The following is a 72,089-nucleotide window of genomic DNA, read 5'->3' as shown; positions in this document are numbered from 1 at the left end:
TTCAAAATGTCCCTCACGGGTACCGATTCGGCTGCAGCGAACCCATTTCTAATGGATCCCTTCGCGTACGCGCCGGATTACGCACTGCAAACTTGCGGCCCGGTGCCGCCCAAAAGAGAAATCGGGCACCAGAATTCGACTACGAGCTTTCCCTCGTACTTCAACCACCAGTGGGCCGAACCGGGCCGGGCGTGCCGACTTGCAGAGGCGCCTGTAAGTGTCTACGCGCAGGGTATCAAGGAGGAAGGTTGCGAGTTCAACGACAAACGCGCAAGAACTCCTGCGTATTCGCCTCTTGCAGCCGAACCGAACCGAGCAGAGGTCCCAGTCCCGGGTTATTACCGACTAGGTCAAACGTACCCTGGCGCGGGACAGCTGCAGCAATACCTGCAGCCCAATCCGGCCTTGACGCATTTGGATCAAATTGGGCCCCCAACAAAGGACGCGCCGGTGCGCAGTCCGGTGGAAGGGAGCCCGTCCAGCGTGGAAGAAGATGCAGAAGAAGAAGAGGAGGAGGAGGAAGAGGAGGTGGGGAAGACGAGATCCAGTCCCGAGCTGCCGGTGCCGAGGGACGGCAAAGGTGGGTTTGGCCTGCGGCCTCGTAAAAAAAACGAAAATAAAACACAAACAAGCCTCCGCAGTCGTAATCTTTAATGAGAGGCTTTGGTGCGCGCACACGGGCGCGCATTCTTTCTGGTGTGCGGGGATACTTTGCCTATTTTACACCACCTATTTCTTTTATCCCCACACCCCCCGAAAAAATCTACAACATTTGTATTTTTTCCTTAACTTTAAAGTAAACTAGTTTTGAATGCAATGTTTACAAAATTAAACGTGTATTTTTCTTTTCTTTTGACAAAAAGACATAGGCTCAATGTTGCACATTTTTTGGAATGTACAGTGTAAAATGAGAATTATTAGCCCTTGGGGGGCGTTTTTTTCCCCCTAAAACGAAGCCAAATGTTTGCAACCTTCTTATGTTATACTGTAGAAAAGTTTCAGGGTGATAGGCGGCTAAATAGAAAAAAATATGTTAAAAAAGTAGTGAAAACTGAGACGATGTGATTAGTTATTTTTATTTGTTTCCCATCAATTCATTTAGACAAGAAGAGGAACAAATCCTGAAGATTTAGAATTAGATTAAAATAAAACCAAAAAAGGAAACAAACGGATGAATTCATAAAAACCTAAAAAGAAAACGATTAAAACGATTAAAAGTAAAGTAAAAAAGTATATCGTTTAATCATTGTCACATAAAATAGTTTCTTTTTTTTCTCTTTGGACTTTTATATCTATATATCTTAAAGAATTTGATGTCATGAGGATATTTTGTATGTACACTATAGTGACGTCACACGATAATGTACATACACAGTAGGTGACGTCACATTAGAATCTAACGGCTGCGCGCTATAGGCATGTGAGCTATAATTTGAAACACTTGGAAATTTGAGTATTTGTGGGTGTCTATAGGGGGGTGGTTGGTAACTCACACTCAAAATAACAATAAAATGAAGAGGTGTTTTACTATTACATTTCAAGATAGGCATTGCGACCGTTTGTTTAATCTTTAATGTATGTGAACAATGAAATAATTGTATATTACCAATACCTGCAATAGCGTCATATATATACATATGTTTTATCTTATTTAGATAATAATATGACAACAAAATGCTGTACTCTTTTTTATTTCTAGGTCTGAACCTTTTTAATCTTCGCTAAGAGTTTCTATGACGTGCAAGGAACTGAAATATAAATATTAGAATCCTTTAGAGTCTTGGGAATTACACATAAAAAACAAAAATCATCAAAGTAGGTTGAGATTGGTACCCTTTATGGTTGAATATTTTCCACCCACCAAGTCTTGACTTTTACCACACTTTGGCTTGGGAAAATATGTAAATCATACACAAATAGTCTTTTTTTAAACTGTGTTTGTATTACTCGAATTTGCTCACCACCCTTGACAGTAATCCGATTTTATTTCATCCTTTTTTCCTTATAAGTAACAAAAATTGGATGGAAGGAGTTGACGTTCCAAGACTTTGGATTATTTTTAACAGTTTACACGGTAACTAGGACTAAGAAGTACAACTTCTGTTTTTAAGATTTTTTTCTTTGATTACTTTTTGATGGTAACGGGATTCCTATTTTTTATATACATGAGGCACAAGTGGAATTGTTTACCGTTCCAATTTTGGAAGAGTATGTTCACTGTGCTTATATTTAGACGTACTGTCGTGTACATTGATTGCTCCTATGGCCACTTTAACTTGTATTGACCTTTACAATTTTAAACAAAAATAAAAATTTTTGGGGAAAGAAATACATCTACTGTGTGTGCGAAAATATCACAAAACAATCAAGGTAATGTAGAAAGTATAAAACTTTAAAAACACTTGGGTCAACAATGGGACAGAACCAATAATTAGATGATTTGGCCCAAATTTCTGGGTCCTTTTATAAAAACAACCCAAGTGTTTCGGGGTGTTCTAAACAGAATCACCCATACTGTTTAGTATAAAATCAATCAATTTTGAGGGGTGATATTTTCAACAAATAAGGTATATTTATATTGAATTCTTTTGTATAAAAACAGAAACACTACACAAATTTTGTGTTTTTTTCTGAAAAAAGAACACACTATATTGTATTGGGATGGTGAATTTCTGTTTTTCTATTTTTAACACAACTTTATTTTCAGAGTGAAGTTTTACTATATTTTATAGCCTTTATTTTAACTCTGAAGCAGTTAAATGCAACCCTGTTTGGGACAAAAATGGACCACCCAGTTTCTTGGGTTGATTTGAACAAACATCCCCACAAATGTTCAATCATGTTTTAGGTTTTTGTACAAAAGAGTTCTGCATAGAAAAGAGTATCTTTGTTTGATATGAAATAGAAAAAACAATTGGCTTTTTTGTTGTTGCTGAAAGAACCCAAACAATCGGGGTTATTTTTTATGTAAAACAACCCAGGAAAATGGGGCAAATTGACCCAAGGGTTGGGTAGTTCTCTTTTTCTGACCAAGTGTTTTAAGAGTGCAATTGCTTTCCTTTCAAGTGCACGTGGAACTATCCTTTGTTCTTTTAGTCAGGAAGTGTCAGATGCTCAGGGCGCGTCTTAGTTCTTCTCACAAATGGACTGAGGCTAATTCAGGGTAGTATGCAGTTTAAGTTGGATCAATTATGACACTAGTGCTTCAACATTTTTGCTACGACTTAACACCCTAAAAACAACTGGGACCCGTTCCAAAAAAAAAACTAAATTCAAGTTCCCAAAACCTGCTCTTTGCACGAACTTGATTCAATATTTATGCTGTTTTGGTAAAAAAAATGGTTTATTTCGTACACAACTGGGCAATTTGGGTTGTTTCTGAGTATTCATTGGAGGAAGGTGCAAACTCCGAATATTTACTCTCTTGAACCTGCTCATATCTTGACAACTGAGTTCAAAACTTGACCCCAAAACCGGGACAAAGCAACGTAATTCCTACGTCGCGACCAAAATTAACTCAGGAAACTGCTTGGTCAAAAAAAGTGTGATTAACGGGACCAATTGATGAAACAAACCCAACTTAGTTTATTTCATAGATGCAAAACACAACGTTATTCCAACATTGGCCAAAGATAGGGTATTTATGACTGTATAGGGTTTTCTCTCAAGGGATTGGCACCACCAGGCTGTACTAGCCCAACAGACACCACAGGAAATGTTGCCCCTACAGCTGTAGTGGTGAAGGGATCCAACCAACCGACCCCTCAGCCTACAACTGTCCCAAAAATTCCGCCACTTGCTCCTTGCATTAACTCAATTTAAGTATTGTTTTTTTTTTTAGACCAAAACTTGTCCTAATTTGCACACAACAGGGCAGACAAATGAGAAATAATCTTTGTATATACCACCCAACCTTCTTAGTAGTTGTATAATTTGCACAAATTGGGTTACTATCTTCAGGTAACAGGGTTAATTATTTGGACCCAGCAGACTGGGTTTCATACGTAAGGATCTATTCTGTTGCTATTTTGAACATTGTGTGACAAGCACTCTCTAAACTACCTATTTTGTCGTTAATACTATCCAAAATTGTGTCTGTGTTTAAATAATTGCTGGAATGTATGACCCCAATTGGGTTGTTGTTTCTTGCCTTGCTATCTTAACAAGTTATTTTGCATGGCCAAGGATTTTGAACAAATTTTTTTTTGTGCCATACAATTTATCTAACACATTTTGACACACATAGTGCTTTTGAGTCCTGAATTGGGTATATATAAGTTACCTAGAAAATTATCTACTTTGAGCAGTTGTCAGCTGAACACTGAGTCATAAAGAATCAAAATTGAACCAATGTTGGACTAACCTGCTAATTTATAACTAAAAACGAAACAAAGATTTGTCTGGTTCCTCAGTCAGTATATGAATAATTGCCTAAATACGGTTAATTTTCGGCTGAGCAAGTTTGAGTGTTATTTTTCTGGCTCGGCAGCAATCTGATTACTTTTCTCCTCGTTTGGGGTCATTTTGGGGGATTAAGCAGACTACACTCTAAAAACACTGGTCGCAAATGGGATCAACCCAATCATTGGTTGAATTCAACTAACTTTTCTGGGTTGTTTTTACCAAAAATTAGCCAACTGTAAGGAACAAAATGACCCAGACCGCTTAGTGTAAAATGAAAAAAATTTGGGGGTCTTATTTGAAACAATAATACACTTTTTGAAATAATTATCTTCTAGAAACAACTAAAAAATTACACTGTGTTTGGGGTTTTGTTTAAACAAAACAATGCAGAAAATTGAGTTAAATCAAACCAAGTATTAGATTGGGCCATTTGGACCCAATTTTCCGTATCGTTTTACAAAAAACAACCCAATTTTTGAGACTTTCTAAAGCAAATAACCTAGATTTTTTTAGTATGAATAAATCAATCCTTTTTTTAAACAAAATTCTTCTTTTTGTAGGGTTCTGTCGTAAAAAAAAAATATTTCCTGTGTTTTTTCTGAAAACAACAAACGACGTTGAGGTTGAAAGTTGAAATTCGTAACTTCAAAATATTCTACATGCTGACGCCATCTTCTGGCTGATAACAACGTTGCGGCCTCTGTCAAACTGCTTCTTTGACTTGGCACATACGTGTGTCCATTAGAATTGCCCAAGTTAACTCTTCTTTTTATATTTTGGGGGGTTTGTAGTTGTCCTTTGGGCTGTATTTCCAACAATCCTTTTCCTACTTTCACCATTTTCATCCTGGAATAAAAAAAAAAACTGCAGGCACACACGTGAAATCACTCTACCCCATGCCCCTGACTCATGCCCTCCAGCCTAATGCTCTCCATGGGTTGAACAAAGATGAAAAAAGTAAGATAAAAGCAGATAGGCGCGGTGAATCAAACATATATAGAGGCTCTTTAAATTCTGTTGGGCATTGTTTACGCAAAAATAGAGAAAATATTGCATTTTAAACTTATCAAGGACACCTCCAGGGTTATTTTAATTGTTTTTAGACTGTAAAATATTACTTGTTGTGAATTTGCACCAGTCTCCACTGAATGCTGTCAAAAAAAAACTGGATCGAATGGGGTCAAATACTAAAATTACCCCCCACATTTTTTTTTCTCTTTTGAGAAAAAAAGGTTTGATATAGTGAACTCATAGTATTTGTTGGACTCAGCACTGGATTAGCTAATCAACAAAGGGTGTACTTTGGATTCAAACAAGATGACGTCTATGTTCCATCATGCTTTTGTTTTTCCTTGTAGAGCACAAGCCCAACCCCCAAAGCGGCAGCTGGTTGACAGCCAAGAGTGGGCGCAAGAAGCGTTGTCCCTACACCAAACACCAAACGTTGGAGCTGGAGAAGGAGTTCCTGTTCAATATGTACCTGAGCCGAGAGCGCCGTTTGGAGATCAGCAGGAGTGTCAACCTGAGCGACAGACAGGTCAAGATCTGGTTCCAGAACCGCAGGATGAAGCTCAAGAAGATGAGCCGGGAAGGTCGAGCGCAAGAATTGAACTGCAATCTCACCTTCTCATGAATTAGCCACTGGATTCTGTCGTCACTTCGATCAAATACTGTTGACATTATGTGGGTGCCCTCAGATGCGAGACACGCTCAAATCGAATCATCAGTTCCTATTGAATCGAATGCAAATGTCATTAATTGGTTCCAACCTGGAAACATTTTTCTTTTAAATGAACTCCATCAAGTTGGTATCAAAACATTTGGTACTACCCAAAAAACGAATAGACTGGGTTCACGATACACTCCAGTTAGGTCAAAAACAACCCAAAGGTCCGACACACCAGGTTGTTTAATATGATGCAATTTCCTGTGCTATTTCCCATCAAAATGGGTTGTTTTAGTTTTGAACTATGTGGCAAATCGGGTTGTTTTAAAAATTGGGTCATCTTGTCTAAAGCACATGGAAAACATGCTCTGTTTCTTCAAAGTAGTGCCCACAATGGCGGTTAGAACTTTTGTTCTTTTGGGGGGTTAAAGGCAATTTAAAAGTCAGGTTATTCTGTTTAAAGCCGATTTCTCTATTTTTTGATGTGAAAAAGAATTGCAAAATTTAGTTTTGGGGTCAAAAATACCACCCCAGAAATCGTGATGTGTTGTTTTAAATAATAACCCAAACATTGTTCGAAATAAGCCGTAGCATTTGGGCTATTTTATACCAAAACCTTGAAAAGTTGTCAATTTCTTTTGTTTTTTTTGACCAATTTGTTTTTGTTTTGTTTTGTTTTTTGAGTGAAGTGTTATTTATGTCTGTAAATATTTATTATTTAAGTGTGTCTGGGTCAATTTTGATTAACGTTTCAAGGTCATTTAGACTAAACAATTCCCCAAAATGATCCAATTTGCATCAAACAGTCCAAGAAATGTGTTGTTTTGTCATGAAGAAATAAAAAAAAAACATCTGGACCTAACTGGAATAGCTCAACATCATTATGCACTTTGGGTTAAGAAATAAATTAGGTATTTTTATTTCCTTTTTCGTTTTGAGGTTTTAATTCTGACTGCAGCACAGATAAATACAAAAACAATACATCCCAATCAAATTATCTGCTATTTGTACGCCCGTTCAGACCACTGGGAGGCAGCACTGCATACTACAAAGGAAAACAATATTTGTATTCTGTTACTTAAAAATGTGTTACAATCATACGATTCATTTCCCAAATTATAACATTTTGTTTGCTTTATTATTATGAATCTGCAGGTGCTGCGCCACCATTTGTGTTCAAGGGTGGAAAACTGTCCATTGATGCTAACTGCTATCAGGTCTGCAGCAGTTTCTCAATTTAGCTAATGGGTACGTTATTAATAAATTAAAATAAAATAAAATGATATTTGATACGTCACCTGGAAGCAGCAAATAGATGTTTTGTATTAAAACGTTCATTTTTTTGCAATAAAATCGAGTACACTGCCATACAATGGATTCCAAGCAAAACAATTAAATACAATAAACAGTGTCACTCGTATCTCAAAGTACCACTTTTCTACATTTTTTTGTTTCTTTGATCCCTTTTTTTGGAGCTCTTAAAATATTTCCCCCACAATAATCACCAGTTGAGGACAATGTCATATATTTTACATAAAACAATGAGAAAAACAAGTTGGTACTCAAGTTCAGTAGAATATTTTAATTGCCATGTCTGTAACTGTAACTGGAATGATAATCATAGATTGCATCACACTTATTGAGAATCGTGAATTAAATATATTATTAACACTCCATTTGGTGTTAATGACACATACATAGTTTTATGGTTATTTCCGAATCGGTTTTGTTTGTTTCACTTGGCCTCTGGAGTATCCAAATAAGGTCACCAAAATAAACCAAACAGGATGTTGCCATGAAACTATATTTGTTTACCACACCCAACTCCCATGCACCCCTAAAAAAAAATGAACTGTAAAATGTTATGTACCTAATAAAGTGGCCACCGGGTATAGATTTCTGTATAGAAAAGGTTTGGATCAACTTGATTTTCCAGTGTAGTTTTGATGTATTGTGTGTCAAGTACAAATATGTTCCCACTGACTTGTGAATGGACTAAAAAAAGAGGAAAGAAAAAAATGAATCACGTGAGTTTGTGTTGCATGTGTGTGGCATGTACAGTCAAATGCAATAAAATGATAAACTGTGCTGTAATTCTCTTTTTTTAAAATTTAAATTCTTATTTAATTAAATCAAATGTATACACTGTAGTACAAAGGTTTGGAGTCGCTTAGAAATTTTAATTCTTTGACGAAAGCGGACTTTAAAGGGTATATACATATTCAAATAAAAATTCTTATTTCTAACCTTCTCAGTGTCTTGACTATATTTTTAATTGTTTTGCAATCCATTCAATTAATAAATAAAGTGTGACTTTTCATGGAAAACACAAACTTTTCTAGCTGACCCCAAACCCGTGAACGGTAGTTTGTATAGATAAAAATGCCAACACTAAAAAATAAATTAATTGTGTATTTTTGTTATTTTATGCGATTAAAAAACACAGCAAAAAGTTAAAAATGAGTAAAGTAGAACAGATTATACTTCTTTGTTAATGTAACACGAAGATACCGTAACATTTTTTTGCTTCTTCGTGACAATTTAATATAATTATTGTAACATAAATAAATAAATAGTTACAGAGAATCGAATAACATTATGCGCATATTGAGTTAAAGTGGTATAAATGATCAAATAAATCAATAATCGAATTATTTGCTGAATAATCAGAACGTGAATCGATCGTAAGCTTAAATTTGAACAAAACACGTTTTTATAGTTGGTTTATTCTTGTTTTTAAAAAATACATCATTTAAATCGTGTAACGCACTTCCTCGAGTGTGTTATTTTATCACAAAAAGCAACCCATAAAACATTTAATGATGCACATTTATTAAGCTTGTATAACACAGCTGATAGAACACTATTTTCAGGTAATATTTTACTACCGCTTATTATGAATTATCAAAAAATATAGTAAACAAATTTGATGTTTCAGGTTGATTGAAAGAACGACGTCTGATATGATTATTTACTCACAACCTGTTATTACATCTATTTTACGAGCGTTCTCCAGGTCTATAAAGTTTTTTTAATGACTGAACAAGCGCCAAATATCCAGGCGCGTGCACCGAGCGCGTTCTCGCGAGTGTCCGGAAGTTAACTAATTGTTGACCCAACATGGAGTCGTGTTTATTTTCCGTTGAGTACAAACATGATCGAAAAAAGAACAAAAAAAGTAAAAACTGGTGCAAAAAAGGGTAGGCTCGATTTCCTGGCAGTTTTGGGATATACGATCACGTGACGTGCACAACCAATCCGTGCACATGCAGGCCAGCAAAAATACTCTGATTGTTCAGAGAGGAGCTTCCCCTAACAGTACGAGTCGTTTTATTTTCTGCGCTCGCATCAAACAAAATAATAAGAATGTCCTCGAGCGGTGCACTTGCTGGCTGTTACGCAGACGCAATTCTGGAGGAGGACGGGTACGGGTCCCGCTTCATGCCACCCATGGCCCCCTCTAGGTCGGAGCACCACGCCGACTTTCCCGCTTGTAACTTCGCCCCCAAATCGGCTGCCGTTTTCCCCGCGTCGTGGCCTGCGGTTCCCCGACCGGGGCTTTATCACCACCCTTACGCACACCAACCGGACCCACGATACGTCGGATCTCGACCCTGGATGGACCCGACGCACGGCCTGGTCCCACGCTTCGCTGGATTCCAAGCGGGGCGACGTGAGCCGTGCGCCCCCAAGCCAGAACTGTCCTTGCCTAAGATCTGCGACGACAAGCCGTGTCGGGAACCTCCAAGTCGGGCTTTAGTCGAGGATCTCACCGAGGGTCCGGAAAGGACGCAGAGTGGAAGTGATCTTTCCAGCTACAGTGAGCCCAAAGAGGAGAAACAACTCGACCCGAGTAAGTATAAAGCATGCAAATAGCCCCTCGGTGCTGATTTATAACCCGCCTGCGTAAAACAGGATGTTTTACTGACCCATAAAAGTGTCCTGACTCCAAACCGTTGTCCAGTCCTCACAGAACCCATCTTATTTTCTAGACTTTCTAAAACATTCCCCACTTTTTTCCCCCCAATAATTTCTCGATATGATGTTTTTAAGCACCCTAATCCAACCTTGCTGATTTCAGGCAACCCAGCAGCGAACTGGATCCACGCACGGTCCAGTAGAAAAAAGCGCTGCCCCTACACCAAGTACCAGACCCTAGAACTTGAAAAGGAGTTCCTGTACAACATGTACCTGAGCCGGGACCGGCGCTACGAAGTGGCCCGAATATTGAGCCTGAGCGAGAGGCAAGTCAAGATCTGGTTCCAGAACCGCAGGATGAAAATGAAAAAGTTGAACCGGGAAAGAGGCGGCAAGGAGCAGTTATAGGACATTTTTTTCGGGGGTTGGGATTGTTTTTTTTTAAATTGAAAGCACTATTTTGGCTATTTTATTTCAACGTACGCACCCTGAGACACTTTGGATCAGTTCTGTCAACTGGATTTGGCGACAAAAAGGGAAGTGTGCGCGTGTTTGTACGTCGTTTTGAGTTGTATATAAAGATTTCTTTTTTTCTGTATGAATTTGTTGGATTTTTGTGTTGGCGATGACGTATGAGGAGCGTAATAGCGTGCATCAAAATTGTTTGTGTGTTTGAGTGCGTGTGCGCCACATGCACACGTGTGTTTGTGCGTCTTTTGGTATGTGCTATTTTTTCTACTATATTTTTAATTTTTATTTTTTACTGGACAGTATTTTAGGATCAATACATCCCATGTAATATTCCAGTGAGTTTGTATGCGGTGTGTGCGTCTCTGCGTGCGTGCATGTGTGTGTGCGTGTGTGTGTGTGGGTGAAGGTGCACGCTACGTGTTTCACTTTACATTTTCATTGTTCATTTTTAGATTATTAGATTCTTCCTAGGATATATTCATTGACATTTTTGGGGATTAATAAATCTAATGTGTGTGTTTGAATGTATGCGTGTGTGTGGCTATATATGCTATTTATATTATTTCTTATTTTTACCAAAATTTTTAAATTAATACATCCGATATCATAAGTTTATGTGTGTGCATGTGAGCACTTCACGTTTTACTGTATAGTTTAGTTTTTCATGATTCATTTTTAGGATTATTACCTACAAAGTTGGATGTATTAATGAATATTTTTTAATTTAACACATCGAATTTAAGCGTGTGTTTGTGTGCTGGGGTGTGTGTTTTTGTGTTAGTATGTTGGTGCTATTCATTTTACATGCCAATTTAATTTTATACTGTATATTTTTAGCATCAATGCTATTAAAATCATACTATTCATACGCACGTGAATATATAGCTGAAGGGCAGTATATTTATGTATATTTTTCTTAGATTTTTTACTCCACAAAAGAACAAAAACACACTCAAATTTTGTTAATAGTTTGAGATAAAATTCTAAACACAAATATGTTGCCCTTCAGCAAACAAGAGCTATAAATTAAAATAAGAAATCCATGTTATATTGTCACCAATTCAAGAAGATTTAATGGAAAATACCATAGGATTTCTTAAAACTGTGAGTTATTGGGAATATTATAGATGCTAGTGGTATTGGTATTCAAATTTTATATAGACATGTATATCCCTAGACCCATACCATAATGACTAATTATTCAATCGTAACCCCAAACAAAATATAACTCGAATTGAAACACTAAAATCAAGTCGCATGCAGGCCTAGTGGGTCAGAAGGCCCAGCAAAAACGCGTTTATCCGTATTGGTGCAAACCCACACAAAAATAACAATAGAACCCCTAATTTTGTATCGAATCTGACACCGATGATCCACGATTAACGTAGTTTGCTGCAAACGAGGGCGATTAAAAGGCTTATCGGGTGGTCTGCATCTGCACACAACTTTCATCGAAGACTTTTGCCAGCGGGGGTGTTTATGATCAGGCGATATCACCGTTGGTCTCATAATGACTTTAGTGCAGGAAGAAATAAAGCCACAAAGATGGCCAGACGTCTGGCCTAAATGAGTTTATTGGCCCCTGCCGTCAGTAATTACAGCGAGCCCCTTTGAAAGATGTTTTTTTTCCTCTCAGGGCATTTTTTTGTCTTTGTGCATACTTTTGCTGACAATCCAAAAGTGGACGCGGGCGTGTCTGCATGCACGATAGATTGGAGTGCAGGAAATCACCCCCACATTTAAATCGTCGAGTTTATCCTGCTGTGAAAGAAAAAAACTTCACTTACATTGAATCATGCATGTTTTTTTCCCCAAAGATGAGTAAATGTTGGATGAAAACACAAAATCCACCTTTTGCCGACACATTAGTGCAATTTAGTGTAATTACACGATTTCTATGCAATACTACTCTAAAGAGACGATTCATGAGGCGCTAGAGGGCGCTGTTTGTCTTTTACTATAAAACCAAAGACAATGGAAACATATGGGACAGTGGTCAATAAAGTAGGAGAGTTCCCTTAGAACAACTGAGTAGTTCACCAGTGATGTTTCATTGTGATTTTCTAAGAAATTTGAAACTACTGATATGATCAGTGTCATGATAGCTTGGTTAATTATTCCAAAATGCTTAATATTTTTTTACATTGCCCTTGTGCAAGGCAATATTTTAGTGATTGACTTGGCCTTTTTCAAACTTATTTCTAATAAGTTAAGAACATAGTAAAAATAAGTTTATCTTTTTAAAATGCATAACAGACTCTTATCCCTTTGCATTTAAAAAATATCCCCAAACTGAGTAAAATGTTGTCCTTTTAAACATAATCTCAAAATAATTTACAAATAAAATGAGTTACCAAATTGAGGAGATAATTTGCAACGCGTTAATAAAACTGCAGAGGAACAAAATTGTTTGATTTGGCACATGGTAGATAATTTAGCTAATTTAGCTTATTTTAAGTGTAAGTTTACTTATTTTTGGACCATTCCTTTGGCACACTAGTTGAGAAACATGAATTACAGGCTCAATTCAAGATTATCTAATTTAGTTACAATTTATTGTTAAAATTAGCCTATAATTTATACATGCAAACCACTCAGTGCCTTTATTAAAGACAATGGTTTTAGTGGTTAACTATTTTAATCTTACTTTTAATAAGTAAACCCTTGTAATAACACAGAAAAACACAGTAATGACAGATTATTTTGGAAATGCATATCAGATTGTTAGCCTTCGTTCTAGTTAGTAACAAATTAATAGCCTTTATTTTAAAATACGTGGCCCCTTTTCAACGTTTCTTCATTTTCCTCCTGCTGAGGTGTTTTGAGTTTTTCCTTGCCCTCGTGTAAGTGTCAGATCAGGGGCTGGTTTAATGGTAGTCCGCGCAGGCCTTGGAGACTTATGTGACTGGGGCCTATACAAAAAAATATTACTTGGCTTTAAAAAAGTGGGTGGTCACGGATATGGAGGCGTAAAAATGCTATTTATTTATAATTGAGGTAGAGTTGCAAGTAGTCGTTACGAATGAAACATTTGTGAAAGTGCAATTACAGACCAACAATAAGAGTTAAAATAATGACACTGACAACGATGACAAAAATAAGAATAATAATGATGAACTATATTTTATTTAAATTATACAGGAAAAGAGGAACACACGCACTTATGTTATAGATACTTTCCAGTTTACATTCTGCTTATCGTTTCTCAATACCACCACACCACGATAAGTGGAATAGAATAGAATAGAATAGAATAGAATAGTAAAATAAACCGCACACCGTACAGTCCAGGGATGTATTAAATCAATATGTGCCATAACTAAACATTACGTCACAGAAGAATTACATCCTGATGCATTTTCAGTAACGAGTAAAATAAATTACTGTTAGAGAAACGTAAATACAATTAGAAAAATCTATTCATTGTTTTGAAGTCAAAGAGGAAGTGGCCAGGATTATCGATAACACTGCAACGAACTAGGAAAATAATAACTCAAATAAATGTATTAATAAGTACAGTGCATTAGTACCTTACAATAAAAACAAATATATGCTTTATTCAGTTTAAAATTTATATTCCATTATGCAGTTTTGTGTATTTAGAGGTCAATCCTAAAAGCGAGTACAGTCACAAGGACAAACGACGTGGTTGATAAATGTAAACAGCAGTACACAGGCAATTAATTATCTAGTATAAATTAACTGCAGAAGTCAGCCATTGCAACATTAAAACAATAAATAAAAACCTTTTTTTTGCTCAAAATATTTAAGCCCCGCCCCCCCCAAAAAGAACAAATATTATCATTCTGGTTATATTTTATTACCTTGATTATGACTTCACAAAGATTATAAACCGTTTGTGGTCCACTTATTTTATATATTTTTGAGGATGGGGCTTACAATAAACTCAAGTATTGTTTAATAATCAATTTCAAACATTTGTTGCATAAAAATACATGAAAAAGGAAAACATTTGTTTGGCATTTTTTTTGCAGTGTGGCTATGGTTGGTTACACGTTAGCATACAAGCGTTGCCGTTTATTGGAGTGTCTTCTGTGACGTCAAGGCCTTGCTCCTGCGTGGCGACAATAGAGCAAAAAACAAACCCCCTAAAGAGCACCTTAACAGTTCAATTTGGTAAAAACGACAAGGTATTTAGTAACAAGGTCAAATTGGGCGCACAACAGGCCCATTTTTGATTTTGTATTGGAATGGTGAAGTATTAATATGGCTTGTATTTTGTCAAGATTTTATGCTGTCTTTCTCTCTCTCTCTCTCTCTCTCTCTCTCTCTCTCTCTCTCTCTTTCTCTCTTCCTCTCTCTTTCTCTCTCTCTCTCTCTCTCTCTCTCTTTCTCCCTGTCTCTCTCGCTTTCTCTTTTCTCTGCCCCCCACCCCTCTCAACTAATTTTTTTATTCATGTATTTGATGTATTTGCATGCAATCATTTTCAAAAGCCAATCATTTTTTGTTTTCCTCTGATTCAGCTCTGATTTTATGATGCACAGGCCTACCTGATGTAACAGAATCAAACATTGATCGTCTTTTAAAAAAAAGGCAACATAAAGAAGAAAACTAAGCACAGCGTCTTTGAAAAATAATTACACAAAGATCGTCAATAGGTTAACAAGTTGAATGTCGGACAACATTTTCCAAAGCAATAGTATCATGTGACTTTGTTTAGCCTATCAGCATTGAAATAGCAAACACGTATATTTATAACAAAAAAATAAGAATGGGAAAGTATGTACTCGAATAAAAATAATATTTATGAAAAAGAGAAAATACGAAACTGTGTTGACAACAATGACAATAATTACATAGATATCTTATATTGATCTTCTTTTAGAAGACCACGTCGCTTCTATTAACCAATTAGCATGGAAATAGCAAACACTTAGTACATGCTTTTCAAAGAACAAAGGTTGTACTCGAATAAAAAAAGATAAAAAAGAGAGAATACCAAACAGTGTTGACAACAATGAAGATAATTACATAACGATCTTATGATCTTCTATATCCAAGGCATGGGCACCATGTGACTTCCATTAACCAATCAGTGTTGAAATAGCAATCACTTAGCACAGGCATTACATAAATAAATGAGCCAGGTAAAGAACAAAGGATGTACTCGAATTAGAAAAAAAGATAAAATAAAGAGAGAATACCAAATACTGATGACAAAAATGAGAACGTAGATGAACTAAGGCTCGCCTGCTCACGTCCTTATTGCGCTAGTAAATAAAACTTCTGAGCTCCAGTAGCTCACCTCCAAGATGGCTTATCCTTACCACACTAACGCACGCACACAAACACACTCACTTAGATGCAACAATCACGTCGCACTATAAAGGCCACGTCTTTAAACCCTGAAACACAAAAAACGAAATAAACAAGTTCAACCTTCTAGGTGCTGATCATTTTTGGTCAGGATGAGGAAAATATGTATTTATTTGTACAATGGTTAATTATTTTAGAATAGAATAAAATAGAATATAATAGAATAGAAAAGAATAGAACTCTGTTTGTTGTCATTGAGTAAAACGTAGCCTGCATTGTGCACAGGAAGATAAGACGCGGCACTCCAGGATAAACATGTCATAAGCCTTGAAAAACTTAAAAACTGATTAAAAAACAAAATCATTTGCCTATTAAAATCACATTCTAGTGTTTAACGTATAATGGTATTGTTATTATCTACATTTAATTCCAGTTTACTATTCTAACCCCAAAATAGGAAAAAAGAGAAGAAGGGCACAGGCTTGCGCATGCTCACAAACACCCACACAAAGGCCCGCAGTGCGAAAAAATAACGGTGCATAAAAGCACGATGTCATTCGTTTGAAAAAACATCTATTTTACTATACAACGTGGAAAATTCTAATGTGGGAAGCAAAAGATTGAAGAGAACATAGAATCTAACTAAATCTATTTTTGTGTGATGTGAAATTAACGTTTTTTTTAAATATATGTATCTTTTTACATTATTTGCATTTGTTATAATTCGTCTTGCATTAAAAGAAGCCCTCCAATCTCGTTGTACTGGAGTAGAACCAAAATAAAGGACATTTATTTATTTACATTATATAGAATATCTTTCATCAGTAAAAAAAGTAATATAGGACATATTTTTTATATTTCAATCTGCTCAGTTTAATTGTCAGATGTTGTTTTTTAGAGGTATAGGACGGTTATATTTCTTATTTTTTCATTTATTCTTAGAGCACATTGCAAACTTAGAACAAAGGAAAAAGCATATCCCCCTCACCCCCAAAAAAGAAAGAGTCACTGCAGTGCAACTTCCTTTTTTTGAAAAAATCCAACCTGGGAAGCAAGTCAGAGGAGAACCTGGATTAAAAAAAAATCTGTTTGTGTAATTCACTATATGATATAGAATCCCTTGAATCATTAATAAAGGAAATATTTGTATATTCTAATCTCTCTCTGTTGACGAATTTTTAAAAACGTCGGGTACGGAGAATTATAATTTTGGTTTCTTCATAAATCCTTGGTGCGCATTGCCCAGTTAGAACAAAAGCAATACGCATCTTGCCTATCCCCCAGCCCCCAAAAAACAGAAAAAAAGGAAGAGTTACTGCAGTGCAAATTCCTTTTTTTGTGAGAGTACAATTTACAACTTGGCACCCGACGCCTTTACGAGCTCATTCGGTGCGCCATTGGATGTTGCTGGTCATGTGTGGAAGGCTGCAAACGTCTTCATGCTCATTTCCCATGCAAGAAGCAAAGCGCCCCTCCTTTCCTACCCACTTCCCCCTCCTCTTCTCCATCACCTCATTCTGCTTCTACGTCCTCTGCAAAGCGAAAGGACGCAGCGGGGGCTTCCTGTCAAAATTCGCCTCTCGTCTGGTTGCCGATTCCGAAAATCAACTCGAAATCATCGACGAGTAACCATGGATTATCTGCTTTCCGTTGGTAAGTTTTTCGAAGGCATGTGTTGGGAATCTGACAGCTCCCTGTTGCATCACGAGCGGGGTGATGAATGCTATTCGCTTGTAGTAACTGTCTTGATGGATAATGATTATAATAATAACGATTTTTGGTGTACGTATACGTGCATAGATTTTTACTCAAGCAAAAAAAAGATATTCTATGAACAATCGATTGCTTCTGTCTGATAAGCTTACTTCTGCATGCAAATGATTAAGAAATTGGAATTATGTTGCTGTTTTAGTCCAAATAACCGAGGAAAATGACATTTTTGCTTCCCATGATGCAACTCTCCTCGTTTGGGTGTTATCCTCGCTGCTTTTCAGCTGCTGGAGATGGGACTGAGCGAACAAAGACAGTATTTCAGTGTGGCCTGACAGGCAGCTGCGAAAGTATTTACGGCCTTACTGCAATGCGGCAAAATGGAGGCTGCACAGGCTCAGACAGTAGACGCAGACCACAAGGCTATAAAATCCAAACAATCCTTTCATTTCTAGCTTTTATTTTTCTCACATATACCCTTTAAGTTCATGTGCTATTAAATACATCGAATATTCTTACAAATTACAATTTATTTCTATTAAATGCTAAAACTTTAATTTGGTTGTAAAATATTTTTACTCATATTAATTATAATCCGAGTATCATACCTAATTAATTTTTTGTGCATGTAAAACATTTTTTTACATGCAAATGGTAAAACAATGGCCTGTAAATTAAGTCACGCGCAGGACCATATTAGTGACTCAACTCAACCTCAGACAAATAAAAAATAATATATAGATCCTATAAGTGAACGAAAAAAAAATAAAGTTAATGCAAATTGCGAAAAAAGGTCTTGTTTTACAAGCCTCGGTGTATCAGTTAAATTCTAATAAGGGGAAGGTGATAGGAGGGGGCGAAGAGTGCAGTACTCCATCCTCCAGCGGGAGGCGGTGTTGCCCAAGAGTCAGTCTGCTTGACAGAGGAGCCCCGCTCTGATTGGCCAAGGGTTACGCCACGTGACTGCTTCGGTTTGCCGTCTGCTTGAGGGTGATTGCTTATGCTTGATTATTTTACTTTAAGCTGTTTTTGTTTACCAATTTGACATTGATTTACTCATACATGGTGTGAATGTACAAAGTTAAATTATTTATCTTAAGTGAGGAGTAAATGACTTACTTAAGTGACTGAAAACATCATTATCCTGATTTTCACTGATGTCTAAATAGTCCACCTGAATGACGTCACGGTTTAGGGGCGGGACTAACCCACTTAAGGTGTTTCCCATCAGACAGGTGTTCTTCATTTCACTTGTTATTATCAATGATAATATTTAATAATGACATATTGACATGTTTCTTTTAAAAGAGATAAATACTCTTCCACTAGATGGCAGAGTATACGAAAAACCTTCTTGCCTACTTTTTGCCAAGCTTTTGTTTGATTTAACTTCCTAAAATTTGACACTGAACACATTTGCTTACTATAACTGCTGCTACCCCAACAAGTATACTGTACTACTATTTTAACTACTTTGATTATTGTCCTTTTTACTTCTAGTAACGCGATAGCAGGACAGTTAATACTACTAGCTTAGCAATGGTACATTTTTTTGCTGTTCTGTACTTTATCTATTACTGGTCCCGGTACCTGTACAACCTTTTTCTAATGATACTCCTAAAATACTACTAAAATCATGAGTACTACTGCCAACAGTAGTGACAATTGCTACATTGCCAAATCTTGGCCTCAAGCAGTGATAATCAAATCATGAATAATATTGATAACAAATATAATGTTAATATAAATTATGATAATACAACAACAACTACTACTACTATTTATTTATGAAATCAAAAAAACTAAAAATATAAACTGAGGTTATATAACATGAGAATATTAGTAAAGGATAAAAATCATGAATATTTTACATTATTTTTTTATTCAAAATTATTAATGAGGATACGTTTTCTGGTGATTTTATTAAGTATATATATATATATATATATATATATTAAGATATTGATATATGATATATAGAATTTTATTATAATACAAAAATAATATTGAAAATTACCTATCTCGTTATATATGTCATGAAATTATAGGGGAAGCAATTAGAGTAATGATGAAGAAATAAAGAAGATTTGAAAAAAAAATCTGTACAACTGCAGAAAATTGTTTTCATAAAACGCCATTTCATATTTTTTACAGCCTTATGATACATATTGTTTTAGATGACTAGTTGGGTTTTATTATCCAAACAATAATAATAATAATAATAATAATAATAATAATAATAATAATAATACTAATACTACTACTACTACTACTAATCATAATAATAATAATAATAATAATAACTATTATTATTATTATTATTACTAGCAATAGGACAACAGAAGAAACAAATATGAGCAAATCAAAATAATAGCAACTCTAATAAGTAAATTAAAATGATATTATTAAGATAACAATAATAAATAATAATTAATTCATAATATATTGTGTGACTCAGTGTGGATAAGTAAGTGTAAAGCACATTGTAAAGTGCTTTAGAAGGTCTTCAGTGACTTGAAAATTTACAACCTGAAAATGAAAATTAACCTGAGTAGTGTTTCACTCCTACTTTCCTTCCTTCCTTCCTTCCTTCCTTCCTTCCTTCCTTCCTTCCTTCCTTCCTTCCTTCCTTCCTTCCTTCCTTCCTTCCTTCCTTCCTTCCTTCCTTCCCCCCACCCCTCCCTCCTTCCCTTCTCATTCCTTTCCTTCCTTCCTTTCTTCCTTCCTTGCGCCACCCATAAACCCCTCCCCCCTCCCCCGTCCTTATTCCTTTTTTCTTTCTTTCTTTCTTTCTTTCTTTCTTTCTTTCTTTCTTTCTTTCTTTCTTTCTTTCTTTCTTTCTTTCTTTCTTTCTTTCTTTCTTTCTTTCTTTCTTTCTTTCTCTCCTTCTTTCTTTCTTTCTTTCTTTCTTTCTTTCTCTCCTTCTTTCTTTCTTTCTTTCTTTCTTTCTTTCTTTCTTTCTTTCCTTCTTTCCTTCCTTCCTTCCTCCGTGCCCCCGCCTGACATGAGCCATTCCCGGGGAAGTGCAACTTTTGTGGGGTTATTTATGGTCCTGCGCGGCCTGGTGAGTGGCTGCTCGGAAACACGTGACGCCATTAAACTTTGCTTTATGGCCTGTGGCTTGACAAGACAAAATATAATGCGCATTGTGTATCGGAGAGGGGCTCCAGATGGACCGAGTGGAGCAAGCTCGGCCGCGTTGGCTGCGTGGATTGCGGGGACAACGTGGGCCGTGGGTGCGCAACGGACGCCGACAAAACACAGTCGGTTTCCCCGGCGCGCAATACGCGTGCGCTCGCTTGCACATGCGGTAAGACGGCCTTTTATCATTTGCTGCATGGCTGTATGACGTAACATCTGCTTCCTGCGTGGAAATTGAGGGGAGACTGGAGGGGGGCAGTAGGGGAGGGTCGCAAGATTGCTTGATTGTTTTATGTGTTGTTTTCCTTTTGGATTTACTTTAAAACGATGTTGTGATCGCTTTTATCCATGTATACTTTGTGTGACTTTTCATTGTAGGTACGGCAAAAAACATTAGTAATAACAACAGAAAACAAAAATCTGCAAAACCAGCATTAAAATAGTATAATTTAATACATAAACATGTACCCAGAGCACTGAATCCGAGCCTTTTAAAAGCACAATGTGTATTATTTGACCTTTAAATGTCACTCTATGGTATAGTGCAACCGAAAAAAACGAGTGCTAAAAAGCACAAGGAAGACTACAATCTACGGAGACTCAAAGTGACCTAACCTCACCATGTTATCTGTCATATTTTGCCTTGCAATTTTAGGGGTTTTTGGGTACCCGTAGCAACAAGATGACGGGCCAATATGTCAGCCTTCTTTAGGTGAGGCTCATTATATGTAAAATAAATGTATATTTCTTGACGAGTATTTAAAAAAATGCCTGTTGATATGATGGGTAGTATAAATTTTTCTTGTTTAAATATTGTTCTTTTTTTGTTCTTTACCAGTAGGATGCGTTGAAAATGTCTCTTTAAGTATCACAATTTGATAACTAAAATAGATTTTTTTGGGCCAGTTTAGCAGCTAATAGTGCATATTTCAAGTATTTGTTTTTTTTTTAAGTTTAACATTATACTTTTAACTACTATTTCTCTTTGCTCACTTAGCAGCTGTTTGTGCACATTTTTAAAATACTGTTGACTATTATCATTATTATTTTATACCACTACATGTGCTAAATAATACACACTGTCCCTGTCAGTGAACCCATTATCGATGTTTCCTTGCTGGGAGGAAAAATCAAAACAAGAAATAAAAGAACCTTACCCCATAAAAGAAATTTAGAAAAACAAATTAATAACATTTCAAGCTTATAATATCAATCTCTACTGAGTCCTATAATATATAATACCCAAACAAACTCTTGATATTGTAATCTTCTTTACTATATTCATCCAAAATACATATTAGGGTACTATTTGATTTCTTAAATTGATATAATAGAGGACATTTTTAAGTCAATCATCTAAATCGTCACATAAATTAAAAACATTTTAATTTTGTGTGAGAATACTTTGAATACTTTGAAGTTATGGACTGTCAAATACTTGTTAGCCCTTACTTGCGTTGTATTCTAAAAATAGAGATTCAAGATTCATTACTGTATATCGTAAAATTTTAACATGTTGGGTTTAATCAGTTTTTATGTTTTTTTGTTCTTGTTTTAGTCACTAGCCTTTTTTGAGGCGTCATTTTTTGTACTTAGTCACCATCACAATTGTGTTACATTTGTTATTATTTCTTATATATATATATATATATATATATATATATATATATATATATATAATGACTTTGGGATATATATATATATATATATATATATATATATATATATATATATATATATATATATATATATATATATATATATATATATATATATATATATATATATATATATATATATATATATATAATGACTTTGGGCTAAAAGAGGCCTTGTGCAACAATCTTCATAATTACGCCAAATTAACCAACAAAATGACATTTAATACCAAACTAAAATGTGAAACTGCAATTTTTCGATATATTTAAAATTGTTTAGAGACGTTGAACGCGCTTTATTAGTGACAATATTCAACTTGGACCTCCCTGCTGACACTTGCTGCGAGCGTTTCGTTGAAAAACGCTGACGGTACTATTCCTTTGTTTTCGGATTTGACCCGTCTCAAGTTCTGGCTGGCCTGGGCGAGGTGAAAATCGGGTCAGGTTGTCTCAACCACACATGTGGACTCCTCTCTTGTATTTTTAATATCATTTCATAATCTAATAAAGATAATTCTGTGCCGATTTTGTATTTCAAATTTCAATAAATACGTAATTTCGTTCCCCCTCCTCTATTTGTTTTCAGATCTGTGAACCCCAAACACATACTATAACATTACGAATTAAACCAAACCAATATTTTTTTCAAGCAATATGACGAAAGGATCGAAGAAAAAAAAACATCATTTATTTTATATGCACAATAATTAATCAGCAAGAGTGAACGCTTGGCTGCAGTAGCTGCCACTGAGATAATAGTTAATGGTAAAAAAGGGAATTGGTCAACTCGTGGCCCCTATTGAGCTGTCAGGAGATCTGAAAAATATTTTTCGCTTTATTTGGAAGTGGTAGAAGGGGGTTGAACGTGTGTGGAGATCAGCTGGATTTATTTAAAACGGAAAGAAATGTAGATCTAGTATTCATTTATGGGGCTGGTTTCTAAGTACAAATTGATTGTTGTTGTTTTTTTTAACAAGAAATGGAAGGTTATATTTCTTTTTAACTAGAATGGAATATATTTGAAACGAATTCTCTGTTTTGTTTAGTTGTTACAGAATTTTTACTGTTAATTGTGATTTTTTTCTTCAATATCACGATAGAATAGAGTAGACTAGAATAGAATAGAATAGAATAGAATAGAACTAAATTGAATTGAATTGAATTAAACTGCTCGAGGATAGCTGGGATGGGCTCCAGCACCCCCGTGACCCTACTGAGGATAAGCAGTGTAGATAATGGATGGGTGGGTGAATTGAATTGAATTGAATTGAGTTGAATATACGTGACATACAGGATAAACATATAATGATGTACTTTAAAGTTGTAACAAAGATGAAAAGGAATATGGTATAATTCTGGGGATTTTAAACACATGCCCATTCAAACAGTAAAATATAAAAAAAACATCAAGAAAATAAAATAACTTTGACGCTAAAAAGTGAGCTATATTGTAATAGTCACAGAGGATTCTTGCTCAAGGATTATTTATTTTTACACTCTCGTAAAATATTCCAACTTCAGCTCAGGGCAAGACAAACATTTTTTTCCCACAACTTGACATTTCTAATTGAGAGGAAGAAGCCAGAATATGTGGGTCATTATCAACAGGCAAAGGGCAGAAATTGCAGGAAAACACACAGGAAGTAAGTCTTTGGGGTGGAGCAGGGGGTTAGATTGGTCCCAAACGAGGCAAAGTGAATGACTTTTTTCCGTGTTATGTTGTGAGGAAGGCCTACCGTCGTCTATATATACCCTGTAGAACCGAATTTGTGTGATGCAAGCTCAGTCACAGATTCGATTCTAGGGGAGTATATGGTCGATGAAAAATCGTCGATCCGTTGACTTCCTCTTTTTAGGATGAACTGAGTCCATTTGTCAACAATAAAGAATGCATATGGGAAAAAAAGGAGAAAAAATGGTGCTTTCAACATTCCATGGCAGAACACTATGCTAGTAGGCCAACATGCTAATTGTTACTGACAAGACTTACTGACAAGAATTGTTACTGACAAGAAATGTGTTTCCGGGTGCTCAAAAATTGTCCCACAGTGGGTTAATAAAGAACTATTTAAAGAGTATTCTTTTTTAAATATCATAAATCTGTTAGTATTACATGTTGTGTTACCTTTGCGTAAAAAAAAACATTTTTTTTGTGGAATAATAGCGTTTTTCATCATGAAAATGGGAATTATGGAGATAAGTAATGTAATGTAATTGGAGTTGATGTTACACTGTGCGCTAAAATATTGTATTTGTACTTTATTTAGTAAAGCAGTTTAAAACAAACAATATCATATTTCAAATTTCATTTGTATGGGGGAATTCATAGATTTCTGAGATGTATTCTCAATTCAGGAAAAGTTATTTAGGAAGCATGTGTCCATCTTGAAATCAGTAAACAGATAGGGTTGGGGTTAAGGTGAGGAGCTTCTCTTCCGTAGACAGTAATTACTAATAATCATCCTGTGGTAATTAATGAGCAAATGAGTTGCTTTATGCAGTGAATGAGTACTAAACTGCTTTAGTCTATTTGTTTAAATAACCAACTAACTCACTGTATGTCTCTTTGACTTGACAAAATTTTAGTTTTTGTGTTCTGACACTGAGCATGCGCACCTCCCACCGCCTTTTTTGTTTAATGAATGATTCCCAGAGGCAACCAATTGTTTGCAAGATGAAGGGATGAGATTGGTGTAACTTTTGGATGACCCCCCCCATGTCCCCCCTCTCCTCCTTGACAAAGACAGTCTCCATCAATTGTCCCCACTCTGCTTTTATACCAGGGGGCTTCTTCTTTGTCGCCTTTCAACGAGAGCTTTAGTTTTTGTGTAACTCTTCTTTCTATTTTTCTTCTTCGTGGTATCAAGAAGTCTTGTTCTCTCCGGGGTTAGTGTTCTCCAGATGTTTGAAGGTTTATTTTTGCCCCTCCGTGAGTCTAATTAGGGGGGCATATTTGGAGTGGATGAAATTTTCTCTTTACGCGTATGTTTACCCGTGCGAGCAGCTGCGTCACCTCCATTGGCCCGCGCAGTCACATGGTCCGCTAACTTTATTCAGTTGACACCAAAGTAGGAGGGCTTTATGGAGGGAGGAAAAAAGACAACTGGAGAAAAATTAGTATTTTCTACCTTCACAAATTAATGGCCATGAGTTCGTCGTATATGGTCAACTCCAAGTATGTGGACCCCAAATTTCCTCCCTGCGAGGAATATTCTCAGAATAACTACATCCCCGACCAGGGTCCGGACTACTTCAATCCCGCGCAGGACGCAGACTTTACGCACCCGGTTATCTACCCACGCGTTGGCTACACAGAGCAAGGGTTCGGTTGCGGAGATTTGGAGAACTCCCTGCAGCCTAGGGATCATGTCCAAGACGGAACCGGACAAGCGAGTCCGTACAGTGCGCGCACGGAGCCACCGGGGGATGCAGTGCGCATGGCCGGAGCCAGGACGTGCGGTCAACAGAACGCCAAGAGTCCGAACGGGGTCCAAACCAAGCAGCCGGCGGTGGTTTACCCCTGGATGAAGAAAGTGCACGTCACTACGGGTAAGCTTCTGGAAATCACACAGTGGGATGTTTATGGGAGCGTTTGAAAAAGGCCTTGACAATTACACGAGTCGTAAATTTGATAGCTGGGAGGGAGGGTGGTGAGGGGGAGCAGGCCTTGAAACAGGGGAACATTTAAAACGCGTATTGTTTTCCTTTAAACCGTCAAATAACAGAAATAACCCACTTTTTCACATTCCTGAATAAAAACCATCATTTTTTTTCAATTGCAGTGAATCCGGATTACACGGGTTCCGAGCCAAAACGCTCAAGGACGGCTTACACTCGCCAGCAAGTTCTGGAGCTGGAGAAGGAGTTCCACTTTAACCGCTACCTGACCCGCAGACGGCGGATCGAGATTGCGCATACGCTTAGTCTATCCGAACGGCAGATTAAAATTTGGTTCCAGAACCGCAGGATGAAGTGGAAGAAGGATCACAAACTACCCAACACCAAAGGCAGGTCGGTTCCGAATCCGGGCCACCTCCAAAGCCTCCACAAGGACAACCACGCTGCAGATATTACGTCTTTATAAACAAGGATTTCAATTGCATGGACTGTTTTTTTTAAACGTTATTATTTTTGAAATATTTAACATCAACCTGAGCCTGAGACTTTGAAAAATAGATCAGTATTTTGCAACCCGAGGGGTTTGACGCACTACCTGCAAAAGGCGCTACGAATTCGAGAGTTCTTTTGTATTATTTCTTTTGATGCGGTATTATTTTTGAGTGGTGGGGTGCCTTGTGCATTATCGCATCTTGCATTCCCAGTTTTAAGATGTATTTGCTACAAATTAGTCAAAATTACACAACAACAAAAAACCTACACTCATCGTTGAAGGAAAATCCACGCTTTTGAAATGTCCCTTTTTTCTTTGTTTAACTTATTATGTACTCTTTTTTTTATAAAGTATTATATTTTGAGTTGCGGTACCTTTATAACGTTCTCATGGATTCTCCGTTTTAAGCTTTATGTGGCATAAGAATTCGTTCAAATGACACATCATGCGACATATTGTTGAGGAAAAATCCACACTTTGATCATTTCCCTTCCTTTTTTGTTTGTTTTAACTTATTTTGTACTATTTTTGTAATATAAAAAAACATTTCGCCCGTTTTTATTACATTCCTTGTGTACAATTTATCCCTTCTTTGTCATGCCGATTTCTTGAAAAAATATTACTGCATGGCATTGAGTTCTTTTAAAATATTTAGAATATTTAGGAGAATGTTGAATTTTATTTATTTGTTTTAAAGAAAGCTGCGTATTTACTTACGACAAAACGAATTACTTTCATTTTGTAATCTACATATTTCGTGCATGGCTTAGTGTCCAGTTTGGGTCTTAGTTTAATGTATAAAAAGCGATAGTGGTGTCACGTCGGATAGAGAAAAATGGACGGGTTTTTCGCCTTCTCTTTTTCTCTTTTTTTTTCTTTTTGAGCCTTTTTTGTCGTAAAGCCGTCATTGTCTGACGAGACAAGAGAAGGCCCAGAAGAAGAGGGCTTGCCGGGGAGGTATTTGAGACGATGGTCGGTGCAGGTTCATCCAGGGGACACGCTCAAGCCGCAAGGGATGACCCCCAAAACCCCCCTGACCCGGCCGGACCGGCTGCATTTTCTCCCTTTTTCGACAACTCCATTCGAAGCGAGTCCGATCCTGATTTCTACAAAGCAGTTCTTATAAAATCCCCTTAAAAAATAACTACAAAAATAGGCAACAGTATATCTGATGTTCCGATGCATCTTCGTCAATATACACAATGTCTTTTACCGGTTTTATTTTTGTACATGCTTTCTATTTTGTAATTGTGCATCGGGATGTGAGAAGTATATTGCAAACAAATAAAGATTTCTACTGAATATGCATTTAAATGATTGAAGCAGAGATGCGTTTTATTTCTCCTCTTTGAGGGAAATGTGTATTATCAAATACGTTATTTTTCAATTAGTTTTCGTTAGAATTGGTGTTGTGTTTGATTAAGACGCCCTAGGTGCTTTCGTAAACATCGGCCACATGCGCACCTTTTGGCTGCTCTCCTTTCAAGGATTTGTTTACACAAAGCGACGATGAAAATGCTTCAGGGGTAACTATGAATTGAACACCGTCTCTTTCTGAAATGCAATAATTTAATGGACTTGATTGTCGTGACAATAAATTGGAGATAAGTGGAACCTTTTTTTCTTTTGAGTTTCAAATAATACTGTCCATACAACCTTCCTCCCATTTCTTTCGAAAATGTAAACCTATATTTTGGGAAACAACGGACACAAAACACAGATAAAAAATACCAAAAAATTGAGTATTTTTAAAAACTTTATTGCAGGGATTTGTGTTAAGTATAAACACCTATAAGGTAAATCGAATTCTTTATGAAGGACTTCAATTTGCAATCCACGATAAAGTAAAAAATCAACAATATTTTTATTGAAGCACGTGAAGAAAATGCACTTTTGTATTAATCAAACAGTCATGCTTTTTTATTCGGAATGTTTTTTATGATAACGGTGTTTATTGTCATCGTTATTGTTCGTAGATTTATTGTGTATTTCACACAAACTACACAATGGCTTAAAATGTCTGCATATAAACAAAAAACATGAGTCAATAATGAAATAAATAAACCTGACACAATTTAACAGACAAAGACGCCACCCAAAATTGGTGTAGACAAAGCCCCCCTCTTGAAACAGCAATGTAGCGAAAATGAAAATGTATTTCGAATTAAAAAAAGGAAAAAAATATGTAGTGGATGAAGAAATAAATACCACTTTTTGGGTAAAATACCGGCATCAGAGCTGATGAATACAAAGAAATGGTGTTCAAACTGCAGCGTAAAAAATAAAAAAATGGTTAAAAAGATACACAAGTAAATAGATAAATAAGCCTGACCCCATTTTTACAGACAAAGACCCAACCAAAAATGGCGTAGACAAAGCAACACTCTTTCAATTGCTGTGCAGGGAAGACTCTAATCTTTGTTAGAATAAATAAATGAATGCATATATAAAAATGAACGAATACATGGACAGACAAACAAAAGCCAATGTTTTGTACAAAAAATAGAACAAAAATAGTTGAACACAAACCGCTTTCTCAAAACTGCATTGTAGAGAAGAAACACACTAAAGCCGAAATAATGAGAAAATGAATTGATTTAATAAAACAAATATGAGCAAGCTCATAAACAATAATGGCACATAATCTATTGTACACAGCACCACGTGTAGATAATATTTTTACAAATAAATTCCAAAATAAATGAATAACCAAATCAATTCATAAATAAATAGGAGCCAATTTTATGTAAAAACCGTTGACAAAATGTTGTGCTCAAAGCCACATTCTTGTAATTGCTTGATGTATACAAATACCTTTTGTACTTTTTCATGATATGAGAAAAAAAATCCAGCCAGTTTATTTAAATTGTTATTTCAAAATGCACTTAAAAATGTACAACATAAAAAAATAAAAAAAACAAAAAATACATCATTTTATTATCACAGGTTCTGTTTCAGTTAGCTTCAAACGTTTTAGTGCACACGTGGAGTCTGTCATCATGAATTGCATTGAATTATATTTCAAATATCATATGAATTTATTTATAACACAATAAACAAAACATTAATCACAAAATATCAAACTTATACCACAAAATACCCCACACTTTGTTTCGGCTCATATCGATATCACACAAAAGGCCTCGAACAAGACATGTGGAATCCACACTTACTGCCCCCCATCCTACACAAATTTTCTATGCAACCCATGCAAGCACCCCCTTCCAAATCAAATCAAAGTCATGTCCTTGAACGCATCACTCCAACCGGAGATGCAGGTTGGATGCACCCCTCCCCCCTCAAATAAATATTCCTCCATGATTGCACGGCAAAAGTATGTGATTGGACTACACATTTCTGACCTACATGCGCGCACACCAATAAATTGCAGCCGAGTGCGCAGACGACGTTTCATTTGGAATGACACCCGCGTGCATGCGCATCCTTTCTCCTCATATTTGATTCTCCCTTAATAACACCTCCTCTTCGTTATTTTTTTAGAAAAAGGGGGGAGGTGTACAGGGGATAAAAAATCCACTCTGACAGCATATCCCTGCAAGCCCCCTCCCCCTTTTTATGTCAGATCACGTGACCATCGCGATAATTAATGCAGCTCTACGGCGCCCCCCTCGAAGCTCAGCGTCGTCATTAATCGCCGGGACTCTATCTAGACTTGAAAAACCCTCGAAAAGATCTTCCCGAGAAAAAAGGGGGGTGTAAGGGGGGGTGTTGCGATAATAGCTTTCTAAGCAGCACAGCATCGTCTGGAGCGACACATCCGATCCGATGGATGCTCGGGTAGGTCCGATTATTTCTTACATATCGTGGACGTGAATGTAAATGCACGGGGAAAGATTTTCTTTTGGAAATAGTTCGACACTTGCGCGTGGTTGTAAATCACTCACAAGGGAGTGAAAAGGGTGAGAAAAGGGAGGGGAGGAGGGGAGAAGGGTGGGAGATAACTGTAAATCTTTCACTTTTATGACCCTGTGAACATATGCTAAATCTTTTTGTGTAAGTGATGGGAACAGCAGCTTTCCTCGTTGACACATCGTGGCAAATATCGTGATGTTTTCAGATCGTGGATATTTTGTGAATGGGGGGAGGGGGGGGGGTGAAAGAAAGCATCCTTTTTTTCGAGTGTGAGGTGGAGGAAGGAACAAATCACGTGGACAAATATGCTCGCATCTCGCAGGGCACTGCCTTTATTTGTCATCATAAAGCTCGCCCCCTCCTTCCACCATCCGAATATTCTACTGTTTAGCTCCCCCAAATCTGCACGGGGGTCTTACACTCCAATTGCAACTATTTCATTTGCTGATTGATTGTCAGCAAGGGTTTTTTTCTTCTTCTTCTTCCTCTTCTTGCTGCACAGAAATAAGGATACCCGATGTTGGCTTTTTATTGGTAGCTGAGTCCTCGATGCCTTCTTTCGGGAATACTGTCTCAGGCGTAGAGGGGGAAATGTCTGCAAAAGAGCAAGATCGGGTTTAGGACGGCATTCTGTGCACACGAAAACGATTTAAAGGATTTATCCGATTTTTTTTGTGAAATGATGAATTGACGCACAGGTAAGGAACCTTCAAGCAGGTTAATTTGACGCAATCGTGATTTATTCTGGAGGCGGAAGACGTCTTGTTAAAAGCACCAAGTGAATGCAACTGCAGGTCCATTGCTGCAAAATAACTTTTCTTTTATGCAAAAAAAGGAGGCGGAAAATAGCCAAATATGATGGAGACGGAAGCCGGTGCACTTTTTGAGCTTATTTCTAACGAGAGCCGCCACAAATGGAAAAGTAGAAGGCACTTTTCTTCTTTTTTGAGTCGTGGATCGTAAATCACATTAATTTGTTGTCTTATCGTCACAATGGCGTTCGGCGTGATTTATGTGGTTTGAGCTGTGCGGCTTTGTTTAAAGAGAGAGAAAAAAGAGAGTCATGTGTTTAAGAAGCGCTAACAAAGAAAAACCGTTTCGATTTTTGTAGCGGCTGTACAATATCTGCCACTAGTTTGATTATTTCTATTTCTGATTGAATTGAGCATGTTTGAAAAATCAAAAAAATCCAAAGTTAGATTTTTATTACTTGTAGTAACACAGTTTCTATTTTATTGTTTAATTTATTTTTTAAATGCACGTATTTGAATAAATGTTTAGATTGTGGTTGTTTAGTTTGGTTAATTGTTTTTTTTTTTCATTTTTTATATTTGTATTAATTATTCATATTATATTTGTTTGATTTCTTTCTATATTTGTATCAATCGTTTTTTTAATGTTTTGTTAAGTTTTATTTCTTATGATTTTTAGTTAACGTATCTTAATACATGTTTGCATTATATTTCTTAAATTTCATTATTTTTTTACTTTCTTTATTAGTATTAGTAGTATTAATAAATTATATTTCTTGTTTTTTTTATATATTCGTTGATTTAATTTTCCTATGTTCCTTTGGGTAAGGTTTTATTTTCTTGTTTTGGTTTTGGATACGTCTTTCCTGTAAGAAAAAAATGGAATAGAGGTGGGCAGTTATCATTAGAGATTCATCACATTCTATTTTTCAAATTATTTATTTTCAAATAATTTCTGTTCAAATTCATTTTATTGTTTAATCCTCGTGTTGCCTCCATTTTAAGGACCATTGCTGTACGTTATTGTACACCTAACACATAATTGTGAATCAATCATTTTGTTTATTGTACCGTTAGGATCTATAAAAAGTTCTGTTTTTTTTAACAACACAGTGCCGGGTAGGTTTGACCCGAAGACAACAGGTGGGCTAAATTATGACTGTTTATCATTATATGCATTTGAATTAAATATATTAGGTTCTTTTTTGTTTAAATGTATTTATTTATTTCTGAATTATTAGTTATTACTACCCCGCGACCATATAATAAGGATAACCCGTGCGGAAATTAAATGGGTTGTTATTATTGATACAAAATTTGTTCCTATTTCCCTCAGACTCCATTGCGGAGCTAATATTCGCCTACACAGAGGCGGGCCCTTTTGTCTGGAACAAACTTACCGTAGCAGGCGCGTAGGCGAGGAACACTTCGCTTTGAATAGGCTAACATGTCCGAGACTAGTCGCCCGGAGTGGCCCAGAACGATCCGATCGGGCACTGCTTCCACGAATGATCCTAACCTGGGAATCCCATGCGAAAAAAAGCCGCGGTGCTTTGCAACATTTCTACTTAAACCTTCTCGGGCCAGCTCCTCGTTGTTCATTAAACATCTTTCAAAAAGCATCTTGACCTAAAAGGTCACCAAAAACTGCTTATGACTGCTAAATATCTTCTTTGTGTTTAAAAACTGCACACGCGGTTTTTTTTTACCCCCCTGGCTTGAAGGCATCACGTGACAGCTTGGTATAATTTTAAATACAATTATTATAAAAGCATGAGTGAGGAATGCAATTATGTTTTTCAGGTGGTGCCGGGAAAGGTGATGGAAGTTTAAAGGACGTTACACACCTTTGTGCATATTTTGGTGAGTAACACAACATACACCCCATAAGAAACAAACAAAGCCTTTTGTTGTTGTTGTTCCCAGCATTAAGTGAACCTTCGATGACCTAAACAGGCACAAGGCATGGAAATGTCATTATTCGCTTACAAAAAAAAAGAAAAAAAGGGAAGGTACAGTTAGACAATAAACAATATAATGGAAAAAAAGCGTGTTTTTCATAGTATTTTGGGAGAATTTGTATGGAATATATCCCTATTGTGCAACTAATCCCATTTTAAATGAATTATCTGCTCACATGTGATTCAAGTGTACGTTGATGTTCGTCATTTCGCCTCCTTTGTCCTTCTGATAATGTTCAAGGCAAAAACTGAAAAAAAAATACTGCAGATACGATTTACTTCATGTGACAACACTAATACAATTAGTTATCATTTTACAAATGCATCAAAAGACATCAAAACAAACAAACAAACACCATACAAATCAGACAATAATCAACAAAAACGAGTTTTTATATTTAAGTAACTTCTCTACTGCAGTTAATTCAATTTTGAGATTCATTATTAGCTGTCACGTGGTCATTTTCGACTCTTTTGTCAAAAGCAAAAATTTAAAATATACGTTTTTTTTCACTTGATAATGGCGATAATGTGATGAATTGTTGTTTTACAAATGCTTTAAAAGGCAGAAAAAATGAACAAGAACAAAGATACGGCCAGACATAAACAATAGAAATGATTAGTTTCTGCTATTATTCGTGTTTTTTACGTATATTCTGTCAATGGTGCGTATTATTGAGTTTTAAAATTCATTATTTGATGTAATTTGATAACAATGTATCTCTGATATGGTTTGAAACAAAAAAGAACACATTAAATCAGTAGATGCGCTTTTCCCCCATAACAAAGACGATAATACAAAATTATTGAAAGATCAAAATATACAAAAAACAAAAGTACAGTCCGACAATAAACAATAAAACGACTTGGCTTTAAGAGTACATTATTTGCATTTGTTTACGTACATAATTTTTCTTGTGTAGTTTGTTCAATTTAAATATTCACTGTTGTTGATAAAATTGTAGTCCTTTTTGACTTTTTTTTAAATTTCTGACAATGTTTTAAGCAAAAAAGTACACAAAGAACTGCAAGTTGGTTTCTAATGACAAAGACATAATATGGTCTACTATTAATTCAGAGAGGCGCTTAATGCCTTGGTAGAGCAACACAATAAACAAGGGGAGGCACAGTTAGACAATAACCAATAACATAAAATATATTAATTACAAGTTGTATTAGTATCCTAGGGTATTATTATTTATCATAAAATCTCTCTCTGGTGCAGTTTATTTGTTGTTCTACTTCCACCTTTATAACCTTTTTGTTGTTCTGGCGAGGCAAAATAGTAAAAAAAATAAAGAAAAGCAACAACTGTAGATACGTTTTCTTTCACGAGGCAGCCACGACAATGCGATTATAAATAGGTTAATAATACCCCAAATGCTCTAAAAGGGGAAAAAAAAACAAAATAAAACAAAAGATACCGCTAGTCAACAGAACAATACGAAGAACGACTAGTGTTTAGCAGTATTCCTTGCGTAGACGAGGTTTCATTTTTTTCCGGAAAAGCGACGATATTACGATTTATTATTATTCTATAAATGCTCTCAGTGCACGAGTGTCCACTTTAAAAAGCAGTTCGGCACCGTGTGAAATTCTTTCCCTTGGCTTCCACCCACGCTGGCTTGTTTTGCACTTGTAGTGGAGTGCAACGTGCAATGTGCATCGTGTGTGTCTGCGTAAGTGTGTGTTGTGTGTGTATGTGCACATTTGCGCTCATAAATTTTGTCCCGGCGCTCCACAGTGACAGGGGCAATTGTTATGCAGCACCACGAGCGATCTACCACCAACATACACTTCGGCCTTCTTTTAATATTTACGACGTGACGTCACCGTGGCAATTACCACCACTGAAAATCATTAGAATTTATTCACACAATATTTGGATAGTATCGTAGGCATGCTTCCAGATTAAAATCAAGGGAAAATAATAGTCCAAAAAACAGTTGGGTTAAAATTTACCCAATGTGGGTCAAGCGTGAACCGATCCATCACTTGGGTTAATTTGACACAAGGTTTTTATGCTAAATAAAATAATATAAAATCAAATAAGCAGTGAAAACATATGTATTTAAAATAACATAACTCATCATTTGATTCTTTTGTTTGAAAACACACATTTTTGCGCACATTGTACAAGACTAGGCCAAAATTGGATCCTTTGTTAAAAAATAGGTCGTTCGTTTCTTTTTAATGTGTCTGTATTTTGGCCCAATTTTGACTTGTTTTAAACCGTCTGCATATAAAATATATACTGTATTTTAATATAAAATACACCCTAAACCATAAAACTTTACAATATGTAATAACAGTATTTTGATAACTTCAATAGCTATTTAGGTCAAATTTCGTTGTTGTTGTTTTTTGTTGTTGAAATGTAAACCCTCCCAGGTAAATTCTTGTTTTATAGTCCTCCCATGGGTAAAATTGACCCAATTTGCTCTAAAACAAGGCTGCCCAAAAAATACTGGGTCAAATTGACTCGTATGACTAATTTTACCCCGTTTTTGTGCAAGTGTTTTGGGACGATGTGTAAAAATAGATAAGAATAGTCTTTACCGTCCTTACTAACAATGTAGTGGACATGGCTTTCAAGAAAAAACACGTTAAATAGACTTTAGCGACAAAATGAAATAAAAGAACGTCAGGATGAGCATATAATTACCACATACGAAAGAATATTCCTTTTACATGCTTTATTATGACGTCATCGCGTTTTGTGTTTCATCTGCATGGTATTCGATTATGCAAGGTAAAAGACAAACGACCCACGCCTACATAAGCCCCACTCCTCCTTCCTCCCTCCATCATACATTCTATTTATTGATATTAACAGTATATTTTAAGACCCGTGCACACCCCCTCTCCCCCTTTTTGTTGAACAATGCACGGTTGCTCTTTGTCAGTCAGGCTTTTGTGTACTGTGGTGTCAAATGCTGATTCAGCTTCGAACCAAAGCCCCACAGAGAAGCTTTTGGGGACACGAGTTAAATTTTAACCGTTTTGTGCACAGAGAAAAAAAAGAGACGAGTGCAGCGATGTGACTCAAAATATTCTTTGTTAACCTTTAAAATGTTTTTCTGTATTTTGGGGTGCTTAGATGAAAGACTGGAGAACAAGTGGGGGAGACCAATCACGTGAAAAAAAACACCATTGAGACGCTGCTGATTTTTTGGGGGGTAGTGAACAAAAAAAATAAATAAGAAAAATGCAGAAAGCAAGCTACTACGACAACTCCGGACTTTTCGGGGGCTACACGTACCCCAAGGCTGACTCCTACGGCTATGTGCACCAGTCCTACCCGGCGCCCAGCATCGATGCAGACTACCAGGGCCCCGTGTGCCCCATCCAGACCCCTGTCAGGCCCCTAACCCTCAAAGAAAACGACTTGAATGCAGACTGCATGCGGCAAAGCAGCAGCAGCCAAAGCAGCAACAACAATAATAATAACACAAATAGCAACAGCAGCAGTAGCAGTCAAACGTCAAATATTGAGCAGCAGCAACAGCAGCAGCAAGCCCCCCTGCCTCCCTCTCCGGGATCCAACGCCAGTGCGGCCCAGAAAAAGAAGCCCCCACCGGGCAGCAGCCAGGCGTCCCCGGCCCTCACCAAGCAGATCTTCCCGTGGATGAAAGAGACTCGACAGAACGCGAAGCAGAAGACAAATAGTAACTGCCCCGCTGCAGGTAGGATGGAAATAGTGGGCAGGGTGATAAAAGAGAGGCTCGGGGGCCAGATGGACTCCAATGTAGAGAGAGTGTGACCAAGACCAAATAATAAAAACAAACAATGTGGTCCAACTAAGGCACATATAGTAAAATAACCAGTGTTAATTTAACACTGGGTAGATAAGAACCATATAGTCACTGAGGTAGATATTCCTCTTTAAGTGTTAATTTAACATATAGTCCATGTAATGACTGCTAAATTAACACTGTTTATTTTACTGCGTGCCTTAGATGGACCAGAGTGTTGGTCGTTTAAAAAAAAGTTATTGTTCAATTAATTTATTTTCTTTCATTTTTTGACCAAACCATACATTAAACAAACATAATCAAGGAAAGGCACACTCAAAATCAGACCTTACCTGGCCCCAGAGCCTTTATTTCATACCGTGTTAAATTAACGCTTAAAGAGTCAATTTTAACAATAATTCAATGGTAATACTACAGTGCATGCTTTGTTTCTAAAAGAGGTTGAGATGTCTTTTTAAACCCCCTCCAAAGAGTCTTCTTTCTAAAACTCATTCAAAGTACTATTTTTCCTTAATTCAACATAATTTTTACTCAACTTTCTCACGTGAAAAGTCACACTTACTCGTATTATCATTATGTGATAAAATCAGAAATAAAATCTAGTTGAATCTCCAGATCTGGTTGATTATTTTAAGCAATTTTTATTTTTTTAGATTTTGATTCAATTATCTTACAATACAAACAAATCGAATCATTTTTTTAATATAATATAAAGATAAGTAAAACTCAGAAAAACAGAAAAATACTGTTCAATTTGCATATGTTTTTGCTAATTTTAAGTACTTTATTAACCACGTTTGACTTCTTTTTGTGCAATAAAAAGAAGACTTAAACATATTATTATTGCACTTACAACAGAGGCCAGGGAAAATTAAATGATATCTGAAAAAATTCATTGTAAAATTGAGAGATATTTTAGCTTATATTAAGTTGTGAACTAAACTTTGACTTTTTGTACAATAAAATGAATATCCAATCAATTATCATTTTAGAAAACAAACAAAAATGTAGTAAAATCATAAAAATGTGTTGCATTTTCTTAAACTAACTTCTTGGTCTTGATTCTGTAGTAAAAATAATGATACGAATGGGCAAAACGATTGCTGATGGCAGTAAATGATGAACATATGTATAGTTTTTTTCCTGAATTGACCAAGAAATCAATTGTGAAACGTTAAGATTTATGTATCAGTACGAACTTCTTTTGTAAGGTAAAAAACAAATAATTAACACATTTACTTTATTTGCCAGTGTAAATGATCGGATTCATATAAAAAATGCAAATTTTATTCTAGTATTGATATAATCTGCTGATTATTTTTGATTACACTAAACGCTGGAGATGCCCTGCAGAAAGAAAAATGAAACAAATGTGGCTTTTTTTTCTCCAGCAGGTGAGGTGAGCGATGAAAAGAGCCCAAGCGGCCCCGCCTCCAAACGGGTCCGAACCGCATACACCAGCGCACAACTGGTGGAACTGGAGAAAGAGTTTCACTTTAACCGTTACCTGTGCCGCCCACGCAGAGTGGAAATGGCCAACCTGCTCAACCTGACCGAGCGCCAGATCAAGATCTGGTTCCAGAACAGGAGAATGAAGTACAAAAAGGATCAGAAATCCAAAGGGATCGCACACTCTCCCCTGGGGCACTCCCCGGACCGGAGCCCGCCGCTCACCGGGGCCAATCACATGGGCTATACGGGCCAGCTGGCCTACGATGCGCCTTCTCCCCCGCCCTTCGCCAAGCCCCAGCAGAACATGTACGGCCTGGCCGCCTACACGGCCCCCCTGGGTGGCTGCATGCCGCAGCAGAAGCGTTACCAGAACCCCGAATACGAGCACCACGCCATGCAAAGCGCCGGCGGCGCAGGGGCCACCTTCGCCGGGGCCAACCTGCAGGGTAGCCCGGTCTACGTGGGGGGCAACTTTGTGGATTCGGGCCCCGTCTTCAACCTGGGTCACCTCCCCCACCCGTCGTCCACCAGCGTGGACTACAGCTGCGCCGCCCAGATCCCGGGAAACCACCACCACGGACCCTGCGACCCCCACCCCACCTACACGGACCTCACCTCGCATCAAGCCACTCAGGGAAGGATTCAGGAAGCCCCCAAACTTACGCACTTGTAGTGGGGATCCGTGTGCGCGTGTGTGCGTGCGTGTGTGAAAAATAACGTCCCCACTCTGCAAACAAATTGGGTGGGAAAAAACAGGGTCCCGTGCAAAAGACTTTATTATTTGGTTGAAAAGTAAAACGCGTCCTTTTCAATAAGAGACAATTTTTGGAGGGCTAAATTTCTGTTAAGGACCAATCTTGCCAATTGTAAAAATATATGTATAAATATACTCACAAATACATGTACATACCACATAAATAAATTAAAACATAAATATTTCACGTATATACATGTTTACATGACTAAACACATATGTTGTCCTTGAGTCAAAGTAACCCAATTTTGAGGCACCCTTGTTTTATAGCAAAGTGGCTCAATTTGACCCAAGGTGGGCGACAAAATGAGAACATTCCTGGGGGGTTATACATTGCAAACAAAAATTCACCTCTCCAAGTTGTTTAGATGAAAACAACACGTTTTCAGATATTCGACAGACAATTTGCCCTCTTTTGGGTGGTTTTCTATTCCCAAAAATATTTTATCCAGATCGGTGCAAGTTTAGGGGGTCAACAACACATTTGTTTGCTTTTTTTTCTAAGGACCGACTGATTTCAGGGGGCTTTTTAAAAGGAAAAACACATTTTCTATATCCATTTTTACGGTTTTTTTTTTTTAGGTTTTTGTGTATTAAAAAATAACCCGATTCAGGATGAGTTATTTTATTTGTCATACGTTTATGTATTTACTAATTTTATCCTGTATGTAATTATTTCAGTATTTATTAATTTTTCATTTATTTTGTGTGTGTTTCGTCATTTGTCATGAATTTTGTTACAATCAAATAGTACTCAAATGAGGAGGGGGGCCTGTTGCGTGAGCTTTACACCCATTAAGTTGATATGTGATAAACGAATCGACTATTGGTGAAACGCTCAGCCGGTACCACCAGGCCCTTCATTTGAATAACATTTTGTTGAGACAAAATACACCACAAAATACATGACAAATTAAATGACAAAATAAAAGAGAAAAAAAGAGCAAATGAACCACAAAATGGCAAAAGACAAAAAAAAATACGCAACAAAATCACCAGAAAATAAATACTAAAGTAAAATCATGAAAAACACAATGACAAAATGCATAAATAATTGAATACATTGCATTTGTGTCAAACGTTTAGGTATTACATGATTCAAGTATGTGTTTATTTCTCTATATATCATATTTGACTAGATATTTGTACATTTATTTCTTTAAATGGCAAGATTGTTCCTTCATAAAATTGGACCACTATAGACAACATAAAAACAACAATGACCTATATTGGGCAACATTTGGCTGACGATTGATTGGCTGAATACAACCCAATTTTAGACGTCATTTTCAAATAGTATAAAATTATGTCTATAATGGACTAGATTTGGCCCAAAATCCAACGTCATGGTTGGGCGACGCTCCTTTTTCTTACCTCACTTATAACTCCAAGCGAGTGACGTGCATTATCACCACCACAGTATTGATATGAACTATTAATGTGTCTTTTTTTCAACATGTGAGACTTTTCCTTTTGTCCTTTTTTAAATATATAAATATATCAAGTGCAATGCGCATTTTGGACTACATATTTGACTTGAAGTAGATGACGAAGGTAGAAACTCATCAGTAGTGAAAAACGACCATTTTTTAGGTCATCCTCATGATCGTATTTATTTATGGAATAATCGTTTTATATTTATTATTTATTGATTGCACATTATTTATCGTTTATAAGCGAGTATTTATACGTGTGTTTTCTTTTTTTTGTAAGATTGGACAGATCAGTGCACTTGATGGCAAAACAGGGTCTTTGAAAAAAAAAAATTGAATTGTATATCGGGATAAATGGGGCATTTTATAGTGTATAAGCACCACTATGTGTCCATGGTTAATCTTGTGAAGAACCTTAAGCAAATCGTAGACTATCCGAGTATCAACTATTGTACACACCAGCATGTCATTTTGTTTTTGTTTTTCTACTCATTGTCTTTTGTCGTTACCACACCCCGATGATATCGAAATGTTCTATTTTATTGTGTTGGACATTTTGTAAATAAAGTGCTCAAACTTGACTGTGTTATTTCCACGAGCCGGAGTGTGTTTTTATTGCAGATATGAATAGGATTATAAATGTAATATATTGTTTAGTTTGATGGCTAGCAGGAGGCCAATTGAGCACAACTGGATTTGCAAACAAGGAGAAGTGGATCGATAAATGAGACAGCAGCGAATACAATGCGTGAAATACAAAAGCCCCCGGATATTATCGACGTTTTATTATTTTTAAAACACCAACGGTGTGCTTATTAAAATAAAAGTAGCGCGAATGAGCTCCTTTCTTATCGATCAGTGCATTATTTTAAAACCCTATCAAAATGTATTGCAAGAAAAGGAAAGTGCACGCTGGTGCATGTTTTATTATGCAGGCGTGCACGAAGGGAAAGAAAGAGAGAGAGCAGTTGATCCTTTATTGCTCCTAGAGAGCCATTTCAAAGCTCATTAATCAAAAACTCGTCGCTTTTCAGACTCCTCGCTGATTCCTCCTCCTCGCCAACAAAGCATCTGCATTCCAAATCCGAGGAACACATTTCAAACCGCGCGGGCTAATCTGGAATGGGGGGGAGGCCATAAACACGCTGTGTGCAATGGGTTTAGCTACAAATCATGTATAAAAACCATGGAACCTTTGGCTCCTGATACATGTGTTTGGGAAATAATTTAACAGGGATCAGGCCCAAAATTCTGCATTTCTTTTAAGCGATACACATACATTAAAATATATCCATCCATTGTCTGCGCTACTTATCCTAATACTCAGGTCGCAGGGGCGTTGGAGCCTTTTGTTTTACACATTTGTTGCTAAGAAACTCAAGTCCATACGTTTACTTATTATTATTTGTGAAATCATCATAAAACTACTGATTCACCTTTTTACCATTATATTTCTCTGATTGATTTTAGGTGTACTGTCTTTTTTATTTGTCAATTTGTAAAATATACTTATTTATGCAAGGAATGTTCAAAAACAAAGTAGTGACGTCATGATTTAGTATTGTTTCAAGCCAATAAAAAACAGAACCTTCATGCATTTATGTATTTTTGTTCAACAAATTGTCAAAAAAATCATAAATAGATAGATAGTCTGCATTTATATAGTGCTTTTCAAGTCACTAAAGACCTCTCAAAGCGCTTTACAATGTGCTTCACACATACCCATTCACATACACTCACACACAGATAGCGGGGTCAGCCATGCAAGGCGCCAACCTGGTAGTTGGGGGCGTTAAGGGTTCACGTGTTTTACACAAGGACACTAATTGTATTAATAATATTCATTAAATCAGGTGAGAATTCAGCAATTTAAAAGAAAAATCCAAAAATTGTGAAGTGAAACGCAAACGAAATCTAGCACTGAATAATTAAATATGGGAGTGAACCAGCGATAACTCAAGTGTGAAGTAGCGAGATGTCTCTGTGTTTCAAATGTCAAGGAAATAAAAATGAAGTAAACTTACTGACTTACACCCATCCAGCATGGCCACCACTACTTAGGTTGCTCGGATGTTGTCACGTGATTAGGAGCTCCCAATACTCACAACACCGTTTATTCTAATTATTATAAATAAACTATTTTTTTTGCTTATTTTTGTGATTGGATTTAGGCGTGCTGTTTTCTTTTATACCTCAATTGAGATGGTTTACTCATTTTCACAGCCAAAATTAACAAATCAAAACAAAGAAGTAGTAAGCCTATAAATGACCAGAAAATTCACGTTTTTAACATTACTATTTTTTTATTAAGTATCAAAATAATTCTGTGCCACTTATCATTCTATTTCTGGGATTGGGTTTAGGCTTAGTTTCTCGTGTTTGTACCCCAATTAAATTTACGTATTATTTGTTATTGTAACATCCATTTTAGCCTGGTCATCCTGGAAGGGGGATGACCTCATGTGCGGTCCCTTCTCAAAGTTTCTTCATTTACCTCATGTGGAGGTTTTTGAGTTTTTCCTTGCACTCATGTAGGTTTTAGATCAGGGGATGGTGTAATAACAGTCTGTAGTTTGCAATAATCTGTCTGTGCAGCCCTTTGCGAGTCCTTGTGATAAAGGGCTATACGAATAAACATGAATTGACCCATTTTCACAGGAAAATCAAAAAGAAAACCGATGAAAAAATGACTTATAAATGGATTATCATTGCTAGCTTATAAAATACCAGCCCATGCATTTATTTATTATTCTATTTCAAAATCGTACTGAGCTATTTTTCATTGTATTTCTTGTATTTATTCTGTTCTTTTAGAGTAGAGTCTTTTTTTTTACTCCCTGATGGAGATCATTTACTTATTTTCACAGGGAAAGTAAAAAAACACAAACTATGGCGTCATTATTGATCATTTTAGCATGCCAGAACATTTAGGTATTTATTTATTATCATTTAATAAAGTATCTAAAGTATCTAAAAGTTGTGAAGTGAAACGCAAAAGAACTCTAGCACTGAATAATTAAATATGGCATATTCTATTCTATTCTATTCTATTCTATTCTATTCTATTCTATTCTATTCTATTCTATTCTATTCTATTCTATTCTATTCTATTCTATTCTATTCTATTCTATCTAAACAGTACCCCACACGTTTGTATTCTATTTATGTGATTATTTTTAGGCTTAATGCATTTTATTGTTGGAATTTTGTTGAAAAAAAAGAAAAAATGAGATTACTATTGATTGTTGTAGCAAGCCTTAAAGACTAAAATGCGTATACTGTATATATATATATATATATGTCAATTGTTTTCTATATTAAAGGTAGATCATTTTTTTCTGCAGCAAAATAAGATAATGTCGATACAAAAAAAGAAAAAAAAGTCGAATAGATTTTATTAAAATGGCGTATTGTTAGAATTTATGCCAATGCAAGCTCAATAAAACTAGAAGAATGGAGGAAATGTTCAAATAACATAACTCATATAACACCCTGTTTCCATATCCCAAACTAGTAAATTAAAAATAAAAATAGATACATCCTTATAAACAAACTGTTTAAAATTAACCGAGTCCATCTTGTGAAAAATAAAGAGCAGCCCCTCGCGCTCGTACTGTGACCCTGATTGGAGCTCCTTTTGCGCATGCGCAGTGGCTAAACCCTGACAAGGCGTTGAGAGCAGGGATGCTTCTACAGATCCGCGAGCGCCTGCTGCTAACGTTTGTGTTTGTAACCTGCCTGGAAAAAGAGGGTTAGAGAAACCTTTTTTTTATTTATTTTGTGTTATTACTTATTGATATTTTGCTTTTGAGTGAAATTTAACTTTATTTCGGAAATCGGGTTGCATGTAGTTGTGTCCGCGGAGCGCAACGACGTCAATCAGAAATGTAAAGCAACGGAGATGCGATTTGAAAGCAACAGGAGCGCTCGGTTGTTATGCACCAAGATCTCGCGATACTTCCTTCTCCATCCATCAACAGGAAAAATGCGGAGTTTCTCACGCTAGATGGAATACAGACGCAACATGGGAGCTGACAAAATAAGCCACATTTTTCAACTGCTCAGCTGACCTTAAGTTTTATTTTGTGGCTTCTGACGACAGCACAAGTTTTTGCAGTGCAGTGGAGCAGGAAGTATATTTACGACTGTAAGTGGGTCGCGCGGTTAACCAACTGCACCCCCACCCCCCACCAACCAGGTCAACAAAAGCGACATTGTTTTGCTCCCTATACGGTCCTCAATTCTTTTAGGGACTTCCTGTGGACTAAACTTCAAGATGGAAGCTAAAGAAGGCAAGAGAGATTGTTTTGTTTACTTGTGACTCAAAGAGTTTTTCTTCCAAGATATTTCCACTTCTACAGCTAAAAAAAACAATTAAATTAGTTTGTACAAGGCATCGTGTTTTTCTTATATTGTTGTTGAAAATAAATAAACGTCAATACTCATCCTGTACTTGAATTATTTGAATAAACCCACAGATGTGACATCCATCCATTATCTGCACCGCTTATCCTCAATAGGGTCGCGGGGGTGCTGGAGCCCATTCCAGCTATCTTCGGGCAGTGGGCAGGGGACACCCTGAACTGGTTACCAGCCAGTCGCAGGGCACAGAGAGACATACTAGCACTCGCTCATTTACACCTAGGGACAATTTAGACCGGCCAATTAAGCTGACATGCATGTTTTTGGAATGTGGGAGGGAACCAGAGTGCCCGTAGGAAATCCACGCAAGCACGGGGAGAACATGCAAACTTCAGACAGTAAGGCTGGATTTAAACCCATGACCCAGAACTGTGCCGCAGACGCGCTAATCACAGCGCTGTGGTAAATGATCTGGATTTATGTAGCACTTTACAAGTCACTAAAGACCTCCCTTAGCGCTTTACAATGTACTTCACACTTACGTATTCACACACACACTCACACAAATTACTAATACATTCAAACCATATTTATTACGTAATAATTGATTATGAATCACCTTATTCAAGTATTGATGACGTTTTATTTTAATATACTATAAAAATAAGTACAAAATTCAAACTATAAATTGATTACATTTGAACCATTTATTCATGTATTTTTAACTTCTCATCTCATCAGCTGCACCGCTTATCCTCAATAGGGTCGCGGGGATGCTGGAGCCCATCCCAGCAATCATCGGGCAGTGGGCAGGGGACACCCTGGACTGGTTGGCAGCCAATCGCAGGGCAGTATTTTTAACTTTTTAAAAGATAAATAAACAATGAGCAAAACGATCAGCTCACAGATAAACTTCTTATGCCACTTTGATTGAAAGTAAGAATCCAATAGAATTAACTGGTAAATGAGGTACAGAACAAAGCTTTTTGATTCACAAATGCACAGTCCAACTTTTATACTGGGAGGGTGGGCTATAACAAGGACAAAACTGTAGAGGTAGTGGAATAATCCCTACTCTGTCTAACAAGTACTGATAAAATTCAAGGATTTCTCCGAACTGCAAACTAAAAACACCACTTGAAACAATATACAGGTAGGGACTCAATAACAACTGAATAAATTGATACATCAGGATGTAAGAGATTACACAAAAAATGGTAATTGTGATGTGCATTGATTACAGACAAATAAGTAAAGGAGGTATAAATCTCAGTAAAAATTAGAAAGGTTACAATGAAGTAATCATACAATAATGACGATATATGCAGTGACAATATCTACCTACCCTTCTGACCAGACATGGGACCAAGTCACACATGTGCAAGTCTCAAGTAAGTCCCAAGTATTTTTTTCTTGGGCAAGTCAAGTCAAGTCAAGTCACAGGCTGTGTCAAGTCAAGTCAAGTCAAGTCCTGTAATAGGTCAAGTCAAGTCCAAGTCAAGTCACCTTTGGCGTACTGTTGTAATTTTAGCTTCAGAATCTGATCTTAATAAAGTGAAAGGCAATATATAAGAAATCAAGTAATCATCCTTGGCTAATGTGCCTAACCTGTAATAAAATATTTGTATCCTAAATACTCATGTTCAGTAAAATACATCATAGACTCAAACAAACAGTGATATCGTCAGTATTTGGTATTTATTGACAGAAAAAGTGATCTGTAGATCGAAACCCAAACTTTTACTTTTTTTTTACTTTTACAAAGTAACAATAACAGCTAAAACAAATACTAACTTACAGAGGATTAAACTGTCACATTTCTCTTGCTCTTTTCTTTGCAGATTTCTCTCTCACACGCTTTCTGTCACTCACTCAAACAGTATATCCATAAGTCAATCCCTTTTTATGAGGAAACAAATAACAGCTAAAACAAATAGCTTATTATTATTAAACTTTGTTACATTTCTCCTCTCTCTCTCACTCACACACTCACACACACTCACACACTCTCACTCACTCACTCACTCACTCACTCACTCACTCACTCACTCACTCACTCACTCACTCACTCACTCACTCACTCACTCACTCACTCACTCACTCACTCACTCACAATGACACAAATTAACTCACTCACTCAGTCACTGTATATCCATCAGTCATTCCCTTTTTACAAGGTATTGCATTTGCAAAATAGAAGATTAGACAGGGTCTTATCTGCAAGCCGAGCTCGATGGGGTCTCATAATGATTCCACCATGGCTGAAGACTCTTTCCACTGGGGAACTTGAGGCTGGCACTGACAAAGCTTTCATTGCAACAGGAAAAAGGGCAGGGAGGACAGCCCTGTTTGCGTCCCAGAAGGACAGACAAGGCTGCCCACAACAAAGAGAAAAATAGTTATTTAGTTGTGTCTCTGGGTTGGTGGTTGGGTCCTGCTTGCGGCGTTTTTTGTAGCCTGAGAATAGGCCAGTGCTGTCTTCTTGCTGGCTTTCGCTTTCCTCCTCTAGGAATTCAGGACTCTGGGATGTTGTGTGAGGTTGCACCTCACGTAGAATCAGATCTAATTAAAACAAAGAAAAAAAAGGGCAAGCGTAAGATCTCATGAGCATTATTCAAAATTGAACATCCACAGTTTGATACGCTTGCAAAATCATCTCTAAAATGGATTATAATACTCATATAACTGTTTTGAATTACATTTCCATAATTTGATAATGGTGACACGCCTAAGTGTACATCACGTTAAAAAAAAAAAATCCACTGACCTTTTACCATGTCAACAATGTTATTCTTGACATCATCGGTGACAAGCACATCATGCTGAAGCCACATCATGGAGAAAGCCGGGTCCAGGACAGCTGACCTGATGTAGACTGGGTCTGCAAATGGCAGCTCTTCCCCTGATGCAGCTGACAACATCTTCACATTAACGAAGATTCCCCGGAACCGTTTCTTCAAAGAGAATTGCAGGCTATGGATCATGCTTCCCAGGAAGCGCACTTGCGGCTTGAGTCTTTCCAAGTGGTGGTTAAGAGACAATACACAGGGGAGGACAGAGCTAATCGTCACAATCTTCTCTCCCTGAGTAAGATCAGTGGCCTCTGCAAATGGCTGTAGCACATCACAAAGTTCCTTCATCAAGTTCCACTCCCTAATTGAGAAGACCAGCTCACTGTGTCCCGTGTTCTGAACAACACTGCACAAGTCCTGGTGACTGAATGAGAGCACTGCCTTGACTTGTCGGAAAGTTGAATTCCACCGTGTGTTTACAGCAGCGGGTATCCCTCGCTGATCAAACTTCTCCTCAAACGCATCTTTAAAGGTGCTGGATGTATGCAAGAGAGAGCTAAGCTTGGAGCATTTTGCAAAGGAACTGTTCATGATCCGTGCATCCTTGAGACCATCACCAACAGCTAACTGCAGAGTATGCGCAAAGCATTGCTGACGTTTAGGGCTTCCTCTGTTGATTGTGCGGTCCACAGTCTCCCAGTCACCTCTGGAGAGGTCTTCCCACAATTCTTCATCATCCAGATTGTCATCATCGGTTACTTCGTCATCTTGATCCTTCGGAAAACAGACTGAAAATGCTCGCTTCATATTCGCAGCATTATCACAGATTATGAAGTCGAGTTTTTTCCGAATGCCATAATCCTCACACAGGGAATCAAAGGCTTCAGCAATGCGCTCTCCTGTGTGAGATCCCTTGAATCTGCTGCATGCCAGCAGGTATGACTTCAGCATGACTCCTTCTGAGGTTGTTAAGACATGGCCAGTGACTCCCAAAAAGCCGCGCATCCTCCTATCTGACCAAATGTCTATGGTAACCGACACATGGTCTACACCAGCAAGAATCACTTTGATCTTTTCTTGCATGTCTGCAACAAGTGATTCTATTGTTGAAGTTATTGTTCTGCGGCAGATAGGCTGGTATTTGGAGTCGACCACAGACATGAAGTGCCTGAAATGTTTATTTTCCGTCATTGAAAGGGGCATGCTACATCCAATCACAAGATCTGTAACAATAGCATTGGTTATGGACTTCTGTTTGGGATGATTTGCTGAATATGCTTCCAGAGGACGAGACTGGATGAACTGTGATATTGCAGGCTGTGTAGTATCAGTGCAGGCGTTTCTTGTCCTTTCATACTCTGCATATCTGTGAAGCAGATGCAAAAACAAGAATGAGATGTCCTGTATGGTTGGGCAGACATGAAATCATGACATATGGTTAAAAAAACAGTTGTTTGAAACTTTCTGTATTTTTTTTTATCTATCTTCTGGATGATATTACTTAATATCAAATCAACTGTAACTGAAGCTTTTACCACATTTTTTTACTTTTTTATGCTCATAAAGCTGGTATATCTTAACCATGTGATAGTTAATAAATAAAACAATTTATTTAACATTTCCAACCATGAAATCAAAATTTTTAAAGAAAATAATGAGCTAATATTTATTTTTATACTAAAAAGTTACTAAAAAAAAACTACAAAAAAAACTTCCATAATTGTCGACTTAGTGGTCTTAATTATAAGATTGGATTAACATTATTGTCACTATTTGATTTGGAGACTACTGGCATAACTTTTGATCTAGCCTGCACGATTGAGGCGGTTTTAGCGTGATGACGTTGTAGTCTGATTGGTTGTAGCATAGTCCAGTAGTACACAGAGGCATTTGATCAACGCAGCCTCTCGGATGGTTGGCCAGACTAAACTCGTGTGATGAGTTTATCACACGTTTATCACAGTTTATTAATAGTCGCGATAGCCAGGCTTTATTGTTGCACTTTTATTGCACTTTATTGTTGTCAATGTCTACGCATAGGACAGTGTGGAACGTAATTTCGATTCCGTTTTATGTCAAGTACATTTGAAGGAACTGGCAAATAAAACTGACTTTGACTTGACTATGTACGATCAGCATGCCTGTGAAAAAGAGCGGATCCCCCTGCAGCTGCCGCCAACCCCACACTCTCCCCAATCGTGGAAGGTGCCCTTTTGCCAACACTTCCAAATTATATGCAGATTGAGACTATAACATTAAGGCAAAGACACATTTTTCAGGGATGTGATTTTTCCGCTAATTCGCGGAATTCCGCTTTCGCTCCAAAAATAAAATTTTAAAATTTCCGATTCTTTTAAATGGTAAAAAAAACGATTTCGTCTCGACAGCGTTCCATTTTAGTGTTTCCGTAACTGAAATGAAACGTACTTGCGATTGGTTGAAGTCTCCGTGTTGACCAATAAACGCGCTCCTTATAAAGGCGTAGGAGTATGCCATTGTTCATTTCTCACACGTTTTTGCCGAGTGTTTAAAGAAAGATGTCCGAGATCGAACGCAAAGATGCTCCGCGAGTTAAAGAAATTGCTAAGATCGTAAAAAAACAAGTTTCGATCGGACTGGTTAGAGAAGGAATTATCTACAAATGTTGGTGACCCCGACGTGATCCAATGTAGCGAGCAGAGACGGGAGTCGTAAGCGGAGTGTCAAACAAAGGTGCCAACGAAAGCTGCTTTAATGACATTTAAACTGGCGATAACAAAACAAACACGAGAGTGGCTAGAACCGGCCGAATTAAGAGTCCCCCTAGGAACTCGCTAACTAAACAATGGTTCCGTGGGTGAATTATGTACAACCCACTACAGTACTTTCATTTATAGATAACATCTTCTTCTATAACAAAGACATTTATGGTATGTTCTAATATGAGTTACTTTTCATTTGGTCATGATACAATTATTTGTTCATGAAATTTGAACTCTTCAACATGATTTATGTGTTAACTTAGTAATCACATGAGTTAGATATGATGATATTCTCAGTGATAGTTTTTAATAGCAAAGGCAGTCCAATGTTTTTTAATGTGACTGATTTTGAGTTGACTTAAACTGTAATTTTATATGGGATAGTTCAAAATACATTGAAAATGTATGCTGTTGTTTTGTCTATTTCTTTGTCATCTGAGTGCATTGAAAGTACTTAAAAACACGGAAAACCCATGACCTCCGGGGGGCTTCGCCCCACTTCTCCCCCCACCAGGGCACTGCCCTGGACCTAGCTGGGTGCCCGCGGCCCCCAGACCCCCGCCTAATTTTCAGATAATTTCACTTTGGTCAAATCACATCCCTGATTTTTGATCATGTACAGTGCACGTGTCCTTCTCAACTTCACCGCTTAGCCTACCCTATTTTCTCAATTAGACAGCCCGTTTATCCGTAGCTCCTAGCTCAATATGCCTGGCTTGTCTTTTGCGTTACCCGTTGTAGGATAGACGAGGCACTATGAGCACAAATGCATTCGTTTTACTCAAACATACTGCAATGTTTATAAAAGTAAATGAATGAAGCATCATTGACGCAGGTTACGATAACCTCTCGTCTCTGCATAAGAATGTCACAATGATAAACTGAAACCCCCCTGTGCAGCGGCTAAATCGCCCTGCCGCTCACTCTTAGCTAACAACCAAAGAGTAAGCAACTGGACTTTTTAGAGATTGAGCTGTAGATGTTCCTCATGGAAGTTCCTCAAGCTCAAATTAGAAGTCCAGTTGCCTACAACTAAACTGTATGGATAAAATGACCTGGGTGAATGACAATATTCACAGACATTAGCCAACATCCAACTCACCAGATATTAACACATTGACAAACAGATATTAACACTGACAAACACTTACTGGGCAGAATGGCTCTTCAAATGTCGGATGAAATTTGAGGTGGTGGTCTGGCTGTCCGAAATTTTCCCGTTGCAAAATTTGCACTGCGCTGTTCGCCGTTTACCTTCTTCACAGAAGTTTTTGAAGCCAAAAGTTACTACCCTCGGAGCAGACATGCTGACTTCAGGTGGTTGCCGTGGAGGTGTGTGGCGCATGGGCAGAGTGGGCGTGACATGAGAGCGTTTCTCAGCCCGCATCCCGTACTGTAATTGTCAACATTATTTAAATAATGAAATATATATATATATATGAACACGCAAGTCATTCAAGTCATCGTGGCTCAAGTCAAGTCAAGTCCCGAGTCTTAGATTGCCAAGTCCAAGTCAAGTCACAAGTCATAAAAACAGCGACTCGAGTCGACTCGAGTCCAAGTCACTAAGTCTCAAGTCCCCATGTCTGCTTCTGACTACCCACCTATCTACCTACCTATCTACTGTAGGAGGATCGTGAGATTCTGATCTTGTCCTCCGCGTGTTCGTTGAATTTCGGGTGAGGAGAATGTTGATAAAGAAGTTTTTATTGGCAGAATATATTCTAGAGACAACCACAGAACAAGTCTTTAATCAGACAATCTTAAAAGTAGTCAGTCTATGACATTTTGAAGCAAGATTTTGATACCTTTTTGAGGCGTCGTACAGATCAATAGAAAACCAAAACTTCAGTTTTCTTCCTGTCACAGTTTGCACAGTTTTGTGTTATTGGATAATTCTTAAAGTTTAAGTTCATTTTTTTCACCTTGGTCTCGTGATTTATTGACATCAGGCTGTAGTTTGTTCTTGCGCTTAAAGTTCCTGACATTAGCCTAAACCTGTGGCCTGCATTGAAAATATCCATTTATAATAAAAGCTGAAATACTTCCTGTACAATAGGTCCACACACCTACCTACCTACTGTTAGGAATTTAACATTAAAATGCATCGTTAACCAAATTGTTTGAATTAGTTATCTGACTCCATAAACCAAACACAACTTACATTCACCTAACAATGCGTGCTTGTTTCTTGATGGAAAAATGAACAAGAGACCGGCATTTCCACACGGGGGCAGATGTCATTTCTTAAACAATTTAACTAATAGAACTGCATCGAATATGGCCGAATTATTGTCGCTCGAGTCTCTATCAAGCCTCCTCTCTCGATCTTCTGCTTCCTTTTCTAGGCCCACGTTTTTTCTGCAAGCTGGTGTGCCAGCTCCTCCCATGGGCGTGCCAGGAAAGCCCCCACGTAGGCTCCACGGCTCCACCACCTCGCCTCGATGTCTGGAAAAACTCAAAACAACACAGAGCGTTTCTACGTCATCAGGGCGTTGTTCTCCAAACATCGCCTGCCGTCCCCCGTCAGAGTCCTGTTATCAAAATTCCCCAGCCAAAACATTCCTCATTTGGAACAGCGTGACCTGAAGCCCACTCAGTGAAAATCTCCATTGCACTCGATAAATGTAACTTGCATTTAATCGTATCAAATCCTTTATAGTAAAATGTATAAAATCGTTCACTACCTGCTTACCTGCTTACCTACCTACCTACCTACCTACCTACCTACCTGCCTGCCTACCTACCTACTTACCTATCCACCCACCCACTGACCTACCGACTAAGTTGTGAGCAAGATGCTCCTCCCCTCCTTCTTGCTGAGAGATAACACCACGATGGGAGGAAACCAACTCCCAAATTAGCCACATCCGCCCCACAAAAGCCCGGCTAGACTCCAACGTCGAGGATTAGCGTCTTGGCTTCTTCCGTGATGCTCAAGCAGATTTCCTTCCCTATGAAATCACGAGTGAATAAATTGCATCTTCATTTATCTCTGGAAAACCCCTCCTGCGCTCGCCGCGATACTCGGCTCTTGGCGCTTTCTGTAATGACATTAGTCTTCTGCTCCACAGCAAAATTGATTGCTCGGGAAAACGAACTTGGCTTTGCCATAAATTATACCTGTGGATCATAAGAAATGTGTTATTTTGTTTAAAATAGTACCTAATATAATTAGAGCTCTAATTCATGGCGAGCTACAAGTGTGCCTATTACAGTAACAGGCTTTAGAATTTAATCTGTCTTCGGGATAAAGAATGATCCGGGGTCGTTTTCATTTGTAATCCCAGACACATTATTTCAATAAAGTAGCCTGCTACGTCACGATAGGGGGATGATTGCTGAATGAATAACGATTTTCGCATATTTCAATCGAAAAGTTCAGAATTCTTCAGAGCAGGGAGAACTTGTAAGTAGAGATATACACTGTTTCTGGACTTTGAGGATCAAGAGAGGTCAGTGCATATTAAAACATCAACCCCCATTCCCCCTCCAAAATAAATCCTGACACATATGCAGATATTTATGCTCATATACAGGATTATTTGTGCTGTTTTACTTCGATTCAACATATTTTTCCATTAAAGAAAACCACTTATAGAATGAGCTGAATAATTACAATGGGAGATAGACCATTAATCATTTTTCCCCTCAAAGAAAAAGTAAAATAGGACATTTTCTGCTATTTTGTTCATTTCAAGTATCAATATTCTATTATTGTCTAGTTTTTATTTGTAAAAAAATATTTTTGTCTCTTGTTTTTATATGTATTCAGAATAAAAATGATTGATCCAATGTAGCCTTTTCATTTTTTATTCTACCAGAAAAATACCTTATATATGTATTTTTAAACCATTACAGTATTTTATAGCCGGCTGGACCATTTTTAAGTCAAGAAAATAAAACACAATATTATTTTAGCTTATGTTATAAATTAAAAAATGATATTAAATATTTTATTAAACAAGATATTTGAAAACCTATTATTTTCAAGGTATTTTATTAAGAAAAAATACCTTGAAAAACTATATTTTTGATCTAGTGCGGTATTTATAGTGTCTATATATAGTCTATATAGTCTATATAGTCTATCTATCTACCTACCTACCTACCTACCTACCTACCTACCTACCTACCTACCTACCTACCTACCTACCTACCTACCTACCTACCTACCTACCTACCTATCTATCTATCTATTTAACAGCCTGCTAATTTCCTTTTTAGTAAGTATAAACACAATATTTTCAACTCATTACTTGGAAAAACTTGTTTAAAGGTGGTGCCCGCAATTCAAAATATTACTAATGAATATTGATAGTAGTTGCTGACCCCATCTTCTGGCTGAAACTATCATGGCAACCTCTGTCAAGGTGCTTCTGTGGGACATTCTTTGCACATACATGTCTATCTTAAACGCGCTCTCATAAAATCTTCTTTTTTTCATGTTCTTGGGGGTTTGGGTGGGTATTTGGACTGTCTTTTAAATAGTCCTTTTCTTACTTCTCACCATCTTCATCCTGGAATAAAAGAAAAAAGCGACCACGAACGTTAAATCACTCTTCTCTCATCCCCACTGCCCCCTTTCCTCTAGACTAATGCGCTCCGTGGCTGGAACATCGATGATGAAAGTAAGATGAAAGCAAATAGGCGCGGTGACAAAAATAGGCTCCTTGAACTCAGTTGGGCATTGTTACCACATACTTCCTGGAGAACATATATAATATATAACTTTTTTTAAGAAACCTCAAACTATGCACCTTTAATAATAATTGGAATAGATATGTATAAAATATGTTAAGAAATATACAACATTTCTTAACATAAGACATTCAAAATATTGTGATTTTAATTAAAATGTAAGAAGTATCTTCAAACGAGAAATATTTTTTTTTAGGGTTTGAGGAAGTTATTATTATAAAAAGAGATGAATTTCAATCGTATTTGTTTTAGTAAATATCAATAAACTGCTGAATATTTCGAGACGGTTCTACTTTGTATTTTGCTGTCTTTTGCAAGATTTTGGGAGACTTCAACTGTATATCCCGTTAAAATTGAGTTTTGTTTCTAATGTTATGGTCCAAAAAACGGTGATTAATTTATTGTATTTGGAAAAAGTCGTTAGGGACATCAAAACAAAGTTTGAGTAGTTGATACTGTCAGAACCAGAACAGGTGGAGGACCCAGATGCATAACGTTTACTCACAAGTTTATTGAGATAAAGAGGAAAAACAAACTTCAGCAATCCGGTGCTCGCTGGAATGTAGAAGTGGATCTCCCGGAGCGGTAGATCGTATCATGGTCAAACAGAAAAAACGTGTCGATAGCCGGAGGCGGCGACCAGAGCGTGGTTGGTAGTCAAAAATGGGTATTAGCCAGAGACAAACGGGGAATCAGGAACAGACGAGTGGTATACGGATGAAAAAATGGGACAGACGGGAGCCAGAGTCAAAGTGCTTGCCTTGCGTAAGCAGAGGTTTGCTGACGGACTGACAAAGGGCGAGTGAGAGCACTGAGCTTAAAAAGGAGGGGGAACCAATCAGGTAACCAGCAGCAGCTGGCGCCAAACGAGCGTGTGCAGGTGAGTGCAATGAGTAATCAAGACAAATACATTTTATATTCAACAAAACAAAAAAGAAAACCCTCCAGATCTCTCAAAATATAGTATACTGATTCACAATGCAATTGAGGGATCGATATTAAGCTTAATATTCTACCTGTTTCAGTCAGTTTAGGAATGGACCATTTTGACACTTACATACCTGTCAACCTCCACGGCTCCATGCCCGTACAAACCGCATAGACCTTTCAAGATGGCGGCTGCGCATGGATACATGCTCGCGGCTAGCTCTCCAGCTAATCTTCTATTTATTGCCGTTCTCTTGTCTTTTTTGCTTTCACTTTTGGACACATGTGTGGCCAAAAACACTTACAGTAGGGACGAACTTATTCGGTTGGGTGGGCGTCTAAATTTCGATTTTTCGGGCACTTTTTATACCGCCCATGATATACCGAGCGAACTTCAAAGAGACCCGGCATCCTTGTGGACAACTATTCCTCTTAATAAACGTCGCCGACGGCGCCGTAAAGAAAGGACAAAGAAGCGTGGTTGCCGTGCAGGTAGATGTGTGAAACGTGTGAAGTCCAAGCAGCAAGATGGACGCGAGGATGGACGCGAGGATGTAACTAATTCCACCATTTATTCCTCGCCGGACAACCGACGCTTTAAACTCAGCGCTCACGAGCGGCCACAACGCCGGGAGCTTTTGAAGATCTCGACAAAGACTACAAAGAGTTCAGCTAAGTCAAATGATTCAGCAAAGCTGAAATTTGGTCTGTTAAATATTAGATCGCTTGCTCCAAAAGCTTTACTTGTTGATAACATTATTCGGGATTATAAACTTAACTGTATGGGTCTTTGTGAAACGTGGTTACGCCCGGATGAGCACTTGGCGCTAAATTATGCCTCTCCCCCAGACTACGAGAGTAGTCATATAGCACGCACGCTGAAAAGAGGTGGTGGTGTTGCGCTAATCTCTGAAAAATCGCTCAAATTTAATACACGTACCTCTAATAATTACAAAACGTTTGAGGCTCTTGTGATGCGGTCCCCTCAATTGTCAATTGATGTAATAACTATCTATCGTGCACCTGGGCCATACACAACTTTCTTAGACGAATTTGCTGAACTTTTGTCTGAACTAGTAACCTATGCAGACAAAATTATAATTATGGGAGACTTTAACATTCATATGAACTCCCCACACAGTTCACTTACTATTGCGTTTAGTTCTCTAATTGATGCATTTGGTTTTACTCAACTGGTTGACTTGCCAACCCATAAAAATGGGAACACGCTAGATTTGATTCTGACTCGAGGAGTTTTAACCTCAAACATTATGGTTCTACCGTGTACTACTGTTATCTCTGATCATTATTTAGTGACATTTGAGGTGCTAACTAAATGTAGACTTAATATAGCTGAGGGATTTAGCGGACGCAATATAAGCACTGGCACAGTTTCTGAGCTCTTTGAACTCCTTCCTGGAGCAGTTGCGTCCTTTCCTAAATACAATGGCTCGATTGACTCACTCATGAATGAGTTCAATACCACCCTGACTAGTGTGCTGGATTCAATAGCGCCCATAAAACTAAAATCACGTCCTAAAAGACGCACACCTTGGTTTACTGATGAAACTAGAGCCCTTAAAAAAGAATGCAGGAAATGGGAGAGAAAATGGCGCGCTACCAAGCTTGAGGTTTTCCATCAAACCTGGTGTGACAGCTTGTTAAAGTATAAAGCGGCCCTTGCCTCTGCAAAATCGGCCTACCTTTCGAAGGTGATTGCGTCTCAAAAGAACAACCCCAAAGCCCTTTTTGACACTGTAGCATCGCTTACAAGGCAACAGGCTATCGCAGACAGTTCGACACACTCTGCTCAGGACTTAATGGTCTTCTTCACTAAGAAGATTCAATGCATACAGGAAGAAATTGCAAAAGATATTGTTAGTACCACACGTATTAAAGGACTGAAATTTACAGATGCACGACAGGGTGGCTGCCCTGGGAAAATGGCCGGTTTTAGTGAACTGTCACTTGATGATCTCAAACAAGTGGTGAATGCGGCCAAACCGACAACTTGCCAGTTCGACCCTCTCCCAGGTTCACTTATTAAAAGTCTTTTTAGCGTCCTTGGGCCTTCAGTTCTAAATATTATAAATACATCACTCTCCTCAGGTGTAGTTCCAGCAGCTTTTAAGTCCGCCGTTATTAAACCCACACTGAAACGACCCAACCTTGATCCAGAAATATTAAGTAATTACAGACCTGTGTCAAACCTACCTTTCCTCTCTAAAGTACTCGAAAGAGTAGTGGCACAGCAGCTGAATGCTTTCATATCGGAGAATAACCTTTTTGAATCCATGCAATCTGGATTCAGGGCTAACCACTCTACTGAGACAGCTCTGATCAAGGTAACAAATGATCTCCTAATGTCAATGGATTCTGGCGCTTCATCACTTTTGCTGCTACTGGATCTTAGTGCTGCTTTTGACACAGTGCGCCACAATATCCTACTAGAACGGTTGGAAAAATGGATTGGTCTCTCAGGAGCCGTCCTCTCGTGGTTCAAATCTTACCTCTCAGATAGGACGCACTGTGTTAAATACGGTGAAACGACATCTGAGCCCTTTAATGTTACCTGCGGTGTTCCGCAGGGTTCAGTGCTCGGCCCCCTACTTTTCAACATTTACATGCTTCCATTAGGTGATATTATTCGCAAGTACAATATCAGCTTCCACTGCTACGCAGACGACACTCAACTATATCTTCCGTTGGAGGAATCTTCCACACTAAACTGTGGAAATTTGGAGGCCTGTCTCACTGAGATAAAAGAGTGGATGTCACTCAATTTTTTGCGTCTTAACTCTGAAAAGACCGAAATGTTAGTCATTGGTCCTTCTAAATGCCGGGACTTATTCGCAAAAACTGCTGTGAACATTGACAAATGTCACATCACACAGAGTGACTCAGTTAAAAATTTAGGTGTCATATTTGACCCTGATCTATCCTTTGAGATGCATGTAAAGCAAATTACTAGAACTGCCTTCTTCCATCTTCGCAACATTGCTAAAATCCGTTCAATACTGTCTCAGTCTGATGCGGAAACAATAATTCATGCATTTGTTACCTCCCGTCTCGATTACTGCAATGCACTACTCTCCGGTCTCCCGAAGTCCAGAATCAAGTCTCTTCAGCTAGTACAAAATGCCGCAGCGAGACTTTTAACTAGGACAAAAAAGTACGATCACATAACACCGATTTTGGCTAACCTGCATTGGCTCCCAGTTAGCCAAAGATGTGACTTCAAAGTTCTCTTAGTATTGTACAAAATCATACATGGACTTGCTCCCTCTTATCTTTCAGATCTGATTTGCCCCTATGTCCCGGTCCGAAGCCTACGATCTGAGAGTGCTGGTCTTCTGGTGATCCCGAGAGCAAAGAAGTCTTCTGCTGGTTCGAGAGCGTTCTCCATCCGGGCACCGGTGCTGTGGAATGCTCTTCCCCCTGAGATTCGATCTGCAACCTCAGTGGAAATGTTTAAATCTAAACTTAAAACTCACTTCTACTCCATTGCATACGAATAACCTACTCCTCTTGTCGGTTGAAAATAGTTTGTGTAATATAGTGTAACAATCTGTGAAGCCCTTTGAGACTCTTCGTGATTTAGGGCTATACAAATAAAAATGACTTGACTTGACTTGACTTGTCATATTTTCTCGTACAAAATAGTCGTACACCATATTTATTTTTTCCAGAATGATGCATGATGGGAAATCCCCAGGCGGCAGACGCATGTGCACAGTAGCATCAAACCGCTCGCTTCGTTTGCAACGAAAAAAAACGATACCGAGATAGAGGCTTCCGCGGCGAACCCCTCTGACTTGATTGATTTGCCGTTTCGTGATAGTCGGTGTATACCGGATGGTACCCATCATTGACAAATTTGCGTTTTTCCGTACAGATTTCCTTGTACGTCGTACTCGTCTCAAAATGCATAAAAACGTACTTTGTACGGCAAAACCGTACATGTTGACAGGTATGCACTTAGTCCATTGAAAATTACATCACTAATGTCCATGTGGGCAAAAAGCCCACCCCCTTGAGTTGGATAAAACGATAATGTTCCACTAACACAGAAATAATCACAATAAATATTTGATATATTTTCGACTCTCCTCCATTTATAGTGATCCAAGGAACCACCTTTGAATAAAACGCCACACTTCCGCTATCTATATTTTTCCTCCACCCAGCTTTTGTCTTTTCCCGTGTAACTCGAGAGCACAGCAGCACAAGCAGCTTGCGGGGTTAAGTAATTCTGCAGCGCCGAGGAAGACATTTGATTTCATTTGTCGAGTGTCTTGCGGCAGGCGGAGGTGAGTTCACCTTTGGCTGCGGGAGGAGCCAAGCGCCGCACATATCTCCCGTTCGGAGACACCAAATTGACAATGCATTCATCTTTGAATAATGTAAATGCCTCGAGAATACGGTGGCAGCGGGCCCGGAACCTCCGCCGAGGGCAAGGGGGCTTGTCAGCTGCCCGGAGCCACCGCGGCTCGGTCGGCCCCCGCATAATGTGGACTGCGGCTTCCCTGGAGCATCGGGGGCTGCCTCGGGCCCTTCGTTCCTACTGCTCTTGGTCCCCACTTCATTTACTTTCTGCGGATAGAGGGTGTCATTGCAGGAAGGGCTGCCAAATGCGGTGGTCTCATTCACGGGCCTTAAAATGGGATATTGGTTTAATGCAATTTATTTGGGTCGAGGGTCCACAAAGGAAGTATAAAAATAATGCTAAAACCTGTATTTAGCAATAGGGCTGGAACAATATGTCAAAGTTGTTGACAAAAATCGATAATAGAAGTAATCGACAAGTAAGAGTTTTGTTGTCTATTATTCTCTCCAGAAACGTTTCTCCAACAGAATGAGGCATCTCTACATTGATATAATCTCAGCCAATAGTGTCGCTGTCTGGAGCAGTAACATAAACATACAGAAATGGCAGAATTAATGTCAACTACGCATGCCCCAACTTATGAAGTTTGTTAGCATTTTAGCCTAGATACGGGCAACAAAAAGAAAACCTGCAAAGTTAGGAAAGCAGATCTTGCGTATCATGGCGGTAGATCGGTCAGGCACGAACAGTTGAAGAGCGCGTCGGACAGTTGAACAAAACAGAGTCTGAGTTGCCTCGTTAAACCAATACAGTTTGAATGGCATGCATTGTACATTTTATAAGCGTATATTTCTCTATAAAAGAGAGTTTGAGCGTTATGCCAGATTGTGCCTGACAAATGTACTGTATTTAAAACAAAGTACATCAAGTGCGAAGAATAAATATCAGTTGTTAAAACAGTATAATTCCAAACTGTTAAAATCACTAATTATTTCTGTTGATCACTGAATGTACTTGACACAATGGAAATCATATTTGTTTTATTCACTTTTTTACTCTTGCTTATTTAACTCTTCTTGGTTTACAGGGATTAAAAACAATGTTAACTGGATTTTAATATATTTGATGTATTTTTCCGTCCGAAAAAATGGACAGGGGTCTATTTATGGATTTATGTCTCGACTGATCAAGTGCCTAATTGTTCTCAGATGTCAGGACCAGAACAGGACCCACTTGCGTTGCGTTTCTCACAAGTTTCATTGGAAGAAAGAGAAAGGGTTAAGCCCACGATCCGGTGGTTGCTGGTCGCGGGAAGCAGGTCGCTCTGAACGCGGAAGTGGATCTTCCTCTGTCCCTATTTTAACCCACTACTATCTGTCCCCTTTTGTCAGTACGTGTGCGAACCTCAGTTAACACTAGGCAAGCCTTTTTCGACCCTGACTCCCACCTGTTTTTTGCTCCTGTTTGTCCCCCGGCTTCGACCCGTTTTTGATCCTGACCACTTCTACTCTTCCGTCCCGGCTTTCGACCTTTTTTGTCCTCGACGATGTCTACTCTCCTTTCCTGGCTTGCGACTTGCTTCCGACCCCGACCACATATTTGCTCTGCTGACCCGGCTACTGACCGGTTCTTCTGTTCCCGACACTGCCATCGCTCGTCACGGATGATCCACTTCCGCGTTCCGAGCGACTTGCTTCCTGCGTCCAGTAACATCCGATCCACGATCCTTGGGCGCAACCCTTTCTCTTTCGGCCAATAAAACTTGTGAGAAAGGCAACGCAAGTGGGTCCTGTCTCCGTTCTGGTCCTGACAGTACTTCTCTATCATTGCACTAATAAACCAAAATACAACTGGTATCAGGATTTGATATCAGTGATCACTCAAGAGACTAGTATCGCCACCGTTTCAGATTTTCCTGAATCTTTTTTATCACATAAACCAAATTACAAGACTGCAATACTGCACTCTTTTGAACAAATGCATGCTACATCTTATTTTCTGGGATTGACTTTTATGCTCATTTTCAAAAGCCAATCTGCAAAAATAATACAAATATGGTAATTAGGTGGATGTTACCTGACTGCATGAAAATTGAACGGCCTTATCTTACTTGTTAGTCTGTCCGCGGCAATCAATACAGAACATGACAAAACTGATAATAATACACCGGGTGCAAATTAAAGACCTTGAAGAGTAATAATAATAATAATGAGCACATCATTTCCTCATATATATCGAAAGCGATGAGTTATTGTGGCGCCCTGAGACGGCAAGATGTATGGTTTTAAAATGGAGGCTCCCTGGCAGGCTGACAGTGCTGCTCAGTGAGGCAAAGTGCGAGTAAATTATTTCTCTTCTGCAGTTCTGCCCTAATTCCTCCGGGAAGCGCCACCATTGTGTTTGCCAAAGAGAATAATGATAAATGGGCCTACGATAAAACTTGAACATTTTTGGGATGCACTCAAGCCACCAGGCACAATCTGAATATATTTGTGCTCCACTGGAAAAAAGAAACGACATTGGGTGTTATGTTTACAATCCTCAGGGGCTTTATATACATATATTTTTAATCGTAAACAATGTCACTTTGGCCATTTCTCTGCATACATGTTTTTGTCAGGACTAGAACGGAAACAGGACCAAAGTGCGTAAAGTTTACCACAAGTTTTTATTGAAAGAAAGAGGAGGAGGATCTGGTGTTTGCTGGACACGGGAAGCAAGTCTCTCTCGGACTCGGATCCGAGCACGGAAGCGGATCTTCCGTAGCCAGCAATGGCGGTGTCAGGGACGGAAACACTGGTCGATAGCCGGCGCTGGGAGAGCAAAACGTGGTCGGGGTCGGAAATGAGTCATAAGCCAGGAGGGGGGAGAGTAAACGTAGTCGGGATCAAAAATGGGTCGTAAGCCGGGACGGGAGAGCAGACGTGGTCGGGGACAAAACAGGTCGTAGCCGGAGACAAACGGGAGCAAAAAGGGGACAGGCGGGAATCGGGGTCAAAAAAGGCTTGCCTTGTATACACAGAGGTTCTCAGACGGACTGACAACAGGGGATTGACAGGACTGGGTATAAATATGGACAGGGAGCCAATCAGAACCCGCAGCGGGTGGTGCCAAAAGAGCGGGCACAAGTGATTCACATCGGTAATCATGATAGTTTTAGTTCTTATAATTGCAATATTTATATTTTGTATCATTGTATATTGAGTCTGCTACTACAGAGAAATCAGCATTTATTTAACATATTATGAGTTTCACCTAAAGGGAACTAAAAAAACTCTCCATTTTCGGTCTTTTCTTTTTTGGCATGAACAGAATATTTACAGTGATAAGAACTGCAGTACACTAAAATAATGATTCACCTTTTTGAAATAGCAGCAAATATCAAAATACTCATATATAAAGAGCCTACAAAAATGAAAAAGTGGTACCCCAATGGGAAAAATGTTTGGTAGGGTGATGGAAGATGTTTATGTCTAAATGCAAATTTTACGATAAAATATCCGATAGTAAAACCGGAAAAGTAATCAATCAAATGAGCAAATTTAAGAATGAATTAATTCTATGATTAGATAATTGATTATTTTAAGTATTATGTTTATTATTACACAATGACTAAGTCAAAAATTTAGGTGTCACATTTGACCCCAATCTGTCCTTCCAAACACATGTTAACAATATTACTAGAACAGCTTGTTTCAATCTTAGCAACAGTGCTAAAATTCGCCCTATGCTGTCCCAGTCCGATGCGGAGATTATTATTTAAAAATGGTACAAAATCGCTATTCAAATTAAGAAAATGTTCTTCCTGTTTCTGTATTTATAGACTTTGCCACTTCATTGACTATTTTTCTTTTACTATAGAACATTAAAAATACCATACTATTTTAGTGGGTCGCGTAGAACCCACAGTGCAGAGGTTTCAGGGTACAAGTCCAGCTACCGCAGCTTCCCCGTGTGGAGTTTGCATGTTCTCCCAGTGTCTGAGTGGGTTTCCTCTAGGCACTGTCCCTAGGTGTGAATGAGCGAGTGAGTTGTCTGTCTCTGTGTGCCCTGCGACTGGCTGGCAACCAGTTCAGGGTGTCCCCTGCCCACTGCCTGAAGATAGCTGGGATGGGCTCCAGCACCCCTGCGACCCTACTGAGGATAAGCAGTGCAGATAATGGATGGATGGGTGGATGTTAAAATCAGCAAAAGCTATTCTTAAAATCACAATTTTTTAATCTTAGAAGAACATTTATTTTTACTAGAAAAACAAGATGAAAACGTAGTGCTATAAGAAAAAAATGCTCAGATTCAACACAATGTTGTAAGTTTATGCCTTTTTTGCATTTCAACAGCCTGTACTGTAACATTTTGGTGCCACAGACCCGAATCTCAGTACTGCTGCGTCTGTCGTGGCAAAAAACTGTAGTACAGTGTAATGGGATTTTGGTTTCGACTAACAATAAAGTATTTTCAATGTCCTGATTGTTTTGTAATACATTTAAGAGACAGTGATAATTATTTGACCACTCAATGTCGCTGTATTGTGTAGGGCAACCGTAATTTAGTCTTTACCTCCAAGCATTTAAAAACAGGCACATTTATTTGGTAGTTAGTGTTTTTGTCATGTATTTCTGCTCATCCTTCAAATCAATTCTCGTCAATTACGTTTTTTTGTCTCAAGGAGATGCTAAAAATCCTAACCTTTCAGACTTAAACAAGTGGTCCATCATCCGAGTGGCAAAAAAAGAATAGATATCACTCATCCACTACACCAATACTTCATCCCCATCCCGTCAGAGTACTGAAACATGACAATAAGATTCAGGAGGGTCCTCCTCGGGAAAAGCCTGATCCCCATCTGCTGTCTCTCGTCCAAGTAACAGGCCCTGCTGACTCATCCAATCAGTATGCCCTTATTATCCCACTGTAATTACTGTTGACATTTTGCTGGTTTTGTAATGCAATACCAGTTGTTTTCCCCTGAACTGTCGGTGGAAGTGAATTTACATTAGGGGACCAATAAACATAATCTTGTCACGAGGATTACCAGAACAGAGCAGGAGACCCCAGAGCGTTCGTACAATTCTTTATTTGGGGAAGCGTAAGGGTTAGCGGGAGACGTGATCAATCGTAGCGTGGGACGAAGGCAGGTCGGATCGAAGGCAGACGGGCAGAATCAAGTAAACAACAAGGCAGGTAATCGGGAGTGTCTTACGAATACAGGAGTAATCCTCAGACACCCATGTCTCGGTGTAGAATGCTTAAATAGCGAACATAACCCAATCAGAAGGCGCATTCCAGCGCGCCAGATGATTACCCCAGGTGGCTCCACTTAGGTAATCATGACAGAACCCCCCCCTCAAGGGACGGCTCCAGAAGTCCCCCAGAAAAAAAAAAAATAATAAATTTAACCCAAGACACGTCACAGGGAAACACAGGTAATCGGGGAACTATGTAACAGCACAGTACCTCTCAGAATCCTTCCGAATGGAGGGAAGCCCCCTCCTCAGCATCCGAAGGGGCGGCAGAGGGTGGGTCCGGAGGGCAAACAGGAAGAATCAGGACCGGCAATTCAGACAGGACAGGCAGAATCAGATCAGGCAAGACAGGAGAGGCGGAGACAGAACAGGCAGAATCAGAACCAGCAAAAACAGGGCAAGCAGAATACGAACCGGCAAACAGAACAGGCAGAAAAGACAGAATCAGAACAGGCAGAATCAGGGCCGGCAGCGGAGTCGGAGTGGCAGGCCGGAGAGTCGGAGTCAGACGGGCAGGCATGGGAGTCAGACGGGCAGGCATGGGAGTCAGACGGGCAGGCATGGGAGTCGAACAGGCAGGCATGGGAGTCGAACAGGCAGGCATGGGAGTCGAACAGGCAGGCATGGGAGTCGAACAGGCAGGCATGGGAGTCGAACAGGCAGGCCTGAGACTCATTGCGCAGTCATAAGGCCGATTGGGTGACAGGGAAGGGGCCTTAGCTTTACTGAAGACTTCCCGTAGGTGGTTGTAACGAACTGGGACCTTGGACAGATTGGGTGAAGCTCTTATGGAAGTGGAGTGACCTGGGTAAGGAGCGGCTCGCAGACAGGTTTGGTGACAGTCCCTGCCCCATTCCAGTATTGACCCAGTGCGCCAGTCGAAATGGGGGTTGTGTTGGACCAACCATGGATGACCCAAAATGAGGGGTTGGCTCGGGGAGTGGAGTAAATGGAATCGGATCTTCTCTTGGTGATTTCCAGACAGCTGTAATTCTATGGGTTCAGTTATTTGAGACACGGTGCCTAACAGGTGACCATCTAAAGCCCGAGCAGATATCGGATTAGGAAGGGGTTTAACAGGTATCCCCATTTTGCGTGCGAGGGACAGATCAAGGATATTTACCTCAGCGCCAGAGTCAATCAGGGCTGGGAATGTCTGCGTAGAATCGGGGAGGAAGAGAGAAGCCTGGATAACGGGTCTAGCGTCTTTGGGAGCAGATACAAGGACTGAGTTCAATCGGACGCCCCTTACGTCCGACGAGCGTTGGCCTTTTACCGGACAGGTGGCCACGCGATGTCCCTTACCACCGCAGTATAAACATAATTGATTGACAAATCTTCGCCAGCGTTCCTCGGGGGAAAGAGAGACCCGGTCCACCTCCATCCTTTCTTCGTTGGGGATGACCGGGACCTGGTCCACCTCCATCCTTTCTACGATGGGGCTGAACAGAACCCGGGGGTTTGGTACATTATTAGCTTCTTGAACTTGCCTGGTGACGGATTGGCTGGGACCCTCCCTCTCTCGGCGTCTCGCCTGAACCCTACGGTCGATCCGGGCGGTCAAGTCAATAGCTTCGTCAAGTGTTGCCGAAGGAGCGTGGGAGACTAATTCATCCTTGAGATAACCGGACAGACTGTGGAGGTAGGCGTCGACCAGGGCCTCTTCATTCCACTCACTTTGTGCTGCTAGCGTACGAAAGTCGACAGCATAGTCGGCAATGGAACGTCTCCCCTGGCGGATGTTCATGATCGAGCGGGCCGCGTCGACCGATGAGGAACCAGAGTCAAAGACCTTAATCAGCTCTTGAGCCAAGAGGTTGAATGACTTGCACGCCGTAGCACCTCTCTCGTAGGCGGCCGTTCCCCAAAGACGCGCTCTTCCCGTGAGGTGATTAATGGCAAACGCTACCTTAGCTGCTTCCGTAGCAAAATTGCGGGGCTGGAGATCAAATATTAATCTACAATTTACTATGAATGGGCGGATCTGAGCGGGATCTCCCCCAAACTTTTCTGGCGAGCCCACTCGCGGCTCAGCGAATCCCGCGCTGAATGAACTGGGAAAGGCCGAAGGTGGCCGGTCAGTGTTGGGCGCCGATGAAGTGGCTTGATGGGTTATTACTTTGGAGAGATAGGACCAGTCCTGACCTAACAGATCCCACTCGAGCCGTAACTGACTCACTTGCTTAGCCAATTCCGCCACGTCGGAAATTACTTGCCGAACTGCACCTTCTAAAGGGGGATTGGGCTGCTGGTTCTGACTTTCATGGTCGTCAGGGGGCACATGTACGAACGCGGGGTCCATTCTGGTCTGAGGATTCTGTCACGAGGATTACCAGAACAGAGCAGGAGACCCCAGAGCGTTCGTACAATTCTTTATTTGGGGAAGCGTAAGGGTTAGCGGGAGACGTGATCAATCGTAGCGTGGGACGAAGGCAGGTCGGATCGAAGGCAGACGGGCAGAATCAAGTAAACAACAAGGCAGGTAATCGGGAGTGTCTTACGAATACAGGAGTAATCCTCAGACACCCATGTCTCGGTGTAGAATGCTTAAATAGCGAACATAACCCAATCAGAAGGCGCATTCCAGCGCGCCAGATGATTACCCCAGGTGGCTCCACTTAGGTAATCATGACAAATCTAAATCTAGATAATAAATAAGCAATATTTATCGTTATCAAAATTATGACTGCTGTGGATGCTTTAAAAATCGGCAATATGAATGTGTTGATACGGTACACTTCCGCCTAAATTCCTAAAATATTACATGTTGATTCATAAATTTTGAACCGTCCTTCGCCAAACACTCGTCCCCATCTGTTCCTACTCGAGAGTGTGTCACAATGCACTTCTCTGGTCAAAATCTACTCTTGGCTGGAGCTGAGCTTTTCCTCCTTAAAAGCAACGGGCGGGGTAAATGCCACTGCCGTTTTCTCACAGTTAATCAGGTCTGGTTTTGCAGATAAAGCCGAGGCGCAAACTTTAGCGTGATTCTCCGAAGGCGCCGTGTTTGCTTCCGGCGGCAGCAGCGTTTTTGCAGGATGTGAGGTAAAGAGCGGGGCTGTCAGCAGACGTTTGATTTGTGGCGCACTCGCCCTCGCCAACTGTGAGGCATCGAGGTGTGACCGCAGAGATGGCGAACACCTCCAGCCGCCTCGGGGCCACATAGTCAATTATACCACATTTCGAGTGATGGCGTGCGCTCCGTAGGGCGAAAAGGGAATTCATTTCGGAGTGGTTTATTTTGCAATTTTGGCAAGATGTTCGGCAAAAACGGCCAATGTTAGCATTAACACAAATGTGGTTACATCGCTGCCAGATTTGTTAAATGGGACAGAAAAGAATATAACATTTTTTGTACAGTTAAAGCCAAAACACAGAAGGGTTGTTAGCTACCGCTAATAGCAATGCTACTTGAAATATGTATCTAAGCTACAGCCAATCTGAAATAAAATGTATCCAAACAAAATTGATGATATTCCATGTTAAAGTAGATGCAGAATAGTTGTAAGCTACAGCTAAGAGAAAGACAAAATGTAGTATAATAAACTTGAATCTACTCAGCGCTAAAGCAAAACTACCAAAGAGGTGTAAGCTACAGCTAGTAGCAAAACAACATGTAGCATGATAAAATCAAACCTACTCAGAGTTTAAGCTAAGAAACATAAACATTGTAAGCTAGTAGCAATCCTATTGAAATATGTAAGTTAAGCTAATTTCAGAGTGTGTTATTTAGCATTTTTGGGTAATTTTCACCACTCGCGGCTCACGGATCACTTAACTGCAAGGGTTGTAGTGGCACCACTTTCTGTGGTGTGTCTTGGGCTCTCCAGGCTGTATTTTTTTGTTGTTGTAAGGTTTGACCCCCAAAGTCTGACCCGGTGGCCATTTATGGCTCATAATCAAATTTTCACTGTCCTGCGGCCTCTGTCCTCAATAATATGTGGCGCCCCAGCAATGTTGACTGCATTATAAAACACGTTTTTACCAAAAAAAAAGAAATTCACCATTTCACCAGATGATGGTTGGAACCCTTGGCTTTTCTGGCTACCCCATGTCGACTGAAACTAAAAAAAAGGGAAAATGACTGTGATGACTGCCACTGCCACTTCCAGGACAAGGAAATTGGAGTATTTTCTCACCAAAATCCAAAACAACTGCGTCTGCCGAAATTGCTAACAAACTGGCTGTTTTCAAAGAACATACTATCAAGAGGCTCATGCTGACGACTATAAGCTAACTGGAAACAAACGCCGTGAAAAGGTGAAGCAACTGGAAGCTGTTTAAACGGCCCAGCAGCGCTTTTTCACGTGATCCCAGGAGTCAAATGAAAATGCTACAAAGGCAAGCTACCAGGTCATGACACTGATCGCACTACACACTTTTGATGGAGGGTGAATTTATTAGAACTGTTCAAAGAACGCCAGGCTGAGAAGTCAGCCCTCACACATTTTCAGCTTCAAATCAGGCTTCTCTTTCTGAAAAGTCTGGACACCCCTGTAGTAAAGGCACATGTACATGCCTTTAATTCCTGAACTTGATTTAAGGTAATTTGTTATAAATAAAGACAATTGAAGTAAAAAAGAGATGTTTTGAACTGCTGTGGTACAGTACTTATTGAGTTGGTAATTTTCGCACTAGGCTGGAAGGAATTAGGATCCCCTACGAGGCACTAAATACTACAAGCTGTCCTTTTCTTAAAATATTATGGGTTGATATAGATACCAAACAAACTAAAACACATTTATGACATATGTGTCCAAACCAGGACAAATGGTACACTCAAACACGTAACGTTTCACTCAAAAGTTCATTGGGATGTTGAGGAAACATACCCCAGCGATCCCGTGCACGCTGGACGGGGGAAGCAAGCAGCTCACGGGATCGGAATGTGGAAGTGGTTGTCCTGGGGCGGAAGATCGGAGCAAGGTCAAGTGGGCAAAACGGGTCGATAGCCGGAGCGGGAGATCAGAGCGTGGTCGGTGGTCAAAAACGGGTCGTTAGCCGGAGCGGAAGATCAGAGTGTGGTCGGTGGTCAAAAACGGTTTGTTAGCCGGAGCGGGAGATCAGGGTGTGGTCAAATGGACAAAGCAGGTCGATAGCCGGAGACAAACAGGAAATCCGGATTAGACGAGTAGATACGGATGAAGACGAGACCGACGGGAGCCAGAGTCAAAGTGCTTGCCTTGCGTGTGCAGAGGTTCACTGCCGGACTGACAAGGAGTGACTGAAGTACTGGGTATAAATAGAAGGGGAACCAATCAGGCCACTAGCAGCAGCTGGCACCAAACAAGCGAGCACAGGTGAGTGCAATGAGTAATCATGACAATATGCGTTTTTATTTTTCAAGTAGGAGTGAATATATGATTATTTTTTATTCTGCGTATACTCTAAATTTTTATATTTTGGGGTGTGAATAACTCAAAAAAATTTCCACAAAAACATTCAAATCAGAATTATACAACCTGTGTATTCTAGGTACAATGGTACAGTTTAAAAAAAGGAAAGTGGTGACTCCCACCAGAGCTATTTTGTCCACTTGAGGATCTCAACAGTTTATGAGGACCATGTGTGGAAATCTCCAAGAGGGCTCCTGTGTTCAAAGCGAGCCGCCACTCTTTTGTGAAATGCGTTATCGTGCGAATGCAGATGTGCGTTTTGTTACAGCCTTGCACCTCATCCATTACGCCGAGCCTGGCAGGGAGATAGCGCAGAATGAATCTATTCAAAAAGGATCATGACAGAGCAGGCTGCTCACCTGAACTTTCCTTGAACTAGGGCCAGTGGCGAGATCCATGCATCAAAAAAAAAAAGGAATAATCAAAAAAGGAAAAATCGTGTTTTTTTTTGTTACCTTTCTGGCACGCATACCACACAGATTGCTACGATCAACATGGTTTGGAGTTCCCGTTCTTCAATCCGTCATTGCGATATTTGCGATCAGTGACGATCTTTCCTGGCAAGTTTGTGATCATCTTATCTTCGTGCATCAATGTGTCACTATGCCGATAAAAAACAACTGTTTTATGTTGGAGAGAAAAACTCTATTCAAAAAAGGGCCTGTAGAGGGATGGGCTCCACCAGGTTGTGCTTGCCCAAGACAACCCACAAGAAATGGATGCCCTGACGACCCTAAAGGTTAAGGGATCTTTGAACGGTGATGAAATATATTTCGTTAACTGTTAACTAACTCAGAAGCTCAGTATTTACATTATTAAATAGTTAGTGTTGTAGTATTAAAACATGTTATTGTTCATAGTTTGCTACAAATATAACTTTATGTTTCTGTAATTTTCTATTTTCTTAGGTTTTTTTTTGGACTCAAGGACAGCCCTTTCAGTGTAAAATGGATTGTCAGCCATGTTAGGTTTTGACCTTGTGAATAACAGCCATTGTTCTGAAGCGCAATTGTCCTGGAATATTCTGTAGTAAAACCTTCAACGGGAGTGTTCATCCCTCCATCCTTTATTTTGACGAACCACCTGTCTTAAAACCTGGATATAAAAATGATACACAAAAATGCATTCCTCTTCATTAACCGAGGAACTTGTAGATATATTCAGCTATTTAGCTAGCTGTTCTGGTTTAAATATGCTGACAACAAAGACAAAACCTAGTGCGCCATAGTAGAAACGTTAATGCTATCTTATTTCGCAAATTAA

At 38.8% G+C, this 72,089-nt stretch overlaps 5 protein-coding genes across 6 annotated transcripts in view; 4 read left to right on the top strand and 1 right to left on the bottom strand.

The window, feature by feature from the left end:
- Positions 1 to 6,950, top strand: part of hoxd10a (homeobox D10a) — a 6,956-nt gene extending 6 nt beyond the window's left edge. Inside the window, exons 1-2 of the mRNA XM_088352884.1 lie at positions 1 to 580; positions 5,763 to 6,950. The exon at positions 1 to 580 is cut by the window's left edge and continues 6 nt beyond it. Of these exons, the coding sequence (XP_088209010.1) occupies positions 7 to 580; positions 5,763 to 6,037 (849 nt within the window). The 5' untranslated portion in view covers positions 1 to 6 and the 3' untranslated portion in view covers positions 6,038 to 6,950. The remainder of the gene's footprint in view (positions 581 to 5,762) is intronic.
- A 2,486-nt stretch (positions 6,951 to 9,436) lies between these two features.
- hoxd9a (homeobox D9a) lies at positions 9,437 to 10,396 on the top strand. The gene is made up of 2 exons (XM_088352807.1): positions 9,437 to 9,923; positions 10,152 to 10,396. The coding sequence occupies exons 1-2, from the start codon at positions 9,437 to 9,439 to the stop codon at positions 10,394 to 10,396; spliced, it is 732 nt and encodes a 243-aa protein (XP_088208933.1).
- Positions 10,397 to 25,056: 14,660 nt separating this feature from the next.
- hoxd4a (homeobox D4a) lies at positions 25,057 to 27,641 on the top strand. The gene is made up of 2 exons (XM_088352530.1): positions 25,057 to 25,795; positions 26,029 to 27,641. Exons 1-2 carry the CDS (start codon positions 25,387 to 25,389, stop codon positions 26,328 to 26,330), a joined length of 711 nt encoding a protein of 236 aa, XP_088208656.1. The 5' UTR covers positions 25,057 to 25,386; the 3' UTR covers positions 26,331 to 27,641.
- A 2,160-nt stretch (positions 27,642 to 29,801) lies between these two features.
- On the top strand, positions 29,802 to 40,884 carry hoxd3a (homeobox D3a). 2 transcript variants are annotated; one of them, XM_088352527.1, is made up of 4 exons: positions 29,802 to 30,155; positions 32,786 to 32,845; positions 36,044 to 36,629; positions 38,090 to 40,884. In XM_088352527.1, the coding sequence occupies exons 3-4, from the start codon at positions 36,152 to 36,154 to the stop codon at positions 38,821 to 38,823; spliced, it is 1,212 nt and encodes a 403-aa protein (XP_088208653.1). In that variant the 5' UTR covers positions 29,802 to 30,155; positions 32,786 to 32,845; positions 36,044 to 36,151; the 3' UTR covers positions 38,824 to 40,884. The 2 variants fall into 2 exon arrangements, with proteins under 2 accessions (XP_088208653.1, XP_088208654.1); XM_088352528.1 differs by lacking the exon at positions 29,802 to 30,155 and adding an exon at positions 30,822 to 30,928.
- Positions 40,885 to 46,492: 5,608 nt separating this feature from the next.
- Positions 46,493 to 48,309, bottom strand: LOC148352692 (zinc finger BED domain-containing protein 4-like). Its single transcript, XM_088353230.1, has 2 exons — positions 47,467 to 48,309; positions 46,493 to 47,261 (listed from the first exon to the last, which is right to left on the bottom strand). The coding sequence occupies exons 1-2, from the start codon at positions 48,296 to 48,298 to the stop codon at positions 46,870 to 46,872; spliced, it is 1,224 nt and encodes a 407-aa protein (XP_088209356.1). The 5' UTR covers positions 48,299 to 48,309; the 3' UTR covers positions 46,493 to 46,869.
- Positions 48,310 to 72,089: the final 23,780 nt, after the last annotated feature.

This window comes from Urocampus carinirostris, chromosome 14 (genome assembly GCF_059441175.1).
Source record: "Urocampus carinirostris isolate Australia breed hairy pipefish chromosome 14, RoL_Ucar_1.0, whole genome shotgun sequence".
In the NCBI taxonomy this organism is placed as follows: Eukaryota; Metazoa; Chordata; class Actinopteri; order Syngnathiformes; family Syngnathidae; genus Urocampus; species Urocampus carinirostris.
Note: the sequence above shows the minus strand (reverse complement) of the source record. Positions and strands in the feature narration are given on the sequence as shown.

Excerpts from the sequence above, each read along its gene's own strand:
- hoxd9a (XM_088352807.1), top strand. The coding sequence starts at position 9,437 with ATGTCCTCGAGCGGTGCACTTGCTGGCTGTTACGCAGACGCAATTCTG. Across the intron at positions 9,924-10,151 it reads GGAGAAACAACTCGACCCGA|GCAACCCAGCAGCGAACTGG; the intron begins GTAAGTATAAAG and ends TGCTGATTTCAG.
- hoxd4a (XM_088352530.1), top strand. The coding sequence starts at position 25,387 with ATGGCCATGAGTTCGTCGTATATGGTCAACTCCAAGTATGTGGACCCC. Across the intron at positions 25,796-26,028 it reads GAAAGTGCACGTCACTACGG|TGAATCCGGATTACACGGGT; the intron begins GTAAGCTTCTGG and ends TTTCAATTGCAG.
- hoxd3a (XM_088352527.1), top strand. The coding sequence starts at position 36,152 with ATGCAGAAAGCAAGCTACTACGACAACTCCGGACTTTTCGGGGGCTAC. Across the intron at positions 36,630-38,089 it reads TAGTAACTGCCCCGCTGCAG|CAGGTGAGGTGAGCGATGAA; the intron begins GTAGGATGGAAA and ends TTTTTTCTCCAG.
- LOC148352692 (XM_088353230.1), bottom strand. The coding sequence starts at position 48,298 with ATGAAGCGAGCATTTTCAGTCTGTTTTCCGAAGGATCAAGATGACGAA. Across the intron at positions 47,262-47,466 it reads CATTGTTGACATGGTAAAAG|ATCTGATTCTACGTGAGGTG; the intron begins GTCAGTGGATTT and ends TGTTTTAATTAG.